General features: G+C 51.6%; 2 protein-coding genes across 9 annotated transcripts; both read left to right on the top strand.

Annotated features, from left to right (window-relative positions):
* The first annotated feature begins 19,115 nt into the window (after window positions 1-19,115).
* Window positions 19,116-42,556, top strand: BAHD1 (bromo adjacent homology domain containing 1). 8 transcript variants are annotated; one of them, XM_047075314.1, is made up of 9 exons: window positions 19,196-19,277; window positions 23,473-23,564; window positions 32,565-32,648; window positions 33,753-35,192; window positions 37,010-37,392; window positions 38,318-38,477; window positions 38,888-38,964; window positions 39,753-39,853; window positions 40,327-42,556. In XM_047075314.1, the coding sequence occupies exons 4-9, from the start codon at window positions 33,767-33,769 to the stop codon at window positions 40,514-40,516; spliced, it is 2,337 nt and encodes a 778-aa protein (XP_046931270.1). In that variant the 5' UTR covers window positions 19,196-19,277; window positions 23,473-23,564; window positions 32,565-32,648; window positions 33,753-33,766; the 3' UTR covers window positions 40,517-42,556. The 8 variants fall into 8 exon arrangements, with proteins under 8 accessions (XP_046931277.1, XP_046931275.1, XP_046931276.1 ...); XM_047075321.1 differs by lacking the exon at window positions 23,473-23,564 and having other exon boundaries at window positions 19,116-19,277; XM_047075317.1 differs by lacking the exon at window positions 32,565-32,648.
* A 2,588-nt stretch (window positions 42,557-45,144) lies between these two features.
* On the top strand, window positions 45,145-47,151 carry CHST14 (carbohydrate sulfotransferase 14). The gene has a single exon (XM_047074509.1). It carries the CDS (start codon window positions 45,257-45,259, stop codon window positions 46,385-46,387), a length of 1,131 nt encoding a protein of 376 aa, XP_046930465.1. The 5' UTR covers window positions 45,145-45,256; the 3' UTR covers window positions 46,388-47,151.
* Window positions 47,152-69,570: the final 22,419 nt, after the last annotated feature.

The raw sequence follows: 69,570 nt of genomic DNA, 5'->3' as shown, positions 1-69,570 counted from the left end.
TGTTTTAAATTTTTTTTTTCAACGTTTATTTATTTTTGGGACAGAGAGAGACAGAGCATGAACGGGGGAGGGGCAGAGAGAGAGGGAGACACAGAATCGGAAACAGGCTCCAGGCTCTGAGCCATCAGCCCAGAGCCCGACGCGGGGCTCGAACTCCCGGACCGCGAGATCGTGACCTGGCTGAAGTCGGACGCTTAACCGACTGCGCCACCCAGGCGCCCCAGAAAAGAAGTGTTTTAAAATAAAGGCAAAAATAAATAAATAAAAGGGTGCAGCCTGAGTCGTGAATGGAAGAGCAGGGGGCACTTCCACTTTGGTTCTGGTGGGAGTTTGAGGTTCACGTGCGTTCTGTAACCATAAAGCCAGCTGCCAGCACTATTCCTTCCTAGGGCTGCTGCTAATTCCACTCCAATTTTAGGCAGGTCACACTATCAGCCCAGCTCCCCTGTTGCCTACCCTCCCATTCTTTGTTTTCCTACTGTTTGTCCTGTGGGATGGCAACAGAAACTGAGAATGGTTCTCCAAGTGTTGTCTGGAGACACTGTTCATCAGAATTTGGCAACCTGTAAAATGCAGATTCCTTGATCAACCCCAGACTCAAGCACATCTCCAGGAGCAATTCTGAGGCTTGGGCAACCTTATAGAATAACTGACCTGGGGCGTAGAGGACACTTCCCCAGAGGCCTGAATCCTCATTCTAATATCCTCTAGTAATAACAGTTGCTTGCCTATGTAGCACTCTTATGTCCCCTTTTGACATATCAGCTCCTTGGTCTTCGCCACAACCCAGGGCAGAAGACAATGTCGCACAGGGCCACCTTCCGGAAGACGGATAAGGTGAGTGGCCCATGGGCACCGAACACGGCGGTGAGCTAGCCACGCCCAGGCCCAGGAGCGAAGTGGCGCCAGAGCGGGTGTCAACGTCTTGTGAGACTTGGGGAGGGGAACCCTCTTTTTGATTTGGCAGCAGACGCCCAGTCTGCGCCCCGCCAGGCAGAGCCAGGAACTAGACCCCAGGTGGCCGTTGATCGCGACCCCTAGGCTAGGGCAGGTCTCGGGTCCTCCCTGTACCCACTTCGCGGAGGGACAACGTTTCGGAGAGCGAGAGCGCGTTGCCGGGACTCGCAGACTCGGGCTGGGGCGCGGCTCTGCAGGGCCCGCGTGGAACTCGCCTGACCTCTGCTGGACGGCCGCGGGATTACAGGCGCGCTGTTCTCGGGCCTTGGGCCGGGTGCTTCGGACTAGCGGCTCCCAGTCTGATTTCAGGATGCAAAGGACTCAGCGACGTTTTTTGTTTTTTGGGTGTTTTTTGTTGTTGTTTTGGCAGATGAGGACATGATGGGGAGCGGAGGAGAAGCTGGATATCTACCTTGTATAGTTGCATGCCAAAAAAACCCACTTTTAGCAACTAAAGTAGAGGGATGTAAACTCAGAACAAAAGTCAGTGCTTTCTTTTTCCTTTTAAAATTTTGTATATATTTTATGTTAATGAGTTTTAAAACATGATAGTTTAACAGGTTTATTATATTTTTTAATCTCGCGGCGCCTAAGTGGCTCAGTCGGAGTTCAGCTGGTTAAGTCTCTGACTCTTGATTTCTGCTCAGGTCACCATCTCCCAGTTTGTGAGTCAAGCCCCTCCCTGGGCTCTGTGCTGACAGCACAGAGCCTGCTTTGAGATTCTCTCTCTCTCTCTCTCTCTCTCTCTCCCTCCTCCTCCCCCTCCCCCTCCCCAATTTGCACTTTCTCTCTCTCTCTCCCAAAATAAATAAATAAACTTAAAAAAAAAATCCTCCTCTGTTCCCTACCCCTCTCCTCAGGATGAAATCACTCTTGAATTTTTTAGGAGATTTCTCTTGGTAATTCACTTTATGCCTCTAAGTGATATACTTCTTTACTGATTTAATTGCAAACACTTCTAAGGATAGTTATTCAAAGTGCATACATTTAATTTATCAGAAGCTCATTACAGGGGTGCTTGGGTGGCTCAGTTGGTTGAGTGTCGGACTGTTGATTTCAGCTCAGGTCTTGATCTTGGGTGTTTTGTGTTTGGTTGGTTTTAGTGAGAGCAGAGTTTATTGAAGATATAGAGAGACTAGATACAGATAGAATGTCTTGGAGACTTAGAAAGGAAAGGAAAGAGAGTCTCTGATCTCAGAGTTCAAGTCCCATGTTGGGCACCATGCTGGGTTTGAAGCTTACTTAAAAAAAAAAAAAAAAAAGTTCTAAGTAGCTCATTACCTGCCCTGTTTTCCTCACTTCCTTAGGCCAGTCCTGTCCACAAGCCAGCATTTGGGAACCCTGGGATCAAATGGTCCACAGTCCCATTCACATTCCTCGCCATCCTCTGCCCACACTTAGTGCTCCTTAGTACCCCAGGCCCAGAGCTAGTTCTGGGTTGGAGCCTTCTTTTCCCTCTGCTCCACCTGGTTGCTTGGCAGGGAGCTGGTGTCTCCTACATCCACCACCCACCTATTCTCAGACAGAGCTAGCCTACCTAGATATTTCTTGGATCCAAAACAACCTGACAACTTGCCAATCCATGCCCCTCCACCCTTCCTCTATATTGAGCTGGAGTGAAGTCTCCAGCTCCCCCGTAATCCTTCGATGGCTCTCAGCACCTATAAAATTTAAGGTTTCGCAAAGGAAATATGACTCTGATCCCCCTCGGCTGTCCCCACCAGCTGCTTCTCTCCCCATCCTTGCTGAGTGCTTGTGTTTCGGTTGCAGATAGTCCTCAGGCGCTGTTCCTTCCCCCTGTGCCTTTGCCCTAGCTGGTCCCTCTGCAAAAGATGTCCTTCCGGCCCTTCGCCTTGCTCTTGTTGTCCTCATCCCTAAAGTCTCAGTTCAGGGACTGAATGTTTAGGAAGACCTCTCTACTCCAACCTTCCCCACTCCTCCATCTCTGTCTCACCTATGCTAAGCAGGGGGGTCCTTCCTGCTTCTCCCTGGGCAGAGCTGCAACAGGGGCCTTGCCCCACTGTTGCATTTACCTCGTATGTGTGTTTCCTATGCATTAGACTAAGAACTTAAGGGCCAGGATTATGATTTAACTGCCTTTTATATGTCCACTGTCCAGCACTGTTCCTGGTACATAATAGGTGCTCAACCAATGTTTATTGAAAGAGTAGATAAGTAGTCATGTGACACTTAGCTCACATTTTTCTGGTACCATGTTATTTGTATACATGATTACCTCTGAGTATATACTGTAAGGTCTTTGAGGTCAAAGACCATTTCTCACTTATCCGAACCTTCCCAACAGCACCCAGTGCTCACAGTAAGCGCTCAGTGGTTATGTTCATGCCGAATGAGTGAAGTAACAGGTGGGCCAGAGCCCTGGCCTAATCCCCAGAGTTGGCAGAAAGAGCAGAGCCAGCCGGCCTCGCCTGGCCCTGCTTTCCCCAGGCCTTCTCATCCCGGAGTAGCCAGGGCCCAGCTGGAGAGGGGAGGCCCTCACCCCCCATATTCCTCTGACCCACTGGGAAACAGAAAAGAACTGTGATGAGGGACCCTGGCCCCTCCTCTGGCAGCTGAGGACAAGAATGGGGATTGATGGGGAAAAGGGGCAGAGTTGAGCACATACGATCCTTTTTTTTCTTTTTGTGTACAATGTATGATATACACAGAAGAGTATGTAACATGCATAACTGCAGTGTAAAGAAGAAAAATAAATTCCTGTGCACCCAGCAGCCAGGTCAACAAATATTCCAAGTACCTTAGAAGCCCGTGTGCCCCTCCCTGACACATTCTCCCCAAAGGAGCCCCCATCCTAAGCTTAGTGACAATCCTCTCCTCCCATTTTGTTCTGTTTTGTTTCGTTTTATGGTTTCCTACCTCTCTGCATATCCCTAAATCCTATTGTTTAGATTGCCTGTTTTTGTTTTTGTTCTTAACTTTCTATAACCGGACTCATCCTAAATATATTCTGTGTCGTGCTTCCTTGGCTTATCACTGTATAGTTTTTATTTTTATTTTTTTTAACGTTTATTTATTATTGAGAGACAGAATGACACAGAGCATGAGCAGGGGAGGGGCCGAGAGATGGAGAGACGTAGAATCCAAAGCAGGCTCCAGGCTCTGAGCTGTCAGCACAGAGCCCGACGCGGGGCTCGAACTCACAAACCACGAGATCGTGACCTGAGCCGAAGTCGGAGGCTTAACTGACTGAGCCACCCAGGTGCCCCTCACTGCATAGTTTTTAAAGATTCATTCATGTTAATGAGTGGAGATGTAATTTGGTCAAGGTTTTTTCTTGTATAGCGTTCCATTGTGTGGAAATACTACAAGTTAATTATCCATTCTAGTGGTGATGGACATTTGGGTTGTTTCCAGTTTGAGGCTAGTCTAAAACATTCTGTATGTGTCTTCTGGTTCATGTGCGCGAGTCTCTCTAGGTACATTCCCAGGAATGGAATTTCTCTGTTGTAGGGTATACGTGTGATCAGCTTCATGAGGTAATTCCACGCCGTCTTCCAACGTTGTTGTATGCCTATGTTTTTTAGATGGATGCCGCCAGAGGTGACCCAGGGCAGAGGTGGCATGCCAGCCAGGGCCAACCCTCCATGAGCTTATTTTCCGCAAGGGAAAGAAGTCGGCAAAAGAGTGTGTAGATCCCTGCTTCCCCGCCCAGGCCCATAAACCACATGGTCCACAAACCTTTATAAACAAACTAAGAGCCATGCAGCAGCTAGGGCCTGGGAGGGACCACTGAGGTAGCACAGGCCAGCCTCAGAGACACTTATGTTTCTGCTTACTCTACCAAGCCATCTGACACGGCTTTTCCCTGGAAGACATGGCAGAGTAAGGGCCAGACAGGCAGGTGGGAGTTTTCTTGAAGAGAGGAACTATATTCCGGGCCTGGGTATGTCTCAGGCCCTTATAGCACAGGCAGTATCTTCCCTCCTCCCCTCCTGCCAGGGGAGGGCAGTGGATCAGTGGAGGAAGTACAGGGGGCTGCCCTTGCCGGCAGCAGAAGGAGGTTCGAAGAAGGAAAGATCAGGGCTATGCCTGGAGCCACAGAGATGGACGCCTCTCCATCCAGACACATCTGTGCCCTTGTGCCCATCCAGGGCCAAACATGGATGTGCACACACACACACACATACACACACGCATGCGGCCATACACACCAAGAGACAGGCTGTTAGACACGCCATAGGAGCAGAGGCAAGGAGCATGAGCTTGCAGCTGCCCTCGGGAGATAAGCAGAGCATGGGGGCCGCCTGCCGGGCCTGCCTTGAGAGTCCCCACGGTGCATCCGATGATGCATCTGCCGGGGCTCCCGACACGCAGATTCTGCAAAGCTGAGTGTTTTCAGGACAACCCGGGGGGCCCCACCCCAAATACTTGTTCTATTGATGGGAATGGGGTAGCAAAGTCTCTTAGTCCGTATTGGAGTCCTGTCTGACGCTGCCAGGCTGGGTAGGGTTGGCGGTAGGTCCCTTTATTTGTTGAAGTAAAATTGTTTAATTACACTTATTGTGAGGTGAATTAAGATTTAAAATAGGGGAAGGGGAGGGGCGCCTGAGTGGCTCAGTTGGTTAAGCGTCCAACTTTGGCTCAGTTCATGATCTCACAGTTCGTGGGTTCGAGCCCCACATCAGGCTCTGTGCTGACAGCCCAGAGCCTGGATCCTGCTTCAGATTCTGTGTCTCCCTCCCTCCCTCTCTCTCTGTCCCTCCCCTTGCTCATGTGCTCTCTCTCTCTCAAAAATAAATAAAACATTAAAAAAAAATTTTTAATAGGAGAAGGGGGGCACCTGGCTGGCTCAGTCAGTAGAGCATGTGACTCTTGATCTTGGGGTTGTGAGTTTGAGCACCACGTTGGGTGTAGGGATTACTTAAAAATAAAATCTTAAAGAAAAATAAATAAAATAGGGGAAGGAGGAATCTGAAAGAACAGGCTGTGTGGAGGTGAAACTTGCTGTCTTTCATCATTGGCCTACAGCCTGCCCGGTCCTTCTTGCTTTCCAGACTCCTGCTGTTGGCCCAAAGTGGAAGGGTGGGGTCGGGGCCACCGCAAGATTGCTAATTAAGGCTGAAGGCCTATGAATTTTGTGTGACTGCAGTTGCTTCAGAGAGCAGGGATCTGCTCCTGGGCTGACACCACTTCCAACACCCAGAGCTGGCAACAGTTCAGACCCAGCAAGGGCCAGCCACTTTAACCACCTCTCTCCCTGCTCCCACCTCCCAGGCACCCCTGGGCAGACTAGACCCCATGGTTCTGCAAGGCTGAGAAGGAGGGGATGGGAAGCAGGTTGGCCTTTGGTATCTCCATCTCTCAGGGTGCCAACCCCTCCCTGGGACGCTGCCTGGCTCCAGAGTGAAGTAAGGTGAAGTCTCACTGGAAAGCAAGCGGGGCCTTCCTTAGTCTTCTGTGCTGGCTTCCCAGGGGCTTGGAACCCTGGCACACACCCCCACCTCACCTTGCCCCATGCCCCATTCCCCGACCCTTAGGGGTCTATCGGAGAGCTTCGTGCTACGGTTTTTCTGCTCTCTCTACCTGATCACCCATACCTCCCAGGGGGCTGGAGCCTCTTGTCCTGGACTCCTGAGCCCTGGAGTAAGCTGTGGAACAGGGGGGCAAGAGCCCCTGGAGTGTGGAGCTTGTTGCCAGTAGTTAACAAGACGATCTGTAAGTGAGGCTGTTAGCCCTCCTCAAGAAGGGGCAGACAGAGAAACACTGGCTTCTCAGTGTTAGCTCTGGGGCATCTCCCTTACTAATGGCTACCCTTCCCTTTCCCATATTCTGCATTCCATAAACTTCTATGTCCCTTCTGCTCCAAGGCTGGAAGCCCCAAGTGGCAACTCCTATGGACTCAACCATCTTATGCTTCCCCACAAGGTCCTCTGATAAGCCCCTTTCCTCCACCCGCCCCACCCCCAGCCTGCTCCTCTCACCAGAAACAATCATGCAACTCATTTCCATGCTGCCTTCTAGAAACTTCATCTCTCTGAAGTTCAGAGTCTGAGGGTTACCTGGGCCCACCACCCAGCCCTCAATCAACGGATGGACCTCCTGCCCCCATGCAGCCTCCTGCCCCCTCCAACCACACCAATGCCCAGCTCAGTTAAGAATGTCATTTACTGAGGGGCCACTGTGTGCCAGCAGAGTAACAATTGTGGGGCCAGAGGAGCTTACAATCTAGTTGAGGAGGTAGACATAAAACAGATCATTTCTATCACCCCAATCAATTTCAATGTTTTCCATACTTTAAGACCCAGCGCTGAGCATTGCTCACCCAAACATTACCTGTCTCTGGCTTGGTGCTGTATTCCCAGCATTAAGCCTGGCTAAATAGAGGTGCCCACCCAATAAATACTTGCATAATGAATGCCAGCCCTGGGGGCTGCTGGAAGGGAGCACCTCTTTCCTATAGACCTCCACTGAGCTTATCTAAATGAAATCAGACTTTTTAAAAATGTTTATTTATTTTATTTTTGAGACAGAGTAAGCAGGGGAGGGGCAGAGAGAGAAGGAGAGAGAATCCCAAGCAGGTTCCATGCTGTCAGCGCAGAGCACAGACTCACAAACCGTGAGATCATGACCTGAGCTCAAATCAAAAGTCGGACACTTAACCGACTGAACCAGCCAGGTGCCCCTGAATGAAATGAGATTTCACTAAAACATAAAGGGCCGATTTGCAGTGCAGAGGGACAGAAGTGGGCAGAGGAAATCCCAAGGCTTTGCCTTGAACTAAATTCTCCAATCTTTTTAGTAGCAGCTGAAAGAGCAGGGTTTTGGGGCCACAGACTCTAGCTTCTTGGAGAAGCCATCTGGACTGCCAAAGCCAGAACTGTGACTTTTATGTGTTTAGGTTTCAGAGTCTGCTCTGTGGGAAATGTAACTATTGTAATCCGGTCACTGAATTAATCAAGTCAGCAAATTTTATAGTAAAAATATACACAAATCACAAAACTCACAAACGGCGAAGACTCAGAGGCCAAGGTAACATCATAATTAGTCCTGAAAACAGCCTGGGAGGAGTGGGCTGGGAGGAGTGAGTTTAAGAGCAGCAGGCAGGGCCTGGTACACAGTGTGCTTACAGGAGGTAATTTTCTAAGCTGATACAAAATTCTAAAATACTAATTTTTTTTTTAACGTTTACTTATTTTTGAGACAGAGAGAGACAGAGCATGAACGGGGGAGGGTCACAGAGAGAGGGAGACACAGAATCTGAAACAGGCTCCAGGCTCTGAGCTGTCAGCACAGAGCCCGACACGGGGCTCGAACTCACGGACCGCAAGATCATGACCTGAGCCAAAGTCGGCCGCCCAACCAACTGAGCCACCCAGGTGCCCCTAAAATACTAATTTCTAAGCTGATACAAAATTCTCCCCCTGTGGCCACCCGGCAAAGCAGTCCAATGTCAGAGCCACTGTGGCACAGGCAAAGGCTTCATTTCTCTGACAGTCACTTAATCATTCACCATTCCGTAACTGTTCCTGAGAAACCACCATGTGCAGGTACCCTAGCAGGCGGTGGGGAAGCAGCAGGACCCAATGCAGACGTTGTCCCCCCCAGCCTCGTCGAAAAGACAGATCTCACCCAGGAACTACTCACTTGATCAGCCTGGCTTGAGAGAGAGGGAGCATCTCAGGTGCAGGAGTGTGATTTGGGGCTGGGATCATGGAGCCCTCCCCACTGGGGCAGCCTCAGGTGTGAGTCCCAGATTCAGATCTTTAGCCTGACAGCCAGCAGGAGCCTCAGAAGGGCTGAAGCGGCAGAATGATATGATACGGCCTGTTTTGGAAAGATCTTCTGGTTGCTGCATGGAAAACAGACATGGTTCCGGGGCGGGGGGGGGGGGGGCGGGAGTTGACGTCCATGACAGGGTGGCAGTTCCTGGAGTGTGGACAAGGAGGTAGTGGAAGTGGTGGTAAATGACAGTCAGGCTGTGGTGATGGATTAGCTATGGGTGGTGGCTGGAAAGGGAGGCGCCAAAGAAGACTAGAATATTCCAGGCTTTGGAAATTCGGTGGGAGGTGGTGCCTTTACCCCAAAATCAACTCACTAAGAGAGCACTGGGTTTGCCTGTAACTGGAAGTTGGTTGAAGTGTATCTGACGTTCCCGAAAGACCACATTGTTATTTCAGTGTCAGAATGAGTGCAGAGGGCAGAGAAAGGGTACTTTTGATGAGGCTGTGCAAAAGGAATATTCTTCTTATAAAGAAATATGACAATACGCTCACAACATTTTGCCCCCAGTCTAACAGATGAATATTACTCACAGCAACTTCATGTATAAAATTCAAATGAGTTGCTAACAGACGTTTGGAAAACAGAAGAATAGAGAATTGTTTGGGGGAAGCTCATTTAGGAACAAGTGATAGAGGGACAATTAAAACTGACAAGGCTGGGATCTGAACCCTGCCTCCATTACTTATTAACTGTGATTCTGGACAAGTTGTGGAACTTTTTCTAAGCCTCAGTTTCCTCATCAGTAAAATGGAATAATAACAGAACCTATTTCCTAAGACTGGTTGGGGTTTAAATGAGCGCAAAGAAAGAACTTAACACAATGCCTGGCTCATGAAATCTCTCTAGGAGTGTTACATATCATCACAGAACACACTCCAGCAGAGAGACACAAGCAAAAAGGGTAATTGCTGACTTCCCCCGTATACTTCTTAAGAAGGAAGAGTTGCCCATATAACTGTGAATTTCACAGACCCCCTTGTAAGATTTTTAAAAATAGAACCATATTCACGAATCAGGGAGAAATATTTGTCAGATCTCATGCCTGAGTCTTGGTGTCACCTGCCCAGCTATTTGTCGTCTGACTCAGTCTTGCTTGAGTCATAGACTCTTTGTCAAGTTCTTTAGTTCCAGAGGGTCCACTGCTGGGTGGAGGAGAAGCTTTCCAAGGTCAGAAGCAATGTTACTGGCATCACTTCCCAGGTCCCACTGGTGCCTGAACCCTGCTGAGCTTGAGTAGGGCCATAGTTGGTTAGCACAGTACTTGTGGCTCAGACTGTAGTTCGGAGACCTCTCCAGGGAGTGTCTCTGCTGGGCAGGCTGGTCCTGGCTCTTATGGGTTCACTGAGGTTGAGAGAAGATAGCAAAACAGCCATAGGTGATTCACCCTCTGCTCTTGGCCTCAGAAGACTAGAGAGGTTGGTGGCTCTGGCTGAAAGCCTAGAGGAGATGGGGCCACTTCACCTTGGGGACTGTGATTAGGGATACCAAGGGAAATCTTTCCAAATGCTGAGGAAGATGGCTGGGGTCACAGAGACAGCCCTGGTGTTGGGAGGGTGTCATGGAAAAGTCCTAGGAAGGGAGGCTGGTCCCTCCTTCAGACCCAGCAAAGGAAGGCATCCAGCCTGGCTGAAGCCACAGTCTGACATACTGCGGCTGGGTGGACAGAGCACAGCCATGGGAGTGACATAGTAGGGACTCCACATGGGACACAGGGTGCAAACAGGAGGTACAGGACCAGATTCCAATAGAGTAACAGGGCAGACTGCAGGAATGGCCCGATAGAGGCGTGATGAAGTAGGTTCATAACTGCTAGTGCTTTGGGGGCATTTGCTATGGGTCGGGCACTGTTCTGAGAGCTTTGCATGTTTTAGGAGGCTGCAGAGCCAGGACTTCCACTCAGGAAGTCTGGCTAGAGAGTTTTTATTCGTAACCACTACACTATGTGAAATGTAGAAAGAGTAAAGGTTTTAGACCCACAAAGGGTTAGACCTTTGTTTAACCTTTATGCTAACTGCTGTACTTAAAGAAGCAAAGGTTCGGAGCCACTCCAAACCCTTGTGATCTTGAGGAGTTGCTTAGATTCTCCAGGTCTCGGTTTTCTCGTTCACTGTAAATGTGAGAATAATATTTACCCGATAGGGTTGTTGAGGATTAAAGAGAGAAACGGGTGTTAAGTGCCTGCCCGTGCCTTCTGTAAGACCCCTGGCTTTGCAGGCTCTCAAGTCACTGCCCGTTCCAGATCTGGGTTTCCTCCTCATCCCAGGAGTCTGCAGGTCTGGGTTCAAGGAACCAGTGGGTGTACCCCTCCACTCCTAGTCCACAGCCCGTGGGGTTCCTCAAGGGAGGGGTCTCCCTTAAAATATTCCCATTTGATATCTGAGCAGACAAGTGCCATGACAGCAGTGACCCTGGGGAAGATGAGGTCCCAAGCAACCTACACCCAGACCATCTCAGACATTCATGCTTCTTGGCACGGCTTTCCCTTCTCCCTTAATGTATTTAGTCAGTTACTATTTACTAATCGTTTCCTATTCAGTTCGTCAAACATTAAGCACCTACTACTTGCAAGACATTATACCACACTCTTGTGAGTAGTCATTTAGAGAAGCCCCAAAATTCTGAGCCATGTTGAATTTACCTTTTCATCTCCAGCCTGAGTCTATGGCTTCTGCGCCTGGGAAAATAATAAAGGTGCTATTGGAGATGGCCTGTGAGAATGTAGCAAGGCTCTCCAAGTAGGTCTAAGAGAAGTAGACACCCCTAAAGGCCTAGACCATAACACCCTGTGTTGCTGTGGGCACAATGAAAACCTTCAGGGGTCAGGCAAGTCTTACAAGTGCCTGAATAGGACCATGCGGGGCCGTGGCAAACTTGAGCATGCTTGTCCCAGAAAGATGGCATTTGCTATTTGGCACCAGCCTATTGTTGCAAGTGGAAATGTGGGCCAAAGGTAGCCAGATTTTCTGATTTTTCGAGAGAAACTGGAATTTTTTATTTAAATTTTTAAATTTTTTAAATTAAATTTTTTTACCGTAAATCTCAAAAAAACTTCAGCATTGGCTCCTCATTTTAATCTCTTTGAAAGCCCTGTGGGATAAGAATTTGTCAAACTGGGGCACCTGGCTGGATTAGTCGGGAGAGCATGCAACTCTTGATCTTGGGGTCGTGAGTTCGAGCCACACATTGAGTGTAGAGATTACTTAAATAAATGAATAAATTTTTAAAAAGAACTGTCAAACAGAATATGTCTTCCTGCTGAGTTTTGTTCAAAGATTGCCAGTGTGGGATTCTTGAGTGGGTCTGTGGAAGGAGAGAAGTAGAGGGTTGTGTATCCTGAGGCTAGGTAGGTTCTGAGGGACCTAAAATGCTATCCTTCCTTGGGTCCAGAGATGTGCTAGACACATAGGAAGCCATAAAAAGAAAGATGAAGCGATAGTCGTACCCTCCAGGGGTCTACAGTCTCATCACAGAGACCCAGGCAAAGCAGCAGATCGTTTGGAAGACAGTATAGAATGCTCCCCCCCACCCCAGGAATTCAGCGTGGACCCCCTGGAAATTCGGGGAGCAAGGTGGACCGGAGCTTCAGGAGACCTTTACAGAAAGTCAGGCTTGAGAGTCAGAGGCAGAGTCCAGGCAGCTCCAGGAACAAATATGAATGAGTCTGACCTATGCTGGAAACTCCAAAGAAAAGCCCCAGATAGTTTGCTTCCAGATGTTGTAGAAAAAGGCTCTCTGGAAAGGGCAGGGCTATAGTATGAGATTTTGCTGACACGCCCACACCCCGTCCTATTCACTGACAATCCCAACTGTGGTTGAAGGGAAACAGGAAAGCAAGCAGGGCAATGGTCTCCAGGCTCACAGAAGGCAGTGCTATGCAGTGGGGCCAGGGAGTCTGACCCTGACCTGAGTCAGGCAGGCTGGGATTTGAGTCTGCCTGTGTGACCTGGGACAGAGACACTAACTGCTCTAAGCCTCGGTTCCCAAATCTGTGAAATGGCAACAGTAATCATGCCTGCGTTTTGGGATCCAGGTGAGGACAGGACCAACTCTTGAAAGTCAAATGCTCAGCCTTATGCCAGCCTCAGGGCACCACTGAGGACGTCTGCCAGGGTCTCTATGTGGTTTTAATAACTTTAAAAAAAATTTTTTTTAACGTTTATTCATTTTTTGATAGAGACAGAGCACGAGTGGTGGAGGGGCAGAGAGAGAGGGAGACACAGAATCTGAAGCAGGTTCCAGGCTCTGAACTGACAGCACAGAGCCTGACGCGGGGCTCAAACTCACGGACTGTGAGATCATGACCTGAGCTGAAGTTGGATGCCTAACCGACTGAGTCACCCAGGTGCCCCTCTATGTGGTTTTTATCACCAATGTCCACTACCTGAGAATTCTAGTCCCAAGTGAGGTGCAGAAAGAACACCTAGAGGGGAAAGTTGGTCCCCATGTTTGTCATCTTCTTTCCTGTCGCTGCTCCAGGAAACAGCATTGATTTTGGGAGGGCAGAACTCCCTAAAAGGAGTGAGGGAGGAGAAGGAGGTATCCCCCACATCCCTTCCCAGCGGGGAGAGAGAAAGTACAGTCCCTACATGGTCAGAGGAGCAGTGCTTGGAGAGGACACTTCTCCGAAGATGGACCCTTTACCGCCCAACCCGCACCTGAGAGGGAGGGCACAGACCTAAGGTTAAACGTCCTTCCGGGAAGCAGGTATTGAGTGGAAACCGAGGCTCAACATTCTCCCCTCAAGAGCCACATTCCGCTGCTCCCCCAACCGGCCTCCCCAGATCCTGGTCACACACATATCTGACCAGGACCTTCCTTCCCTTAAAATTCCCCAGTGCCCCCCAGTGCCTTTGGAATGAAGCTCCCTGACAAGGTTTACCAAGCCCGGGTGGCCCCAGCCCCTATTTCACAGCTCTGTGCCTTTGCTAAAGCCGGTACCCCACCTGGGGCTTCCTCAACTTTCACCCTACCAATGGCAGGTGTGGGTGAAGTATGCCTGCTCCTTCAAAAAGACAGCGCACAGTTTAGCTCTTTCTCGAACGTTCTCGCACTTCACCCCAGCCCCACACCAGGTGCAGACCATGGCACCCTTCCCTTTGCTTCCTCAGCAGCCATTACGTGTTGCTGTCATGAAGTTGTGTTAATCACGCTGTTCTGTTTGTCTTTCGACCCACGACAAATTCCAGCCTCCGACGGGAAGCTTCTTGAGAGCAGGAACAGTCTTATTCCCCTCGGTAACCCAAGGGCTTGTCTTTTTGTCAGGGGCATTCTGGCCCCTCCGTAAGGGTGGATAGTCGGGCGGGGGGCTCGGGCCAGTGGGCGGCTGGATAGAACTAAAGCAGTGGACCCGGGCTGCTTTTTTAGAACCCGCAGGGGTAGGGGTGGGGGTAGGGTGAGGTTAGCATTTCACCCACCTCAGTAGGCTCCTGCCGAAGCCAGCCCACCCGGCCGATCCCGCCCTCGGAGCCCGTGCCCACCCAGCCAGGTGATCTCGAACCTTCTCCCTCTCACACCCCAACAACAAACAACCCTCGCGCTCTCCCTCCGGAGAAAGGAGGTGGAGCCTGACCTCAGCCGGAGGCTGCAGCAGCTGCCGGAGGGGGGGGGGTGGAGTGGGGGGAGGCCTCCGAGCCCCAGCCCCGGAGCGGGGGAGCCTCTCCTCAAGGGAGTGGCAGGCGCGGGGGCCTTGGCGAGTTCCCAAGCGCCCGGGGAAGCCCTCCCTTGGCAGCCTCGACCCTCCACGGGCGAAAGGAGGAGGGGCAGAAGAGGTGGCCTCAATGAGTGCCTGCTTCCGACTCTGTCCCTCGGTCGGTCTGGAGTGCCCTCGGACCCTCCTTCCCCCATTCACACCCACCCTTCCTCGAACCCTGCAGTCCCAAGGGCTGGGTGAGACAAGGTGCCGAGTAAGCAGGAGGGAGAGGCTGCAGCTCGGCTGGGCTCCCCGCAGCCGAGGTGTGCCCATCCCCCACCCCTTGGTTGGTGGGGGGAGGGCTCAAGGGGGTGAGACGGACCCCAGGGGCAAGCGTTAGGGCAGGAAATAACCTGAAATGGGGTGTGGTCTGCAGTTGTTGGGGCTGTGGTAGAGGTAACTTGGATAAGGGGCAGAGAGGGCACCCCAAGGGTGAGACCAGGGGCCCCAAAGAGGGCAGGAGTCGGGAATTGGGAGAGAGGAAAGGAGAACGCAGCCTTTTCGAGGACAGGAAGCCTGCAAAGACTTCCCCTGCCAGCAATTTGGAGGCTTGCACTGGACAGATGGGGGTTTTGGACACAGCACCATGGACATGTGTTCCCCAAAGTTTGAGTGCATGTAGCCCCCCTTGTTCCATCTTATCAGAGACTGTGCCCACACAGGCCCCCACCTCACCTTGAACCCCCCACCCCCAACCCCACCCCAGGCTGTGGCAGTGAGTGCCATTAGAGGAGAGAGAGGTCCTGTTCTCAGCTGGGCACTCAACAGCTGGCTCCTTGTCGGCAGGAGGGGGCCTTGACCCTCCAGTTCAGAGTCACAGGGAGAGCACTTCTGCCTCCCCATCTCTAGGGAAAGGGGCCCCAGCAGGTAAAGACCAAACAGACGCCTGCACTTGGATTTGCTTGGGGGCAAATAATTTCAGGAGATCCCTTTAAGGAGAGGGTTCCGATCCCTTTAAGAGGGAGTGGGTCAGATAAAAGGACTATAAAAGTCCAGCTTTCTTTATTCCCCGACCCCCGGGGGGTTCTTATGATGGGGGAGGGGGCAAGTGCTGCAGCCAAATTTAATTGGTGCCCCGGTGTCCCTGCCCCCAGAAGCCGTGCCCTCCACCTAGTCCGTTGGGGATGAGGGGCCAGGTGGCTCAGTAAGTGTTCCTGGGACCTAGAGTTTAGGCACTTTATGGAGGAGGGGAGCAGCTGCCCCACTCCCAGGAGAGATGGGACTAGAGCGTGGAACAGAGGAAGGGGAATGTGGGTACTGCCATCACTGCAAGGACTGCACTGCCCTGCTGGGGTGCCCTGCCCGATGCCAGGTAGCTGGAGCCGAGGACAGGCAGTCTGCAGGGACTGCGGCGGGCAGTGGGGGAGGTGCCCGGCGGCTGGACTGGAGATGACGGAGCAGCCAGTCTGTCCCGGCTGTCAGTCTGGTCGTGCACAGTGGGGGAGGGGTATGCAGTGTGTTTTCTCTCAGCCCTGGATGTTTTCCTCTCTGCATCTCCCTCTCTCTGCTCTCCTGCTCTGAGGCAGTTAACCCTTCCAGATGGGTCTTGGAGGCGTCTGGGTAGAGAGAGCCCCCTGCCTGGAGGCAAGGAGGGGTGGTCCAGGAGACCTGATGGATCCATTCCTGTCCCCAGGCCAAGTGGCAAGTCCTTTTCAATTGGGGGATACCTGGGTGTGCTGGGGTGAAGAAAGGTGATGGGGCCCAGGCACTGGCACCACTGCCTTGGTGGAGTGGGGTGGGAGCACTCACTCAGCAAAGGTTAGAGGAGCTGAAGGGTTAGAAGAGGAAGAGGTGGAGGCCTTTCCAGGTGTGGAAGGACTCTGGACTGAGAAGGAAAGAGGCCCAGGCAAAGAGGTCCTAGCAAGTGGGGTAAAGGAGGAGAGGAGAGGCCAAAAGCTTCCATGGGGGACAGGCAGGGTGTGCAGTCCCTGGCCTCTTTGCTGGCTCACTGAGGCGCTTTAACAAAGGGGGCAGGGAACCGGGGGAGATCAGTGGGCTGGCACAGGAGGAACACCAAGTGCCTTTAGCCAGCCTGTGTCTCCAGTCTGTAGCCCACTCAGTCAGAGCCTCCTGGGGCAAAGGAGACAGCCACCCACATGGGGGGAGGCTCTGAGAGTAGAGTTCCTCCAGCTGCTGGGCAGGCAGGAATGGGCTCTCAAGACCACTCATCCTCCTTTCTAATCAGTGTTCCCTTTTCTCCCTCCCATCAAGACCCCAAATAAAGACAATTCTCCCCCCACCCCCCATCCCAGAGCCAATAGATCTTTACTCCTAGAAACTGGGGGTGGGATAGGGGGGAGGCATTCACTCCTCCAGCCTCACCCTACAACCACTTCCTAGGCCGAGCATGGGCTTCCTGCCACTTGGGTCTCCTTCCCTGTGAGTAGCTACGTTTCTCTTCTGACCCTTTTGGCCTCCATCCCTGCCCATTAGTGGGCATGAAGCCAAGGTCAGCACAGGCTGGGCTGCTGACAGAAGCCCTGTCCCCTCTTCTGCTTTGGCTTCAGGCTGCCAGAATGGCATGGCTCAGCTCCAGCGGCCACTGCTGCTGTTACCTTCCACCACCAGTCTCCGATGAGGGGTGGGGAACATCAGCACATGAAGCACACCCGAACAGGGAGAAGGGGCAGTTTGGGAGGTGGGGGGGGGGAGGTAGGGCTGGCCTGGCTGCTGGGGGTGGGGGGTACTGCTAGGAATCCTTATCCTGGGAGGCTCGGGGAGGGGAGAAATCCTTTAGTGTCCTACTTTTATAGGTTTGGGGAATTTGCTTTCCCTAAGGGTGGGAGGTAGGAGAAGTAGGGGCACTTATCTAGGAGAACCTGGCTCTTTGAGAAGTTTCCATGCCATGGTCTTAGCTTTCAGCTTTCATTCACACACCTCCCCTGCTGGGTGACCATGTCCTTTAAACGTGTTTCCCAACACAGCTTAGACTGTCTGGGCCCCCTTGACAGCTCTGGAGGCAGATGGGGAAACCATCTTTTAGAGTTCTATTTCCCCGCCATAGGGGCTAACAGCCCTGATGGTCTTAAAGGCTGCCTGGGTGAGTGCCGGAGTCTCAAGGGCTAGGAAACACTAGGCAGCATGTGTGGTGCAGGAGGAGCCCCTCAGCCACACTCCAAGGCTGGCTTTCTCCTCACGCTCAGGCAGCCCCAGCACTCAGGGTGCTTCTCTCTGCCAGAGGCAGTCCGCGGCCCAGCCCCTCCCTGGGCTGCTCCCAGCGCTCTGGTGACTTGACACTACCCTTTTTGCTGCTGCTCCTTTTACCTCCCAAAGCTCCCCTCCCCCGCCTGAATTGGGAATGAGGCTTTGTTCTGGGGTGGACTCAGCATTTCTCAAGAACCTACTATGTGCACAGCCAGTGCTTATTGAAGCGAAGCCCTATGCCGACTCAGGCGACACAAGCTGTCCAAGACACGGCCCCTTCCCGCACCTCCCAGGGACCTCCCACACCTCCGTGTGACCTCAGCCTGCTGTGCCCACCCACCCCGCTGACCCCGCGAGCGTGCTCGGGCTTGGAAAGGCACGTCTGTGGGTGTGAGACGGAGCCACAGCATTCGGTGACTAGGGGGAAGGCAGGTAAGTGTCCACGCTTGGTCCCATCCTGGCTTGGGGACGCCAGGGAGGGAGTCCAGTCAGGGCTGTCAGGCTGCCCGCCCCCTCCCTCCTCCCCCGGAGAGCTCAGATGTTGCCCGCGGTGGTGGAAGAGGGTGTGTGGGTGTCAAGGACTCACAGACCAGGCTCTGCTGTCAGCTGGGAATGGATGAGGGTTCCACACTCGGCTTCTGAGAAAGGTGAATTAGGAGCTGGAGTGGGGGGCGGTAGGTGAAGGGGAGAAAGAGGAAAAAGAGATGCGGGTGAGGGGTTACCGAGCTAGGACCGACCTTGCTTGAAAGGAAAGGAGACGTGGCAGGCAGGGAAGTCGGAAAGATGAGGCAAGGGCGGGAGGGGCTTCTCAGCAGTCGGGGCCCTTTCGCTGGAGTCTGGGGCCCTTTCTGCAGGAAAGGGGGGTTGTCCTCGCTTGATTTTTCGGCTGGTCTTCCCGAGGCTTTGCCCGGGGGGCAGCAGCCGCTGGCGAGGGTGGGGTGCTTCTCGGTCCGCAGTTTTCTACAGTGTGTGCTAGGGAGGAGAAGGGGGAAAGGGGATGTAGAGGGGTGACGGCCAGGGCGGGGGCGAGATAAGATTTCTCGGGGGATGGGGTAGCAGCTGGGGGACTGGGGCTCCTGGGTCGGGTCACCATGGGATACCGGTTCAGGCTCTGCAGCCGAAGAAAAAATCCAAGAAGCCGGCAAAGAAAACCACCCCCCGCCACCACCCTTGGCACCGTACCCCTCCCCCCAGGCCCCACCACTCCCCGCACCGCCTCCCCCGGCCGCCTCGTGCTGCCCCCTGCGTTGGGACGACCGACCCACGGTTCTGATTGGTCGGAGACCGGGAGGGGGAGCCGAGGGCCGGATTGGCTGGCGGGGCCAGCGCAGGGCGGGGCGGCTGATTGGCGGAGCTGGCCGAGGGGCGCGCCGCTGATTGGCTGGGGACGAGGAAGCAGGAAGGAGGGCGGCGGAGGCTCCGCTCTCGGGGAGTTTGTGGGGGAACCGCGAGCGGCGTAGCGGATCCCGGAGCCCGGCCCCCGCCGCTCGCCCGTCCGGCCGCCTGCCCCGCCCGTCCGGCCCCCGCCGTCCGCCCGCCCCGGCCAGGCGCTCCCGCCCCTCCGACGGCCCCGCCCGGCCGCGGCCCCCGCTCCGCCCGCCCGGCCCCGGCCCCCAGGAGGAGGCGCTGACGCAGCAGCGTGGAGCCCGGGAATTGAGCGCCCCCGGGGGGTTCCAGCCGCCGGATTCCAGCCCGGCTGGGGCCTGCGGGCGCCCAGAGCCGCGCCGTCCGCGCCGCTGTCCGGGTGAGCTAGGGGCCGGGGTCGAGGAGGGAGGGAAAAGGGACGAGCGGGCGAGAGGGAGCGAGCTAGGGAGGCAACGAGTGAAGGGGAGAGGACCGGCCGCCCGTCAGCGCGCCCCACCGAGCGCGCCGCGCCGCCGCCCCCGCCAGCCCGGGAAGGGACGGACGGACGGACGACGCGAAGCAGGTGCGGCCGCCCGCTTGCTCGCGCCGCCTCCCTCCCCCGGGTCCGGCGCCACGGTCCCGCCATCGGGGAGCGCAGCGCGCCTCGAGGTGACAGCCCCCGGGGGCCGCCCGCCACTCAGGCTGGGGGCGGGGTGGGTGGCGGCCGCAGGGTGGCAGCTCGGCCGGGCGGCGGCGGCGCGGGCGTCCCGGGCCGCGGAGGGCGGGAGGACGCCGGTCGTTTCCTCGCCGCGGTGGAGCGGGCTCGCCTCCGAGTGCGCGGGCGGCAAGGCCCCCGGCACCCCCTCCCGCCGCGCCCCCTCCCCCATCGCGGTCCCCGAGGCAAGGGGCCGCGGCCGGGGGCGGCGCCGCGGGATCGCCCGCTCAGGGTGGGGGGCGCCCTCCCGCGCTGGGAGGTGACCGGTTGTTGCTGGATGGGGGGCTGGGGATGGGGGCCACACCGGGGCGGGGGGTAGTGTAGACCCGACCCTATCGTGCCGGGAGGAAGGGAGGCGCCGAAGACGGAAGGGAACCGGTTCGAGGAGCGAGTGTGGGCCGCGGGAGGCCCGGCGGAGACCTTGCGGAGCGGCGGCCGAGTCCGAGGTGGGGCGGGGGGATCGAAGTTGTCAGACCGCCTCCAAGTGACAGCGGGACCCCGTGCTCGCGGCCGGGCCTGGTCTGGCCCTGCCCGCCTCGCCGCCTCTTCTCTGGGGCCGGGGGCCAGGTCAGGTCGGGCCCGAGGGGCCCGCTCCGCGGTGAAGCGCCGGACAAAGGCGGCGCCTGAGCGGGCGCAGGTGGTGGCGTCGGGGAGGGGAACAGGTCCGAGCCACCCACCCCCAGAGGCGGGCGACGGGGCCCGGGGTGCCCGCCGGGAGAAGCTGCGGCAGTGGCTCACCACTCCAGCCGCCGATCGCCTCCTGGTTCTGGGAAGAGTGGGGTCGACCCGGCCGAAGCAGAGGGGCAGAGGTGGGGTGCACAAGGTGGGCCTTGGCTGGTGACGACCGGGTTGGTAGACTCCAAGGCGACAGTCTGGTGAGCCACTCTAGACCCTGCCAGGAACGAGGGGTTTCAGCAAGCAGTGTCTGCTCCATGGACAGAGGTTTAGTCCCACCTGGGATATCTTCTAGTCGTCTATTGTCGACAGTCTTAGGGCAGAAGACCAATTGGATTGGAGACTAGGAGATGCTCCCCCCCCCCCCCCCAGTGTTCTCCAGCAACCCATCCACAATTGTTTTCAGCACTTTTCTTTAGCTAGGAAGGTACCCACAAAGGGAAATGAGTAGCTGGAGTTTATAAATCCAGGCAGGAATTTAATGATTAAATGAAAAGGTTTCCAGTCTTTTTCCTTTATGCCACCTGAGAGACTTTCCCAGCACCATCTCCACTCCCATGTCTTTTGAAAAACGGAGAAAAGGACCCTAGAGGGAGCACATGTCCTGGAGGGACACCACTGTCCTTGGCTAGCTAGAGGACACTTGGGAACCAGTGGCTTAAGCTACTGAGTGCATCTGTCCCCACCAGTGATCTGCTCTAAGCTCGATGCTGTTTTCCATTTCTAAAAACCCACTCAGAATTCCTGGGCTCCCCATGGGACCCTGTACCTCTTTGAAGAGTTGTGATCACAAAGACAGGCTGAGACTGTTTTGAATGTCTGCTTTTGCTGAGTTTCTGGGTTCAAGTCCCACCTCAGGTGGCTGTTGATTAGGAGCTGCTCCTAGCTGTGGTTGGCTATAATCCTGGGAAGGCTGCATGTCAGCCTTGCTTAGTATGGACATGGAGTTAATTCATGGTCGCCCTCTGGCCCCCTCCTCAGAAGGGTCTAAACCCCAGCCTGAGTGGAGTTGAGGCTTGTGGGAAAGGGAGGTATTACCTCATGCAAGAGACTAAAGTTTATTCTGAGAGGATGTAATTGTACGTCTAAGATTCAGAGAATGGTGAAGAATTTCAAGGCCTTCTTGCCTCCCCTAGGGCCACACGGTATGTGATTTCTTTTGGTAGCAGTCAGAAGGGGGTGAGCTGGTCTGGCCACTGGGACGTAAAGGGAAATTACCAAAACAGTGTTTCCCTCTTTGACAGGCTCTTCTTGCCTGGCAGCAGACTCAAGTCAGACAGCTCAGGTGTTTAGGAGGGTTTGCTCTGGAGAGTCTACTCCAGTTAAGACTTTCTTTGTTTTTTGTATCTCCCTTTTCTTCCTGTTGTTCTGCTGTCCCCATGTCAGGCCTATGTTGTCATGGCCCCCTTTTCCCTCCTGCTTCCTGTGGCCCTTCTGATCCAGTCTGTACACAGCTGCTAGAGCCTTCTTCCTAAAGCACTCCTTCCCCCATGTCACTCCCCTGTTCACACACTTTGAGTGGCTCTCCTTTTCCTGCAGTCTGACCCTAGACATGTCCTCTACGGCTCTCCCCTGATGCTGGACACAGCTATCTCCCTGCATCTTTCCGTCTGCTGTTCTCTCCAGTAGTCCCTAGCGAGGAGCCTTTTGCCTTCCTCTCTTCCCACCTGAACCCTACTCATCTTTGTTTTGCTGTCAGGCCACTCCAGGCCAACATTGCTTGCCTCTGGGATTGTGACCCTGAATTTTATAACATGGTGTCTTCTTGAGTGGTTTTGTAAGTTGGAAGTTTATTAAGACAAGGGACAGTATGAGTGTTAAATCTGTGTGTGTGTGTGTGAGAGAGAGAGAGAGAGAGAGAGAATATTTCAGGATTTCTAGTATAGTGCAGTGTGTGTTGTTTTGTTGAATAAATAAATAAATGCAATTGGCTGCTTAGTTGATTGGGAACAGGGGAAACCTTCCCTTCTTCCTAAGAAATGCTCAGTATGGAGTCCTTGGTGGTTTCCAATATTTTCTGTCAAAAGCACACACATAGGGCACACTGGGGTTGGGGTTGCTTTAGCGTGGGGAACAAACGAAACTTAGCTGTTGTTTCTGATATTCCAGCTGGTGGAGAGTCTGTCCTATGGATTGCTCACATGACACCATATAGACATGAATTGGAAAAGGGCTGGAATCCTGTTTTCCTCCTACCCCACCAGGCCATTCTCTCCACCCGGCTTTGCTGCTCTTATGCAATTTTCCTTGTTGTCCATGCTAAATGAATCCATATGTTTTATCTCTTCTCAATCCTGGGTGTAAATGAGGGAGAAAACACGGTTTTGAGAACAGAAAAGAAAAAGATTCCTGGTCTGGCCCGTGGACAGGACTTTGGGGACTGGCATTGGAAGAGGTGATTATCACTGACATGGAGGCGTGATCAGCCCCACACTGGACCCATCAGAAGGGAAAGCTAGGATCCCAGCTCTCTTGGAACTTCCGATTTTGTTTACCATCAAACCTTGGACCATGGGGGAAATGTGAAAGAGGGCTGGTGACTGGTTTGAGTCTAGACAGTGAAAAAATAAATTGTGCATCCATCCCCTTTCCCCCAAACCTCCCTTTTGTGCCCCAGTTTGATGATTAATGGACCAGCATTTCCCTTCCAAGCGGGAAGGCCACCCCTCACAGTTGCCATGGCAATGCAGACCGCTCCCCGTCAATTAAAAAAAATCCCTACTACTTCTCTCTTCCTTGCTTCTACTATAGCGGAAGACAAGCTACCTCAGAATGCATTTCCTGGGCTCTCTCCTCAGCTGCTCAGGCTGTTTTGCTGTGCATCCTAGAGCACAGTCCTTCTTCTCTTTCTGGGGTTTGTCTGAGTTTCATTACCTTGAGCCAGTTGTGCCCCTCTTGGATCCAGCAGCCCCTGGAACATGTCTGTGAAGAAGCAGAGAAAATTACTGTTTTTTATTCATCCGTAATGCAAGTTAAAAGCCAGAATGAGCCTTCATCTTTCTTTTGTTTCGGGGTTAAAAAAAAAAATTCCTCCACACCACGTCTGGTATGTAGAGGTATAAGTCGGGGACCCTTTTGACATCCCTAAAGGCAGTTTCAGTAAACCTGGAAGGAATTCAACTTCCCAAAATACATACTTCACATTGAAGTTGTATGGGGATTTTCAATTTATTGATTTTCATCTCTCCCCACCTCTCTGTCCTAGCATTCAGGAGGACTTGTGTGTTTTCATTTTATCTGTCCTTATTCCTCTTGGCCTTATTCCGGCAACATCTGGCCTCAGCGCCCTGTCGCAAGGTGAGTCATTAAAGAAAAAAAAATCTTAAGGGAAAAAAGTCTCTGGAGTTGAGAAGTAGCCTGTGTTGAACTAAGGCTGCCAGCCGAAGCTGCCGGGTTTATGGAGCATTATACGAACAGCCCCAACATTAAAGGGCCTCCTTTTTATGAATGGGTTGTGAAGAATGTAAATAAAGCAGCATCTCTCAATGGGGAAGCATTTTACATAAGCAGTACTACCCTGGCCCAAGTATTTATGGGAATTCGCTAGCACAGTCTGGCAAGACTCACTTCCTTTGTGAACTTGCCATTATGCCGGGGACTTTGGAGGGACAAGGAGAGTGCTTCGATACTAAGGGCAGCCCCAGCATGCACTCCTGCTCTGTAGGTCCAGGGCCTTGACTCTGTGGGTCAGCTCACGGCTAGAGGGTCTGTTAACCGTGACAAGACAGAAAATACAGAGAATAGTCAACAGCTCACGAAGATTAGAAACCTAGGCTCCTGACGCCTGGGGTCCTGAGATTCTGCAGCTCCTCAAAGTTTGGGCTCTTTCGACCTCCTCAGGACAGGGGACAGGGAGAACTTGGATGATGAAATCCTGCCTGGTTTTATGGGAGGCACCTAACTGGAATGAAATGGGCTGGTTTGAATTTCAGCTCCTTTACGTGTCCCTTGCCCACCTCCTGGTACTACCACTAATGAGCAGTAACCCGGCTAACAGGGAGGAGGAGGAGGAGGAGGAGGAACAGCAGCAGTCGAGGCTGCAGGGGCCTGTCCAGATGGCCGGACAAGCCCCCTCAGCTCCACTGAGTTCCCTCTCCCCCTTGGCTTTGCAGAGCTGAGTAGCAGCAGCAGGCCCTGGGGTTCCAGTGGGGGGATCGGTGCCCTAGGCGGGGTGGTGTAGAAGCTCACAACCAGAGGACTGTGGGTTTGGTGAGCAGGCCTCAGGGCAGAGTCCTGCTCGAGACTTTGTATTGTGTCCTGGGAAGGATTTTCAGCCAGATTCCATTTTTCCCAGCGGGAAACACCTGCAGAGGTTGGTTGGTTATTCACCTGACTCAGCATCCTACAAAAAACAAAAACAAAAATGTTGTCCTTGAGATCCTGCAGGCCTGATCCACCAGGAATAAAAGAATGGGTTTGTCTCTGAGCCTTTCTGAGATTTGAAATGGGAATTTGTTTTCCAAGGCACCGTGACTGAGTTACCTGAACGAAAAATAAGTGACTCTTAGTTAACAGGATCGATGCCAGGCAGGAACTTGGTGTCTATGTCTTTTTTCTCATTAGTTTCCTTTTCCAGTGGCTTGTGGTGGAACAGGGGGTGGGGGTTGGGGTGGGAGCTTTGTCCACCTCCCCTCCATCCTTAGTTAAGGAGGAGGGACCTGGTATGCTTTCCACCTTTTGTGACCCCAAGATCTCACCTGGAGTGGTGATGGCTGCTCCTACTTCCCTTCAATCTGGAACCCCCACGGAGCTCCTTCAGTTTCCTGCAGAGGAGAGGGGTGGCCCACACTTAGGCCCGTCTCCGGCTATAGCCTACCTGTCTAAAATGGGAGTGGAGAGGAGATTGTTAATCACATTCTCATTTGGCCAGGTGGTTGAACAGAGGTGAATTGTTAGGGTTTAGAAGATCTTGGAAGAAATCATGGGAAAGAAATTAGGGTCCATTTTGATGCCAGGATACCCTGACAGGTATGTCAGGAGGGAAGATGGAGTCACATTCCTACTATAGTCAAAGTCGGCAGGCCCTCATCGAGAAGTGAGGGGCGTCCCCTGCCACGTGCCTGGAGGGGTTCACACAGATCGGACAATGTAGAAAAGAATTATAAAGTGGGTGAAACGACTGTAAGAGATGATCTCCAGAGAACATTGAAAGGACTTAGATTTACTCAGCCCACAGGGAGGTAGCCAAGGGGTAGCTGACACATCTTTGAATATTAAGATTGCTGTTTGGAGTGTGATGACCAAATTGCAGTCTTGATTGCAGTTCAGACTGGAGGAAGATTCCATCTGGTTCAAGCGATGTGGTGAGATCCGTGGGGGAAGTCTGTAGCCTTCATTTCTGGATTTATTGTAAAATCAAGACGACGTATCTTTGAAGCCCTCACCCCTTTCTGGGATATAAAATGGATTTCTTTCCAAAGTGCATATAAGAGTTGACTGGGGATTTTGAGCAGACTTTGCTGTAGAAACAATTTGTAAAATTATGTTTATGTTCTCTGGCCAGCCCACCAATGCCATTTAATTGGAGTACATCTTTAGTTCCTTTGTGGTGAAAAATTAGGAAAAATAAATAAGATGCTATTACTAATAATTTAAAACAACACAGAAAAACAAAATTGAATGTACAAGTTGATCTTGAATGTTGGTCTGTGAGCCCACAGTTGTCCTGTATTGCAGTGGGGCTGTGGGCTTTGGGGGACTGACCCTAGATGCCCTGCCTCTAGCACTGACAGCACAGGAGTGTGGGCGAGTTCTTTTACCCTCTCTACCTGTTCTCTCCTTGTTAGGAAGAGATGATAGCAACCACCTCATGAGGCGGTTGTGAGGATAAGTGAGAGTGAATGGTACCTGCGGAGAGTGGAGGGTGGGTAGTGAGTGCTTGACAAACATCAGCCATCCTGTTAGACTAGAAGCCTCTGTGCTGAATTGAGAATTCCCTACACTGCACACTTCGGTGATTTGGGGACTGATAATGCTAACTCTGGTTCTTCGCTGCTGAGTTCACCTTAATATCTGTGGCGTTCTTTGTCTTAATACAAGTGTGCCTCTATACTAGAGTGTGCCACCCTTGCTTGCTTAACGGTTTATGGTAAGAAGTGGAGTGAGCGGAATATATTCCTGAGGTATAGCTGGGCTATTTGGGAGAGAGAAGGAAAAGGATAGTAGTGAAAGAGCATTGTGCTGTGTAAATACGAGAGATTTCCTAAAGTAGCCCTGTTGAACTGTTGATTACGCTGAAGAGGCACAGTCCTGGGGATGGGAGAGAATTAGGGGGTCAGAGTTTCCTGTCCTGGGCTCCAAGTGATGCCATCAGTCTAGGGTAGAAATGTTTTAAATGTGGTGGAGCAGGTAGGTGGCCAGATCTTTGTTCACTCAACAAGCTTTTATTAAGCCCTGTGGGTGAGATTTAGTGGTAAGGCAGGCAGAGCCCACCTGTCCCCATAGAGCTTGCATCCTAATGAGGGTGGCCCTAATCACTTAGTTAATTAGTCATGTCTGAGGTATTTGTGTGGGGTGCCTGTAACTCTGGTAGGGTTGGACTTGTGGTTCTGCTTGTGCTGGTGGAGTGTTGGGAAGGCCTGGTCTTGGGTCTCGTTCTTCATGGCTGGCTCATTCAGAAGGTTAGCACTCTGCTGGGGAGGCTGAGGGCAGAGCTCCCAGCTTGGCCTGGCCAGCCAGCTGCTTCTGTTCAGGACAAGAGATAGCACCTCCAGTCTTGGCAAGCCGCTTTAGAAATCTAAGTTGTTGGTTCCTGGAGTGTCCTGGTGGTTGAACCGACACATATCCTTTGCCCTTCTGGGCAGGTGCCCAGAGCAGACTCGTGAGATATTGTCGTGTTTTTTGAAGAATTGTGTGTCAGTAGCAAGACATTTCCTCTCAGTTCTGCTGAGGACCTGTTGCTGAGGTTTGGGGCGCCCTGTATCTTTCTGTTTTATTTCTCCCACACTTTTAACTGCCCAGAGTGAATGGATCCTGCTGCAGGAATAGATCTGCTGCTGGCCCAGCCTGGGCACTGTGGAGTCTGGTTGGGAGAGTCTGAGGGAGCCTTAGCCTGGAACTCTCTTGTCCCCCAGGCTGGAGTAATCCTACATGGAGCTAATAAGGGTGAGTCTGGGAATACTTTAATCTGTCTCCTGCCTCAAGACTTCAGTTTTTGTCCGTCGCTCCTTCCTACATCCAAGCATTGATGAAGCACATTTCTCAGGTTGTTTTTTCCTCAGTACACCGCGCATGAAACAGGCCCTCAGTCAGTGTCTGTAAACGAAGACCTGGCGCATATTTCACTTAGTGAGGCTACCGTGGAGCCATAGCTCTCCACATCAAACTCTAAGCACCGTGTTACAATCCTTGTCACACTCGCTTGTCCTCTTTCTTCCTACCAGCCCACGCTCCAGTTTCATAGTCTTTTTTGCATTTTTCTTCAGCATTTAGCCTAATACTTGACACGCAGGGAAAAAGAACGAGCTTGTGTTGTGCACCTGACTTATACCAGGTATTCTGCTAGGCACTTGACACACGTGCTCATTCAACTTGATCCTCATAACAACTTTGCTGTGTAGACAAGGAAACCAAGGCTCAGAGTTCAGGCTGTGGACCAAGCGCACTTAGGATTAGCAGCAGTATGAAGTGGCTTCTAGCCCCTGCAGGTGTCACATTTGCTGTGTTGAGCCATGGTGGGAGGTCAGCAGATGTTGGCTGAATGAGCAAAGGTAACAAGAGATGCCATGTGCCTTGGAATGAGTAGCAGGTGCTCTGGCTTAGCGGGAATGGCTCCTGCAGCTACAGGTCTACTTTGTGCACAGAGAAGCTGTGCACTAGGAAGAAGCTAGAGAGAGCAGATCACCCGAAGTAGGTGCGTGTGCCTTTAAGGAAACCCTCTAAAGACCAGTTTTGTATTGCATGTGATTGCCTTCTAATTTGTCAGGTTAGAATTTCTTAAAGCAGAGCACCATGGTGTGACTAAAATACAGTGCTCTCTGCCCACTGTCGTAGTGCAGTTGTCCATGTGTGTATGTTGATTTCTGGACCCTAGGGGTACACTCTCTCTCTCACTCTCAGCCCCCACTAAAAGAAGGGCCTTGTCCCACAATGAGGGCCCTGGCATTTTCTACTGAGGAGATTCCACCATCTGTACTGTTAACTATATTCATGAATGTAATTGTAATTCTCATATAAAATCGAAGAGTCCACTTTATAGTTTGAGTCAAAACTCCCCACTGAGATTTGTGTTCCTTTACAGTTACAAGAGGCTGGTGTCCAGCTTTGCGTCTGGAGCCAGAAGTAAGTGGGGGTTCTGGGCACTTGGGTGCTGCTCTGGGCCTGTATGCCTGGGCCCTCTTGCTGGGATGGTCCGGGTAGACAGAAGTAGCCAAAGATGGGACCCGGATGCCAGGCTGGGTTGGCTGAGATACCAGACCCAATGCGTGATGGGTGTGAACCTTCACTGTACAGCTGCTCCCACCTTTCTGAGTTCCTGGGAGCCTCCACAGTGAAGTATGAGGAGCAGGTGGTCTGGCCACTAGACCACTAGACCTGAAGGCAGTCTATAAAACAAGCTATGGCCAGATGGGTCAGGCCAATTCCCTCTGGTGGGGTGGGTGCTTCCTGCCCAGGGTTGTAGGATATCAGCTTGACTGCAGAGTGAATTGGGTGCCCACAGCAGGTGAAGCTAAACAGGCACTAGAGAGTTGGAGTCGGTGGTGGCCGAGGCCACTGGTTCCTCTTCCAGGGCAGCATCCCGGGGACTCGGGCACTTCTGCTGTCTCTGGGTGTCCGTGCTGAAGCAGCAGTCAGATGGCGGAAGCTGGCAAACGCACGCCCCCCTGACCCCATCCCCTGGGCTTTTCACCATCCAGTTGAGTGTTTCCCAGAGGCACAGAGCTGTTGTTTAGGGTTTGTTGGGATACAGTTTCTGCCCCTGTCCTCTCCCTGTGTGGTAGATGGAACCCCACACACACAAGTCCTGCCATAGCCTCTCCATCTTTACCTGGGGTTGACACTTGGGTGTCTTTGGCAGAATAGAAGCAGAGCAGAGTTCAGGTGTAGGCTAGGTTTTCAGATCTCTCTCAGCCCCAACAGCTCTGGGCTCCTGATGTGGGGAACCTGCCCCCCAAGCCAAGAGCCACTGCCTTCCTCTGTGGGTCTGGAGGGTGGGGGAGAAGTTGGTCTGCCTGCTTCCTACCCTACTAGGCTTCTGCACAGAGACTAGTGTCATCCTCACCACCATTCTTAAAATTCCTTTTGATTTATCCATTTTAGATGAACAAATCAGGTTCAGAGAAGTTAAATAAGTTGCTAACCAGGGGCAGAGCTGACATTCGAATCCAGGTCCACCTCGCTTGAAGGTTTGGTTCTTTCCAGTTTACCAGCCATGGGGGATTGGAGGGACCCCAGACTCAACTTAACCTGGCTTCATCATAAGAATTTCAGCAGCTTCACCTGTTTTTCCGTGAAGTAACACCAACTAAATTTCAACCAACAGCAGCGTGCCTTTGTGCTCTTGCTGCTTTTCTTCTCTGATAGAAGATTCAGGAAAGTCAGTGCTCATGAAAAACTGTTATTCCTTTGGGGGAGTGTGGAAATTATTCCGAGAGAGCGCAAAGGAAGGAAGTGCTTAATTCAGTGCCAACCGTGTAGCTTTAGGTGTAATCGGAGTTGGGAGGTGGCTTGGGTCAGGAACCTTCCTGACCCTCACCCAGGTGACCAGCTAGTCTGCCGTTGCCTAAGACCCCCCTGCATACTTTCCTCCTATTAAAAATAAAGCAAAAAGCCTGAAAAGTAGAATTTAAAATGCAGAGATTTCAGGAAGGGTAGTGGGGCAGAGTCCTGGGTCCTGAACCTCTAAGAATGGGGGTGGGTGTATACTCTAGAAGCTGGGTAAGTAAGGGTGGGGGGAGAGCTGCGGCCAAAGCTGAGAGCCCAAGGGCAGCCTCCGTTTGCAGGAGTGATCTGGACTTGACACACTGGTTTTCCCTTCAGCAGTGCCCACAGCCCACATTCCTCCAGGCCTCTGACCCTCCCTTGCACACGGCACTTTGGGTGTGCTCTGCCTGTGAGAGTGGAGGGTGGTGCATGATGCTGCTGCAGTTTGCGGGCAAGACTCAAGTCTTCCTTCCCTTTTTACTTTTGTAGAGTTGACTTCTAGTCCTGAGCAGACATGGGGTACAGGATATGGACACTTCAGCTCAGTTTTGTGACCCAAAGTGCCTGGGGCTGTGATGGCCTGTTTGCTGTCTTTAGAATACACTTGTGATTTTAGATTCAACCTGTGGTTTGCTGGATCTTTGGTATGGAGGACACCGGCCAGCCACTGTCCTTCATGGCAGCTGGCTGTTGGCTAATCAGGCTAGGGACGATCAGACTGGTCTTCTTCAGTGTGAGCTAGCTTGACACAGTCTAGGTGAGCAGTAATGTGTCCTGGGGAGTCCCTCCTAAGAACCTTCTCTCAAGGGGGCCCAGACCATGTATGCCTGGGAGGACAAGGCTTCCCAAAGAGAAGGGTGGTGCTGAGAGAACCCAGGCACCCTTGTCTCTTTGCAGTGGTAGGAAGTTTCTGGTTGAGCTAGTGTGTAAGGACAGGACAGCAGGAGCATTGGCAGAGCTGGAATGGGAGCCACACCTCCTGCTTTCCCAGGATTTTCTTCCCCCCTTTGAGCTGGGCCACCCCTGCAGGTTAGAGGGGCCTGGCAGGCTGGGAGCCCCCTCCACCCAGCCCCACCCCAGGGAAAAGCTGCAGCCGAAGTTCTCACAAGTCTGGCTTCAAAGCATGACTCATTCTCTCACTCTCCTCAGACTGGAGGGCAGCGAGGGAGGCAGCAGAGACCCCAGCCTCTCCTCAGAACAGTGAGTGACATTGCTGCCTTAGGCACCACAGGAAAGCTAGGAGTTCTTTTGCTGGTGATGAGGGATTTGGTGGATTCAAGGGAAGCTAGCAGTAGGCTCTTATGCTTGATTTGGAAATGTGACTTGCATCCTGTGATTTAGAGGCTTCCTGGGATCAGGGGACAGTGGGTACGATACTACAGGGAATGCAACCCCAAGTTCTGGGGCCAGTCTCCCTACAGTGGAAGGCTCCCTCCGAACCTTCACCTGCTGGGACCTTTTGCGTGTTGAGAAGGGAGGCAAGTATCCCAGAGTCCACTCTTGCAGCTGGTCCACCAGCAAACTGGGGGCGGATGGGGGGGAATAAGGGACAGGCCAGTCACCTCTCAGCTAAGAGCTCTTTTGTTTGCCAGGCTTGAAAGCACCTCCCTGAGCACCCTCTCTTTTCCATCTGGCCCTGTACTTGCTTTGTACTTGGTGTCCATGTCCTTAAAGGCCACAAGCCCAGGTGACCTCAGCCTTGGCCCCCAGCCATTCCCAGGCCGGACTCCTCTGGTAACTTGGGGCCTGTTGAGGGGCTTCGGTTCTTGCTCAGCTCTGCGGTCTGTTCACAAATCCTGTCTCCAGGCCCTTTGGGGGTGGGGAAGGGCTGGGCCTAGGCTTTCGTAGGAAATACAGATGTGCTTCTTGTTGCTGCGCCTCCTCCAGCACAGGGGTGCCCTGCATTTGAGAAAAGGGCCTGTGGATCTTAAGCAATTGGGATGCTTTTGAGAGTAAAAGGAGGCATTGCTAATAAGCCTGCTGAGCAAACAGGGATGGGTGGTCACCCTGATTAGAAGCAGGAAAAAGTCTTAGGCAGCCTAGCAGATGCCTGGGATTTTTTAAGGAGCTCTCCTGTCTGTGCTTCAGGAAGGAATGGATTTGTCTCCTGTGACTCTGCCTTGTCCCGGCCTGGTCTCTGGGCAGTGGCAGGTCCCCGCACGTGGCCAGAGCAATGCCTGGCACAGTGCCTCCCTTTTCCAGTTTTCCGAGTCCTTTCTTGAGGGCGAGGGACACCCACGGTGCCCTCAGCCTCATTTTCTGAGCACTCTTTCTCAACTAGTGCAGTATGTGTCAGGAGAAAAGGTACCCAGTGACCCCAGCCGCTGGCCCAAGGCCAAAGGAGCTAGCTGGGAAGGGCTCAGGAATTCCTGGGAGCTGTCAGGCTTGGGACTTTCAGGGTTAAATCCTGGCCCAGCAGGGACTGCTCCCAGCTTCTGGGGAGAGTGAGTATGAATAACAATAGCAGTGGGGAAATTAAGCTGGAAAGCCTGGGCTTGCTGGGTGGGGAGGGGGTTGCAGGGTGCCAGAGAGGGCAGAGCCTTGTCTGACACCTTATTTGGCAGCACCTTGCTTTGCTTTGGGGAGTAGGTAAGGAGTGAACAGCACACTAGTCTCTGACCACTGACTCTGACACCCCCACCCCCCACCCGCCAGTTCTCCATTGCCTTGGCCATGCCAGCTTCCAGGATACAGCCCAGCTCTGGCCTCTCATTCAGGAGGGGGCCCAGGCTGCCCCAGGTATGTTGGGGGCAAGGGGAGTATTTGCCAAGTAAAGTTAGGGGATGATGCCTGGTCAAGTGGGCATCTTCTCTCTGGGGCTTTGGGCTTTCTGCCGCTACCCCCACTCCACTCCACCCCACCCCCAGTCCTCTTCTCTGCCCAGCTTCTTGCCTACCAGGAAGGAGACCTGAGAAATAGGGCAGGACTAGCAAGGCAGCCCATTTTATCCCCTGAGTTAGTTCTTTCCTTTGATACTTCATTTCCCTCTTAGTGGCTGGTGAGGGTTTAAAGCTATACCACAGGCCTAGTTTGTGTTCCGTGAGTTTCCTACCCAGGGATTCTGGCCCTTGCCTTATGGACATCCCTTCTCTGGGCACAGGCACTGTTTGGGCTGCCCTTCCCTAGAATCTGAACCATGGTGGGTCTGGCTTCTAGGGCTGGCCCAGACCTCCCCTGACCATGGACTCCTCAAGGCCAGGCCTTCCCCTTCAGGGGGCTTTTCCAGCAAAATGCAGGTTATGGCTTTCCTGCTGTATGTGCCCGGCAGGGTGTCCCCACAGGCTGGACTTTGCTACCTCCACAGTCCAGCAGGCAGCTTCCTCACCTTAGCTCCCCACTGTCCATGTCCTTATCCTCCTGTGGCCAATCGCAGAAGCCCCAGGATGGGGGAAGGGTTGGTGATGTTTTTAAAGGAACAGATGGGCTCCCACCATCCAAGCCCCTATCCTGGCTTGGCATCTTCACAGCCTCTTCTTGACCTGCAGTGAGTATCTAGTGGGAGAAGAATAGATAGACTGAGAACTTTGCCCCCAGCACTTTCTGTCTTCTCATCCCAGGGTCTGCATCCTTCCATAGGGGCTTAGTTCAAAGAAGGACCCTAGGTTAAGAGAAGAGTGGGGCAGCCAGTCCTTGCACAGCTGTTGGTAGCCTGATCCCACTGGACCCCCCCCCCCACCCCGGAAGAGGGGTCTTGGGAAAAGCCAGGCTGTAGATGGGATGAGTGTAGGCCAGAATGACGGAAGGTTGGGGGCGGGGGGTGGCGCTGGATGGGCTGCAGCAGAGGAGAGGCAGACAGGGCAGGGCGAGGTGGGCTTCTCTCATTGCCTGCCTTCTGCCCTGCAGATCGAAAGTACTCCATGACACACACGCGGAGGAAGTCCCTTCCCATGCTGAGTTCGGGCCCCACTGGCCGCCGGGAGCCCCTGCAGATGGAAGGCAGCAATATGGAGCAGGGGGCGGAGAGTGTGGAAGCAGGCATGCCTGAGAGCCCAGGGCACCTCACAGGGCGCCGCAAGAACTACCCACTTCGTAAGCGCCCATTAGTTCCTGAGAAGCCTAAGGCCTGCAAAGTGCTGTTGACCCGCCTGGAGAATGTGGCTGGTCCGCGGAGTGCAGATGAGGCTGATGAGCTGCCCCCTGACCTGCCCAAGCCCCCCAGCCCAGCCCCATCCAGTGAGGACACTGCCCTTGCCCAGCCCCGCAAGAGGCGCCTGGCCTCCCTCAATGCAGAGGCCCTCAATAACCTGCTGCTGGAGCGGGAGGATGCCAGCAGCCTGGCCGGCACTCGTCGCAGTCGAGGGGGAGACCCTCACCGCAGTCGGGACCGTGACCGGGCCAGTGGGGGCTGGTCCTCTTCCAAGAAGCGGCCCCGGCTAGAGGACCTCGGAGGGGGAAGTCGGGACCTGTCCCCAGAGCCAGCACCTGAGGAGGGTGCTCGTCGAGATGGTGACCCAGCTCCCAAGAGATTGGCCAGCCTGAATGCAGCTGCCTTCCTAAAGCTGAGCCAGGAGCGGGAGCTACCCTTGAGGCCACCTCGTGCCCACCCAGAAGCAGATGGGCGCTCCACAGAGCCACCAGCACTGAGGGTTCCGAGGCCAAAGTGGGCTAAAGTCAATGGCAAGAACTATCCCAAGGCCCGTCAGGGGCTTGGCTCTGGGGAGGCCGTAGGTCCACCCGGCTGGCAAAAGCACCCCGAGGAGCCATGGCCATCTGCCACCCCTCGTGGGCCAGCCAGCCAGCCACCTTACCAGCCCCTGAGCAAGGCTCTGGAGAGCCCCTTGGGGCTGCGCCCCCACCTGCCCCTGCTGATGGGTGGGCAGGCAGCCTTGAAGCCGGAGCCTGGGCGCCCAGGCGAGGAGTCACCTGCCCCCAAGCAGGAACTGCACCAGCCTTCTTTCCCTGCACCCCAGCTGTCCCCCCTGCCGATGCCTGGCAACCCTGCCCACTACAGTGGCCTGTGTGGTAGGCCTGAGCTCCCTGCACTAGGCAGCTTCTACCTGTACTGCAGCCAAGATGGGCTGCAGTGTGGAGGCTACTCCCCCTGCCCCATGCTTCCTGAGGGCAAGTTGTCCCCAGTGGCTGCACCTAACGAGGGGCTCCTCTTGGCACCGAGCTCAGTGCCCGCGGGCACCCCTTTCCAACACCCTCCCTGGGGCTCTCGCTACTGCTTTAGCGAGGACACTGGAGTGAATGGCTACAGCATCTGTGAAATGTTGCCCCCGTCTCTTACCCATATTGGCACCACCTGTGGCGGCTGCCCCTACAAAATGCCTTTTGCAGCAGGTAAGCCTTCTTAGGTGTGGGATGTCCCAGGGAGTCAGATAGTGTCCTGGGAGGGTGGGCCAAGGATTGGGTGGGGTTCCTTGAGGTCTAGTTACAACATGGGTGGTAGGGGGCTTTGGAAAAGGAAGACTTCCCTAGTTTCATGCCCCAAGCCAAGGAGTATTCCCAGAAAAGGGGCCTGTGTCTAGCTCTTTGCTCTGGCTCCCCTGTGTATGGAGATCTCTTGGCCAGGTAGTTAGGTAGCACCATGGTGGTGGAGGGGGCAGGGAGAGCCATCCCTTCCTCCCCATTAGGATACCCATTCTCAGACTCTTGAATAGCAAATTAGGTATTGAAATTAGTGCTTTTGCCAAGTTGTTCCTATGTCCCTTTGCCTTCCTCGAGGAGAGCTAGAATTCTACCTTCCAGGAGCCCATTCCATCTGCATGCTGGCCTAGTTCAGCATTCATGGGAAGGAGGGTGGGTAACCAGGCCCAATAGGTGGTGCCAGACGCAGCAGGATTGCTTTGCCCTGGCCATACAGGCCTTGAGAGAGAGGTAGTGCCCAGACTTGGCATCGCCTTGCTGGGGGCTAACAGGGGGCACACTCCGAGAATAGACCAGCAGAGTTCCCTGGCACAGACAGAGTGCTGACAGGGTCCGTGGCTTTGGTGTCTGCCTTCCTAGCAAGGCCCATTCCTAGCAAGGCCCAGACACCATGGAGGCTTGCGCTGTAGCCAATGAGACACCCCCATGGTGATCACTCTTACCCCAGACTGGCAGGCATGTCCTCACATGCTTCTCCAGGCTCTGTCCCTGGCTCCTGGGTGGAAATGAGGTGACCAGAGCCATCCTGTCTAGCGAGTCTACCCTGCTGCTGATGAAATGAGAGGCTGGGCCTTACCAGGGCTCTCGTTGCTACTACCCCACACCCCATCTTGTAGGGGTCTATAAAACAACTTTATAGACCAGTTGACTCTGGCCCGACTGGTTGTTTCAGGTTTTGGTGTGAGTTGGAGCACTAAGAAATGAGATCAGGCTGCTTCTTGGGCTTTTCCTTCTTTTGTGTACCATTCTCCCAAATCTAGACCCCTAAACCATGGGACCCAAGACCCTACCCCCTTACCCTGGAACACCAGTAAGCACCACGTGCCAGGTATTGTTCCAAGCACTTTATATACGGGAGGCCACATGGCATGTAATTGAGTACAGATTCTGAAGCCAGACTGCCTAGGGTGAAATGTTCTCCCCCACTTCCTTAGACACGTGACCGTGGGACAAGCCAGTAACTGCTTGTGTCTCGGTTTCCTTAATTTAGAATGGTGGCAGTGGTACTTACCTCCTAGGGTTGATGTAAGGATGTAAGGATGAGATGAGTTAATACGTTGATAAGAAAAACGCCTGGGACACTCTATATGATATTTGCCATTCCTGCTTCTATTGCAAGGCACTGAGAGGTAGCATGACTTGCCTGCGGTCATACAGTCGGTGAGTGGCAGGCCTGGGGTTGACATCCTGGGCTGACACCCACTCCCCTGCTCCTTAGCACTTTGGAAGCCCCGGAGAAGAATAAGTCAGAGCTAGAGACTGTGTTCCCATTACCTGCCCTTCTTGCAGGCTAGAAGGGGGAGATAGCTGTGGGCCGGTCTCCAAGGTCAAGAAGCACCCTTGGCCAGTCACTCTGACAGTCTACCTCAGAGGCCCCTGACTCCACTTGCACCTCAGGGACCCTTGGGTACACACTCCGAATTAAGACAGTAGGCTCTGAAAGCAGGGGGGCCAGAGGGATTGTTACTGCTTGTCCTTACCTGTCCTAACCCCTCTCTTCTTTTCCCCAGAAGGCTGCAGGTCCCTAGGCCAGCTGGAATTTCCTCTCCCGGAAGCCGGCCACCCTGCCTCACCTGCCCACCCCCTCCTGGGATGCCCTGTGCCCAGTGTGCCACCTGCAGCGGAGCCCGTCCCCCATCTTCAGACACCCACCTCGGAGCCCCAGACGGTAGCCCGTGCGTGCCCTCAGAGCGCCAAGCCTCCTAGCGGCTCCAAGTCAGGTCTGCGCACAGGCTCCAGCTGTAGGCACACTGCGAGAAGCAAGGCTGCCTGCAGGCCCAGCCACCCCAAGCAACCGCGCGTCCAGCGCCCACGCCCACGCCGCCGCCGCCGCCGCCGCACTAACGGCTGGGTTCCCGTTGGGGCTGCCTGTGAGAAGGCGGTCTATGTCTTGGTGAGTGCCAGCTGTTAGCCGATGGGGAGGAGGGAAGGGGCCAGTGGGGACAGGACCCGCTCTGAGGTGGGTTGGAACCAGTCATGCTGGCCCGGCCTCCTTCCCTAGCCCCTCCGATCCTGTACCATGTGCCTTGAGGAGCTCCGGGGACATACAGTCAGAGCTGTTGGCCTCCATTTCTGTCGCCGACTTTCAGGGAACCCATCTGAAGTGGCTTCACAGCTCATCCTTGATCATACTGTCCCTTCTATCCTGGATTATAAAATGGAGGACTTTCATGGAGGCTTCTTGGATGAGTATGCATAGGGATCGTTGGGATAGGCAGAGAAAATGAGTGTGATGCCAGGAACGTTGGAGATGCAGATGATGAAAACGCTTGACTAAACTTTACTGAGTACTTTCTGGGTGGCAGAAAGTAAATACCGCATTATTCCTCACTACTACCCTGGGAGGTACATATCCCGTGTTCCTGTAATTATCCCCATCTCACAGATGAGGAAACTGAGGCATGGCAGCAGACTAATTTGCCCAGGGCTACCCCACTTAAGGGCTTATGGGTCAAACCCATACTGCCCCGATAGGAAGTTTGAGGACTTTGCCAGTGGTGTGGGCTTGGAGCAAGAGAGCCAGCTCTTGGGGTGTGGTTCATAGCACAGCGTCAGAAGCTTTAGGCCACTTTCCTAGCCCTATTCCTATTTTTCTTTCTTTCTCCAGCCGTAGGGATCTCCCATCTGCATCCTGCTCCTGAGAGCCAGGCTTAGGGAGAAGAGGCCACTGTGCAAGCTGCTTTTACAGCTTCCCATCCTCAGTGGTTTGACTGCCCTGAGGAAAGCACAAAGAGAATGTCTTTCGCTCCCTCCCTTCCCCCTCCTCACTCTGAATGTGGCCCCCACGAGCCTGTTTGTGTCATTGATTTCTTGCTTAGGATGAACCAGAACCAGCCATCCGAAAGAGCTACCAGGCAGTGGAGCGGCACGGAGAGACCATCCGGGTCCGGGACACTGTCCTCCTCAAGTCAGGCCCACGAAAGACATCCACACCTTATGTGGCCAAGATCTCTGCCCTCTGGGAGAACCCTGAATCAGGTACCCCCTGCCTGGAGTCTGACCTGCTACTAGTCTCCTCATGTTCTTGGCACAGAGTCTGCCTTCCACTCAGCGGCATCTGTCTGCTGCTGAGGGTTGCAGATGGCCTTGTGGTTTGGGTTGGATCAGCTCTTTAACCTTTCCCGCCACCGAGGGCTAGGCACCTGTCCCCCCCCCCCCCTCACCTGTCAGTGCCTTTTCCCCCTTCTTCCTCCATGCCTGACAGCATTCCAGGCCACTGAGCTGCCAGGCTTGGCCTGAGGCAGGGGATATGGGTGGCTGGAGCCTGCAGGATTGGCCCAGGCGTTGAAGTTGGATGAGACTGCAGGGCAGGTGGCCAGCCTTCCTGCCTGTCTAAGTAACTCTGGGGTTGCCAGCTCAAGCCATGACTGCTTCTCTTGTCCCCCTAGGAGAGCTGATGATGAGCCTCTTGTGGTATTACAGACCAGAGCACTTACAGGGAGGCCGCAGTCCCAGCATGCACGAGGTGAGCTGCCTGGCAGGTGTGTTGGGGAGGGCAGGGGTGGCAGAGGGAGAAAATGCGGCACCAAGAACATGGTTGGGAGGCAGCCATGGGCAGTCGCGTGATCGTCGCCTTGGATGCCATGGAAGGGCCTGGGTTTTAGCCTCTTTTCCCAACACTGATCCAATTCATGTTTTAAAGGGAACAGTAACTTTTGTCTTAAAAGGGGAACAGGAAGGGAAGCCCCCAAGGGCATGCCAGAATGGGAGCAAGTAGATGTGTCCTCCTGGCAGCAGGAAAGGGGAGGTGGAACTGCACACCTGGCCCCCTTTGATACCGTCTGTGGCATGAGAGGGAGGAGACAAGAGACTCCAGACACTCTTGGGCACTTTACCCAGCTGTGTGCCAGGAGAGATAGTGCCATCGGTGTGGTCACTCCGCCCGCAGTCTGAGCTCCCTTTCGCTTTGTTTCCCTTGCTGGGACTTTTCATCTCATGGGGAGATGGGCACCAGTTCCCCTCTCCTCCCTTGAGCTGGGGGTCAGGAGGCTGATGACATGGGCTGGGGGGCGGTGCTGGAACAGGCCCCTGGCTATTCCTGAGTAGGAGGGACCTAGGGAGGGAAGAGTGCCTTGGGGTGGGCACTAGGTGCGGAGCAGTTAGGCCAGAATTCCAGAGATGCTCCCTGGCTTCCTGGGCACTAGCTGGAGTTATCTCAGGTCACAAGTCCCAGGAGAAGAGTTAATGTCCACCTTGCTACTGGAGGTAGGTGCTTCCAATCCTGGTACCAACAACCTCCTCTCTCTCCTTGAGCCTTTGCAGAATGAAGTCTTTGCATCGAGACATCAGGACCAGAACAGTGTGGCCTGCATCGAGGAGAAGTGCTACGTGCTGACCTTTGCTGAGTACTGCAGGTGGGTGGTACCCTGCACCTCTGTCTAGCCTCTCCCCTCAGACTCCCCAGGGCTGTTTCGGGGGCTGAAATTCCCAAGGGGATCTCATTCACTGGGCCTGACCTCCCAGAATGTTCTTCTTCACAGCCTTCCACCATCTGATGTTTGTAGAAGAAACAAAAATTGTTCTTCCTCTAAGACAGAGTGGTTGAGGCAGAGTTGAGGATGGTTACAGTACTGCTCTCAGAGAACCATCGAGGAGAATTGGCAGGTGTTGGGAGGGAAGCCCCAGCAGATGTGCTTCCCCAGTGACAGAGAAGATGGACTGGCGGTTGGCAGAGAGGGCATAGCCCCCGGGACAGGGATGGAGGCAGCACCAGCTCTTGTGGGGGTGGGAGGGGATGCCCCAGCTCTCTGGGCAGGGTGGGGAAGAAATTGATCTTCCTGCAAAGGTGGCTGTGGTAAAGACAGCAGATGGTGGTGTGTCACTGCAGATTCTGTGCCATGGCCAAGCGTCGAGGCGAGGGCCTCCCCAGCCGAAAGACAGCACTGGTGCCCCCCTCTGCGGACTACTCCACCCCGCCACACCGCACAGTGCCCGAGGACACGGACCCTGAGCTGGTGTTTCTTTGCCGCCATGTCTATGACTTCCGCCATGGCCGCATCCTCAAGAACCCTCAGTAGCCTCCTCAGGCTCACACTGAGGCTGCCCACGGGCAAGTGGGGCTCGGGGCAGGGGGTACTGCTTGAAGCACAGCACTTGGTTAAGGGGCCACAGGGACCTGAAGTTGCTGGCCTGTGGTTCTCTTGGGGGGGAGGGCAGGGATCCCTATGGGTACTGGGCCCTTGGGAGGGAAGGGGAGGCCAGGGTATAGGGAAAGCATCACAGCCCTCAGCTTGGCCCAGGGTACCTCTCTATGGTTGCCTGGGTGGAGACTTGAAGAAGCAGTCTTCCCTGAGACTGGGCCAAGCCTGAGGGGCATGGGGCCCTGGGGGAGGGGAGAGTCTTTCAGGAACAAGGCCCACTAGGCTCTTTAGCCTCCCCTGGGCCCTTCAAGAGGGAGTGGGAGCCAGCTTTACCTCACCCACTGTGACCCGCTGCTTCCCCATCAGCCTGGGACCAGGCTCTCCCAGATTTTAGCACAGCTAGTTCCTTCCTTTGAGGCATAGAGAGCCAGAGTCTGGCTTCCAGAGCATGGACTTGCTTTTTCTAGACTCGGGGCCTTTCCCTGGCTTCCTCCTTTGCCCCTGCAGTAGCCCCTGGTGCTGGGACAAGTTACCCAGTGCACATAGTCATGGGTGTGGCCCACTTGTGGGAGTCAGCTTCCTGTCTGCCTCCTGGTGAGGGCCACCCAGCAGGTCTGGCTTCCCAGAAGCTAACTGGTCAACATGAGGTTTATCATGTCTGGGAGGGCAGAAGGGAGCTGGGAGGGGGTGGGGGGCAGGGGGCAAGGAAAATTGCTACCTGATTTACTGAAGACTTTTCCTCTTGCCTTACACTTGGAGGTTCTAGGAAACCTCTTGCAGAACTTCATACATGACTCTTCAAGCCACACCCACCTGAAATCAAACCAAAGGAGTGCTGTGGCTCCCCTTGCCCTGCCACCCCTTACCCTAGTCTTTTGTAGATTGCACTAATTTACATCCCTGCGAGAATCAACACTGTATCAGTCCACAGACCTGCTGAGCTGCAGCCACTCACTCTAGGAGCTAAGGACCTGCATTTTCAGTTTGTTCCTGTTGCCCAGGGGCCCTGTTCTCACCTCATGCTGCTCCCCAGAGTAGATTAGAGGCTGAGCCCCCTCTTGTCCTAGTCAGGACTAGGCCCTGGCCCTGGGGCTGTCTGTGAGGGGGCTGAAGCAGCCTGGTTCTTTCCTGTTTGTACCAAAGAGGAGCATGGTGGGGAGGGGAGGGGAGGGGAGGGGAGCACAGTGTGGCTTGGGCCCTGCTTATGAGCACTTACACAGGGCACACCCCTGGGGGTAGTAGCCAAGGAGGGCAGCACTCCCTCTTCTCCCCTAGGAAGGGGCAGGCACAGACCCGGCATGTAAGGAGGTGACACTGGGTGAGGACAGTCAAGCTGGGTCTAGAGAGGGAGGTAGAAGCAAATCCTGTGGGCGCTCCCAGCCTTGTGCTATAGGCTGCTCCCAGTTGGTCCCTGGGCTTAGGGGGGCCCTGGAGGCTTCAGAGGTGAATTTCCATACAGAAAGCCCAATCCCAAACCTGAAGGGAAGGGGCTAGGGTGCCCTTGTACTGAATAAGCTGTCAGGAGGAAGGCGTGGGGCAGTAAGAGAGGTTGGCAGAGTGGCCATGGGGCCTTTGGAGAGCCAGCCTTGGAGCCTGCTCATTCCCAGGGTGCTTAGCCCTTGCTGCTGAGGAGCCCAGCCTCACCTAGCAGGAAAGGAGATCAAGGCCCCTCCTCCCAGGAGGCAGGGTCTGTTGCCCAGAACTTAAATGCTTTTGAAATCTCTTAGATGTCGAAATATTTTTTCGAACCTGAAAATGCAGCTGGTAGAATTTCAATGGAAGCATAATTCATGTAAAATATATTTTAGTTGATATTTTGTAAAATGCACTTTTTGTGTGTGTCGACCCTGGTTTCTCAGATCTGTATTTCAGTGTTTACAAGGGAGGGAGGACCTTTCCTCACCTCCCTTTTGACAGAGATTAGAAGTACTTCTTTAAGAAAAAAATAAATTTGAAAAATTGTATTGATTTAGAAAAGGATTGTTTCCTGTGTGTCCTGTCATCTTTGTGTGGGGGTGGGAGGGTGTGCATACAGACGGGCTCACTACTTTTTATGTTGGGGGTCCCTCTTAACCCTTGCAGTGTAGGGGCTAACTAAGGCCAATAAACAAAAAGGGCAGGGAAGTAGAAGGAAAGCAGACCGAGGAAAGGAGACAGAGGCAGTGAGAACTTGGGGTTGACTTCTTGACATCATGGTGGTCAGAGCTACCAACTGGACAAGGTGAAGTCCTTGGATTGCCAGCCTTCACCTAGCCAGTGACCTGGGAACTGGTACATGATGAAGATTCCACCTCATCACCTTGGGTCATATGCATAAGGAACTGGCCAACAGAAACTGCGCTAGGGCCTCAGTATCTAGCAGCTGGCACTCCTTGCTGAGGGAATGAAGGTCACATCACAGGCCATGGGTTTGTGACTGCCTGGACCTTGGTTCACCCCAGCCCGAAAGCCTTAGTGTTATCCTTGCTTAGTGTGGGGCAAGCTCTGTGACCGTGGGAGTTCCTACGAGGCATGGGAACAGAGGCATGGGGGTTCCATAGGACAGAGCATAGCTGCCCTACTCTCTTCATTTTGATGAGGACATCTGGGCAGGTGCATTTTGATAGAGGGTATTAGTGGCACAGACACTGCCATCAGTGTGCTCTCTCACAAGAGTCTCAGGAGGTGAACAATGTCCCATCATTTAACAGATAGGAAACTGGTGTGGAGACAAGTACCTTGCCCAAGGACTCCCCCAGAGTAAGTGGCTGTCCCTGTACTCAGACTGCTTTGCTGTGACTGCTAACACAGAAAACTTTTCAGAGGAATGAGCATATGTGGCCGTATTATCAAAACTTTTCCAAAGGTTTTTTTTTTCCTTCAAGTATAAAAGATGCTTATTGTTCAAAAATAGATAAACGAACCAGTAGAAAATAATCCCAACATCAGAAATCTGCATTCACTGGTATTGGAAGCAAGGAGTTCGGTGAAGGCTGAACTTGATACAAAGTTATAAGTCAGTGGATGGTGCATCCCGGAGATGCACTCAGCACTCAGGCAGTGAGATGTTGGGAGCCTAACCCCGAGGAGCTGAAAAGCCACCACGCTTCAATTCCTCCCCCTGTGTTACATTGCTAGGGATTGAGGGCCTTCCATGAACCCTTTAGCTTCGTCTCATCCTCCAGAACCCCTCATGCTTATGAATTCATCTGATCAGTGGTACCTCCATTCTCCCACTAAACTCAACGCCTCTGGCATCTTCTACCCCTGTTCCATTCACCCCTTAAGTACTGTGACCTAGAGTCAGCTGCTTCCTCCAAACCATTCCGTGTCAGCGGTTCATTAATCTCGATTAGGAGTGTAGGTTTTAGAATCAGACTGATTGATAGAGTCTCAGCTCCCCTGAGCCTGTTTCCTCAGCTGTGCTGTGGGAATGCCTGTAGTCCCTGCCTCCCGGGGCCATTGTGACAACTGGAAGAGAGCATACCATACACTGAGCAGGCACCTGCCTTGGTAAATGTGGAAATGTGGATTCTGATCACATCACTACTCCCCTTTGGGGCTTCACGGGCTCCCCACACGTCCATAACAGGACGAAGTCTGGGCCCTGAGCTAGGTGCCCAGTTTGGTGGGTAAAGGCTGGCCACTGCTATCCTAGGCATTCCCATATCTCCTTCTAGCCCACATGGTCGGCCCGGTGCCACTGAGGCATGTTTGGCTCCAGTGAGGGAGGCTGCTGCTCTGTGCCTCCAGCTCCTAACCCTTCAAAATGTGTCTGGTCACACTAGTGACCACCATGCACAAACTGGCCCCTCATCAGAGATTGTCCCAGTCCTCCCACTTCTTCAGGTCTGGGGAAAGGCAGACAGGCAGGGAGAAGACTCCATTTCCAGACATTTCAGCATTACCCAGCGGATGAACACTGTAATCCAGCAGGTACTGTTAAATCTAATGGTCACCATGGAGATGAGCCACTGGCCAGTGCCTGACAATCTTGCTTCTCTTTACTGGAGTGGCTAGGGCAGGGTGAGTAGGAGGAGCACACTGGGGACTCCGCTTCCAGCGGGAAAGAAGGATTTCCCGAAAGTTTGGACTCGCGCACAGCGTTGAGGGTGCCCTCTGCCTCCAGACACGCTGTTGGAGGAAGGTCTCAGCCAGGCCAGAGTGTGCGGCAGGGCATTGGGTGCCGGTCCTCTCCGTGCAGCTCCCCGAGGGCACGCGCTGCGCGAGAGGGAGCCCTGGCCTGGGTCTCTCTCTGCCTTTTGGGCGTCAGCAGCTTTTGTCTCCGAAGCCGGGAGCACAGGGCTGCCCTGGCTCCGGCGCCCTCTCCCGGGTGGGGGTCTGCACGCGTCCTCCTGGCCCGCTCCATGCTGGGGCGCCCTCCTCTCTCCCCGCCCCCGGCCTGGGCCCGCCCCCGCGCCTGTGTCACGGCTGGGCCGGGGGCGGGGAGCTGCCGGGCGGGACATCCGGCCACGGTCCCTCGCCGCGCCCGCCTGCCGCTCGCCGCCCGCTCCCCCGCCGCAGCCCGGGAGCCGGCCACCCCTCTCGCGCGCCGGGGCCTCCCGCGGGCGCTCCCCTCCTGGGGGCCCTCCCCGCGCTGCGGGCCCAAGCCCTCGGCTCCCGCCCCCGGCCCGAGCCCGCCTCCCAGGCGGCCCTCGGATCGGTCGGGCCGGCGCAGGCCCCCACCCCGGGAGCACCATGTTCCCCCGCCCGCTGACCCCGCTGGCGGCCCCAAATGGCGCCGAATCCCTGGGCCGGGCGCTGAGGCGGGCCCCACTGGGCAGGGCCCGGGCCGGGCTGGGGGGGCCGCCCCTGCTGCTGCCGTCCATGCTGATGTTCGCGGTGATCGTGGCCTCCAGCGGGCTGCTGCTCATGATCGAGCGGGGCATCCTGGCCGAGATGAAGCCCCTTCCCCTGCACCCTCCCAATCGCGAGGGCGCGGCCTGGCGCCGGGCCCTCCCCAGGCCTGGGGGGCTGTCCCTGGAGGCCGGGGACTCGGACTTGCAGGTGAGGCAGGACGTCCGGAACCGCACTTTGCGGGCAGTGTGCGGACAACCAGGCATGCCCCGGGACCCTTGGGACTTGCCTGTGGGGCAGCGGCGCACCCTACTGCGCCACATCCTCGTGAGTGACCGCTACCGCTTCCTCTACTGCTACGTCCCCAAGGTGGCCTGCTCTAACTGGAAGCGGGTGCTGAAGGTGCTGGCAGGCGTCCTGGACAGCGTGGATGTCCGCCTCAAGATGGACCACCGCAATGACCTGGTGTTCCTGGCAGACCTGCGGCCTGAGGAGATTCGCTACCGCCTACAACACTACTTCAAGTTTCTGTTTGTGCGGGACCCCTTGGAACGCCTTCTCTCTGCCTACCGCAACAAGTTTGGCGAAATCCGAGAGTACCAGCAGCGCTATGGGGCGGAGATCGTGAGGCGGTACAGGGCCGGAGCGGGACCCAGCCCTGCAGGGGACGACGTCACCTTCCCCGAGTTCCTAAGATACCTGGTGGACGAGGACCCTGAGCGGATGAATGAGCACTGGATGCCCGTGTACCACCTGTGCCAGCCTTGTGCCGTGCACTACGACTTTGTAGGCTCCTATGAGAGGCTGGAGGCTGATGCCAACCAGGTGCTGGAGTGGGTGCGGGCACCACCCCATGTCCGATTCCCGGCTCGCCAGGCCTGGTACCGGCCAGCCAGCCCTGAGAGCCTGCACTACCACCTGTGCAGTGCCCCACGGGCCCTCCTGCAGGATGTGCTTCCTAAGTATATCCTAGACTTCTCCCTCTTTGCCTACCCACTGCCTAATGTCACCAGGGAGGCCTGTCACCAGTGACTCCGGGTATGTTGGGGACTGGTTTTGACGGTGCCAGCTCCCTGCCATTCAGAGAAACCCTAGCTCTGGGGACTTGAGGCTTCTCCAGATGCCTGGATGGCAAGGACTGCCTGCAGAAGTTCCTTGTCCACGGTGGGTGCCCACCGAGGCTCAGAGGACGGGGTTAGACAAGAGGCGTGGTGCTCTGCACCGAGGGAATTTCTTAGGGGCCATGCAACCCTGCTTGCCCTGGCAGGGCTAGACACCAGCTTGCCAATGAGTAACAACAGATCCTTCCAAAGATTGGCTCCAGGCCCCGGGCTGCAGGAATTGTGCCGTCCACTTGGTCCACCTTAACCTGTGGCCAAAACCTAGAGGTGACACCGATCGGGAAAATGACCAGAGCCAGGGGCCCTGTGGCTTTGATCACCCATTCACCCACTCCATGCGCCTCAGGGCTGGGGTCGTCAGTCGTGCCTTTTAAATGACTTTTGTGCCTTTCTGCTTCACTCACTTTCCTACACTTTCCAGGTTCTTTCCGTTTTTTCCAGGGAAAGGGAAACTGAGTCAGGGCCCTTGCCTGTCCCTGCACAAGTCCAAAGACCCCTGTGCCCAGCCTTTGAGGGGGGGCTCTGGGCACCTCCTGCCTTCTCCCAAGGTTGTAACTGTGGCTGGTGTAATCTGGCTGCCACTTTTCTGACTCATTTATTTAAAATTTGTACTTTTTGATAGAACCCTTGTAAAGGCTTTGTTTTTCAAATTGCTGAATTTTTAATAAAGCTGTTTTGTATACAAAGCCAGCATCTGTAATTCTCCCTCTGAGCCCCTGTGTATCCAAAATTTCTCCATAATGCCTGTCTTCCCAGGTCAGAAGAGGGAGCTTGCAGGTAGAGAGAGTGAGACCAGTGTAAGCTGCTTGGGCCAGTCCAGTGAGCCATTTACATACCAGGGAGCCTTTGGCAGCTTCCCATGGGCCATAGCAGATCACAAACTCAGCTTCTGGGATGGTACTAAAGGACAGGCCCCATTAGGAATGGCCCCATGTCTAGAGCACAGCTACCCGGAATATTCCCTGAAGAAGAGGTGGGTATGAGACATTGGCTCCTCCTCCTCTTAGGCAGAAATACTTTTTTTTTTTTTTAATGTTTATTTATTTTTGAGAGAGTGGGAGAGGCAGACTGCAAGCAGGGGAGGGGCAGAGCGAGAAGAAGACACAGAATCCGAGGCAGGCTCCAGGCTCCTAGCTGCCAACACAGAGCTGGACGCGGGGCTTAAACCCACGAAACTGTGAGATGGTGACCTGAGCCAAAGTCAATCGCTTAACTGACCGAGCCACCCAGGTGCTCCAGGAATACTTCTTGACTGAGGAGGCCCCAGATGAAAAAGGGGATTGTGGTGTGAGCCAGGGGAAGTTATTCTTGGTGTTGAGAATTCCCAAGAGGGCAAAGAGGTTGAGTGAGGGGCAGGGTCTTGCTAACTTAGGTCCAGAGGAAGTTGTGGGCAATGTAGGAGGACTACAATCTGAGCAGTGGAGGACAGGCCTCAGTGTGTTCCCCAATGCTGTCCAGAGATCCCAGGACCACCAGGCGATGGAGAATAGGAGGCTGGGCCCCCCATGACCATGGGAGAGATGCAAGGTCAGAGCTGGCCCTTCCTTGTTAGTCCTATTTCCTATACCCCCAGCTGGAATCACTGTACTTCAGGGACCTGAGGCAGTGGTGAGAGGTGGTGCCAGAGGGAGGGAGGAAAAGAGGGAGGTGGGAAGGGCCCCCTGCAGACAGCACTTATCCTCTGACTTCAGAAGAGCAATCAGGGGAGGGTAATTCTAGGGGCACCCATGGTTCTCTGCCATGACCCACCGGGAGGCCTTCACTTGATTCCTGGTCTGGGTCAGATGCCCCTCTTCAAGGTCCCCTTGACTCTGGGACTTCACCTCTGATAGCACTTACTTGCTGTGTTGTAACTGCCCAGTTACTTATCAGTCTCCCCCATTGAGAATGTGATTGTGTGAGTTTGAGACCATGTCTGTCTCATTCATTTGACATTCCCAGAACTTAGCCCAGGGGGCTGGCATGCAGATGGCCAGGCAAAAACAAGGTGTGCATCTTGCTGCAGAACAGAGAGCACTGTGCTTGGAGTCATCCAGACCGATCAAGTGCCAGCCCCACTCCCCCAGCTGCCGGACCACCTCTGAGTCTCTACCCGCTCCACTAATCCTAGGAATAATATCTTATGCAGAGTCCTGTGAGGATGAATGAAGACAAAATGAGGAAAAGCACCCATCCCAGCACTTGGCTCAATGGATGTTCTTTGAAATGCTAGTTAAACACCCGATCCCTGAGAGCCCTGTGGAGACAAGTGAGGAGCCAGGACAGGGTGTTCATCCAGCGCTGGAGACTAGAAGACTGGAGCCGCTCCTGGGCAGAGCCCCTTTGACCCGTGGGTTCACTTCCCCTGCCAACCGGTCAGGCCTCCTCTGAGCTTGCAGCCCCTCAGGAACCCCCTCCCCCAACCCAACCCCCCCTCCCCCTCCAGCTACTCTCCCCTTGGCTGGAACCTCTGCTCCAGACCTATGGCAACCATTCAGTCCAGCTCTGAAGGGCACGCAGCTTGGGGGTGGTAGGGGGCCAAGAATGCCGGCCCCCTGTTGTGCTTACCTTGTTTAAATCTCACTGCGGTCCAATAGCAGAGGTGTTATCCTGTTGTACAGACAGGAGAGTAAGAGAGAGTAAGTATCTTGCCCAATATCCAACCCAGGTCTGTGTGCCTCCCAAATTGCAGGAGAGAGAGACCGTGCACGGGGAGGGTAGAGAGAGAAGGGAGTAGGAAGATGAAGGGTGGATGGGGTTGCATTTGGGGGGCATTTGCACACATCTTCCCTTCTCAGTTCTTTCATTTCTTCATTTTTGGAGAATCCAATTCAGCCCAGCTGACATTTACCAGTCCCTGCCCCGGAGGAGTGGGGGACCCATGAAGTCCTTGACGTGGTTAGCTTATTGGCTACTCTCCTCCCAGGCAGAAAAGGGTGCCAGGCCACAGAGCAACCTGACAGCCAGAACAGACACCTGTGGTGTGGGCAGGAGGATTTGAGGTAAGAGGGAGAGGACCTGCTAAGACAAATAAATTGTCACCCACCACTGTTTGTCCCCAGAGTCAACCCTGAGGAACTTAATTTGTCATCTACCCACCCTTCTACTCAGGAAAATGGAATTCTGAAAGGGAGGTGGCCCTAGTAGGGCCTCCCTTGTGCTGGGTACCCAGGCCAGAGCTAGGGGTACGTGGCAAGCTCTGGGCCACCAGGGGGGGAGCAGGGGCATTGGCAGAACCGGACACCTGGACCGTGTCTTCTTGCAATCCCTCCTTTTCACTGGGCCCGCCTTCATCCCCACACAGAGCTACTGCCACTGCCTGGCGCCTAGGAGGACAAGGGTCCCCTTTCAAACTGGCTCCGACCGTACAGCCCTCGTTCCCCTGGGCACAGGGATGGGGCTGGCAGTTTAACTTTTCTCACCAGCTGAGGGCAATGAACAAAGGAAAGGGGAGGAGCCCGAGGGGGCTGGCCTGCCACGTCTGGGCCCTGACTCCGCTCTCCACTCCGGTCAGAAACCACCTTACCTGAGTTTCTGAGGCCCTTTTCCCTTCCCTTCCCTCCCCTCCCCCACCGGGGCCCCTCTCCCACCTCCCCCCACTTTCGGGAGGGTCCCACCACACAGACCCTCTGCGGGAGCTGACACCCCTCCCCCAACACAGAACCCTCACCTTTTCCAAGGCCTGGGGGGCAAGCCTGCAGGCCCCTCCCAGGGTGGATCCGGTGCTCTTTAAGCGAACCGGTCCCTGCCTGGCTTCAAGCAACAGGAGGGGGCATTCCTTCTCTTCCTAAAGGAAAATATAAATAATTAGCAAAGCTTCTCTGAATTGAGAGCACCTGCGCCAGGACCCCGCCAAGTCCTTTGTGTGTGGCACTCTCTTCCTTCTTAAAAATTATCTTTTTTTAATGTCTATTTATTTTTGAGAGAGGGAGAGAGAGAGAGAGAGACAGAGGGTGAGTGGGGGAGGGGCAGAGAGGGAGACACTGATTCCGAAGCAGGCTCCAGGCTCCCAGCTGTCAGCACAGAGCCCGAGGACACAGGGCAGGGCTCAACCTCAGGAACCATGAGGTCATGACCTGAGCTGAAGTCAGGCACTTAACCCACCGAACCACCCAGGCGCCCCAACACTCTCTTCATTCTTACAGCCCAGCAAGGTAAGTAAAATTATTCCCATTTTATGGATGAGGAAACTTTCCTGAAGAGAGGGTGGAGTTGGAATTAAAACCAGCTCCCTGTAATGTTTGCGCCCCCCAAAGGGAACATGCATCTTCAGCTCTCTAGCTCATCGCAAGTGCTGATAAGCACTGTGTTCATTTTCTCGGAATGTTGTACCCTTCATCAACCATCTTTCCCAACGTTCCACAAGTGATCCTGTCCACAGGGCCTCCGTCCAGCTATTATAAAACTCACCAGGTTTGCCCCCCACCGCCCCGAGAATCAACTTACTCGTGGTGCCGGACTCAGACGGCATATATACTAGATTTTAGTTCGGGTCCTCTGAGCAGCAAATGTCAAGAGAGAATTAGACAAGCAAGAGATTTATAGGAGAAAACAGCTGTGAAGGATAAAGGGGGAAGGAGCAGGAGTCATGAGGAAGAGCCTGGCACCTGTGAAAGGAGAGAGGGAAGGGAGAATTGGGTGAGAGGAGTCTCATATTACAGTGCTCTAGGAAGATCCCAGCAAGGCCAGTGGGGAATACCAGGCAGATTGCCTGTTGGAGGAGCCCTCCGTAGGGCAGAAAGGGGAGGGGGTGGGGGCCTAGAGCACTGAGGCAGGCTGGAAGGTACAGCAGCTGGGGGCTTGGTGCTTCTCACAGCTGGTTCTCTCCAAGGGAGGTGTGAGCAGGGTACCTCCACGGCTGCCACACAGCCCCAGCTTGGATACTCTGACTTATGGGTATCGCTTCCCTTCGGGTCTGTGATGACCTTTTCAACAACCAGAAAATGGCTGTTGGCCTAGTAAGAGCCTGCAGATGGGGGGGGGGGGGGAGGATCGGGGAGGATCCTGAACTAAAACTCTGCCCCGTGGCCTTTCCCTGGCTTTATAGCAAGACCACTGCCCCTGCCTTTCATTTGGAAATTGGAAGACATATAGCATCACCATGCCCAAATGCCCATACTGTAATTTTCAGGGTGTTTTCTCAGCAGTTTACCCACCTCGCTGCAGGTTTTGATTATCTTTGGTTTGTGTCATTGTCGTTTAATTGGGTGGCTATTGCTATCTTCACCTAGCTTCCATCTCGCTTAGGCTTGCAGCCGTTCAGCTGAGAACAGACTCACCCGCACCTCCCAGGGGATATAGTCTAGGTTTCTTCCCAGTGTGATCATTCAGCTGGACTTAAACTCGGGGGGGGGGGGGGCAAGCTGAGAGGGAAGCGATGTTGCCCTCAAGGGAGCTTCCAGGGACCCACATGCCCAGGAGTACCTTGTCTTCTGTAGCATCCCCCTACTGAGCTCGTCAGCCTGTTACTGCCTGGTCCTGGACCCAACTGCATAGAGACAAAGAGAATCACAGCATCCGTCCTGATTGTGCCATTGTGAGGGGACAAGAAGGACCAAGGTCAGGCCAGGTCGTCCCCTGCCCCTCAGCCCTCCAGTGGGAAAGCTGTGCTAGTGGGTACAAGTGTCCAGTAATAAAAAGGGAGCTGTTCTGAGAGATGAAACAGAAAGCTGGCCTAACTATAGCAGGAAAGCCAGGGGAAGAGCCAGCCCCTGGGAAACTTTAAGGGAGGAGTTTTTGATTTTTGTCTCCGAGCCTAGCCTCAGCCCAAACACCCACAGATAACAAAATGAATTAGATGGGGGGCTGGGGAAGCGATGGGCACAGAGGAATAAAACCACAAGGAAGGGGACTCATAGTCACGTCTTGGATACCTGGAACTCCCTGAGGCTTTTCTCAGCTACTGACCTGTTAACCCCTCCCTCTTCTGAAATCCCATGGTCCCTAGTACACACTTCTAGAAAAGTTTTCAACCCATGGTGTTACCCTATAGACTGAGGGTTTCCCACAGGAAAAGGCCAGGCCTTGTTTTGCTTTGTATTTTGTACATAGTAGGTGCTCAATAAAGGCTGAATAAATGGAAAGTCAGATGATTGGCTGGATGAATACATGGATGTGTGTGAATGGAAAGGTAGACAGAGATATATAGATGGATGGATGGATGAACAGACTGACATAGATAGGTGGATTAGTGGATGAGTGAGTGCATGGATAGATGGTGTGTGTGTGTGTGTGTGTGTGAATGGAATGATGGATAACTAGGTGAGTAAGTGGATGGATGGATGGGTAAATGGCAGCAAGGGAATAGAGAAAAAGGAACTTCTGCAGAAAAAGATATCAGGAATCACAATGGACATCTGGCAGTTAGCATATTGCTTTTTTTTGTAAGTTTATTTTGAGAGAGAGAGAGAGCGCACAAGAGTGCTTGGGGGGGGGTGGGCAGAGAGGGAGAGAGAGGGAGAGAGAGAGAAAATCCTAAGCAGGCTCAGTGCTGTCAGCACAGAGCTCCACATGGGGCTCAATCTCACAAACCATAAGATCATGACCCAAGCCAAAATCAAGACTTGGACACTTAAACACCTGAGCCACCCAGGCACCCCTAGTATATTGCTTCTCAAAAGGAGAAGAATGGAAGGAAGGAGAGATGTTCCACTAAGGAAACAATAGCAAAGGTTTGAGAGGTGGAGGCAGGAAGCAGCCCAGACAGAGCTGGAATGTCAGCTCAGGCAGAGCAGGAGAGAAGGGGTGTCACCTGAACTGGCAGTAACATAGCCAGGTAAGAGAGAGCTGTCTTGAAAAGTGGAACCAAGAGGGGCTCCTGGGTAGTTCAGTGGGTTAAGTGTCCAGCTCTTGATTTCGGCTCAGGTCATGATCTCATAATTTATGGGTCAAGCCCCGCATCAGGCTCTGTGCTATCAGTGCTTGGGATTCTCTCTCTTTCCTCTCTCTCTGCCCCTCCCCCTTCTCTCTCTCTCTAAATAAATAAACTTTTTTTTTTTAAGTACAAGATTCTTGAAGAAAAAAAAAAAAGAGAAGAAAGGTGGAACCGAGAGAGGAGCCCGGGAGGTGAGGAGCAGCCATGGGAATTCTCCAAAAGGAAGACCTCCAACAATCGAAATGGCATCACTAAAGCCGAGGTAAAAGGGGGCTGCATTCACTTGTTCCTAACCCGTCCAGGCTGCCTAGAGGAAGTGGGTATCAATCTCCAGTTGTTATTAGGGAGGGAGTCCCTTGAGGTATTAAGGATAATGAATAACCTGATTCCTGCCTTCCAGTCCTGACTCTGCCACAAGTGTCTAATGATCTTCCTAAGTCCCTTCTCTGAGCCTCAGTTTCCTCACATGGCAGGACTTGTGGTCCTTATGAGGTCCTTATGAGGACTTGTGGTCCACGAGGAAAGGAGATTTCCATGGCATAAAACTTGAACAGAGGGCTGGAGGACAGCAGAGAGATAAGAGCTTAGGAGTCAGGAGGTCCTGAGAAATTTGCTCTCTTGCTCAGACACTTACCAGCTGGGCCAATTGAACAGTCCTTTCTGAGCCTGTTGCCCCACAAGTGAAATGAGCAAACTAACTAACATCTATCCCGAAGAGTCGTGGTGAGGTTTGGAAATTAGCCACAGGACATGCCTGGCACTCAATGAATGGAAGCGAATATTACATAGAAGGGATTCGTCAGGCTGCTGTGTGCATTTGGGCAGCACGGCCCGAACGTAGCCTGGGTCTCCCAGAGGAAGGAGCACCTCTTGTTCATTCTCACAAAAGTACCATCTGCTCTTCAAGGTCTGCACCTGGAAGGCCGCCTCCAGCAAGCCTGGGATTAAAAGTGTCATTTCCGTGGGGCGCCTGGGTGGCGCAGTCGGTTAAGCGTCCGACTTCAGCCAGGTCACGATCTCACGGTCCGTGAGTTCGAGCCCCGCGTCAGGCTCTGGGCTGATGGCTCAGAGCCTGGAGCCTGTTTCCGATTCTGTGTCTCCCTCTCTCTCTGCCCCTCCCCCGTTCATGCTGTGTCTCTCTCTGTCCCAAAAATAAATAAACGTTGAAAAAAAAAAAATTAAAAAAAAAAAAGTGTCATTTCCGGCTCTAATGTCTTCCCTTCCACAGACGAGCAGTCTGCAGACCAGGCTCGGAACATGGCCTCCGACCCAGGCTGGGTGGGCTCAGACATCCTCCTTCCAGAGCTCCCTCTCTGTCAGGGAACACTGTCATCAGCCCTTAAGGGACCAGGCAGAGTAGGGGAGGCTCCAGCAAGGCTCCAGCACCCTGAGTCCTGCCACCATCCTGTGTCAGAGTCATTCAGCTGTGCTGCAGCCACTCTTTGGTTTAAGAAATCATTCCCACGTAGATGCAAAAGTCAAATAATCATAAGAAGCTAGCATTCATTAACTGCTTTTTTGCACCAGAAAAGAGATGTCTATATACCTTTTCTCCTATTTTTTATTCTGAAAATGTTCAAACCTACATAAAAGTTATGCAGTAGTACATTGAAAACCCATACATGTGGGTTCATCGGTTTGCATTTTGCCACGTTGGTTTTATTTCTCTGTGTATGTATGTTTTACTAAACCATTTCAGAATAGATCACAGACATCCCAGTGCTTCACCCCCAAAATATTTCATCATGTGTCTTCTAAGGAAAAGAACTTTCTGCTCTATAATCCAATATATAATCAAACCTAAGACATTTTACATTAGTACAACAGTGTAAGTCCACATTCAAATTGTCCAGTTGTTCGGATAATGTCTTGGAATTTTTTTTTTTTTTTTTTTTTTTTGCTTTTTAAACCCAATCAAGGATCATTAGTTGTCTTTAGTTGTCACGACCGCTTAGTTCTTAGTCTCCTTTCATCAACAACCGTTTCCCACCATTTTTTCCCTTTGATCGTCCATGCCGTCCACATTTTGAAGCATCCAAACCAGTTGTTTGCTGAATGTCCCTCAATTCAGATTTTCTGACGGTTTCCTCGTGGTTAGATTCAGGTTGACCTGCATGTTTGACCTTCCTCGTGGCTCCCTGATTGATTTTACAACCCCATTTTACAGAAACAGAGGTTGCCACACAGCTACCCAGAGGCTGACCTAGAATTGGGAGCAGAGAGCTTGGTTCTCAGTCTGGGCTCAGGCTCCAAGCTGCCAGGAGCAGCCGTGAAGTCTTACCAGTTGGGTTCTTATGACAGATTTGTTATCAGCCCCTTGTAGCACCTTGACCATGGATAGAGAGCAGATTTTGACAGGAGCCACTAAGGGGAGAAGAAGTACACCCCAAGGGAGGGGGCACTTCCAACACACCCTGTAGTAAGCCCTAGCCTCCAGGTCAGCCCAGCCTGGAACCCCCAAAAGTTCCTTTAGAGTGTTTTATGTTTTGGATTTTTTTCCTTTTGGCTGTTTTAGAAATTTGACTTTCTGCATCCTAGGCCTCCGGGGGAAATGATGCATCACAACATGCGCGCACGCGCACACACACACACACACACACACACACACACACACACTCTCACCACGCGCCTTACACTACCAAGGATATAACGATCTTCTGGAGACCATCATCACTGAATGCTGTCCCGTTGCCTAGCAACCCTAGGGCATTTCAACCCTTCCCAGCCAGAGGGTAGGTAGAGAGGGCAACCATGTGACTGGCTGGGTACCTCTTGCTCTGGAGGTCTCCTGCCCCTGCTTCCTTATGTCTAGTTGCCTAACAACCAAAGGGGTCCTTGTGCTCTGGGGGTTCCACTCCTCATAGGGGATGAGCAGAACCTCTTTAGGGCTTCCTCTTGGCTTGGGAGGGCCACATAGGTCCACTATAGAATGTGGGGCTCCTTGAGGGAGGGGTTCCAGGGAGCTAAAAAGGAGGGCACATATCTCCCTTTGCAGTGAATCTTTGAAGGGAAAAGAGTAAAAGGAAAAGATCCAGGTAAGAGCCTCACCATTGCCAAGACAGTTAAACTTCTTGTGGTTTGATGGTCAGAGGTTCAGAGACCCGCTGGCCGAGAGCACTGGGTTTGGGTACTGACCATCTGCCTCTTTGAAAGGACAGAGATGGATAATCTATGTACCGGGAAGCTCATTAAACATCCAAGCCTATAGTTAATCTCGAATACGTGTGTATAACTTTTTTTTTAATGTGTGTATAACTTTAACCATTTTGGGGGGGGCATAAGATTTAGGCCAAGGGTTCTTGCCTGGGGTCTGTGGGGGAAAAGTTACATCTTTGTTTTCACAAACCTCTTCTGAAATGTATGAAATATTTTGAGGTGTTACAAATTCATAATTTTATGAAAGAGTAAAATTGGTGACTTTGTCATAGAAATCACAGATATTTTTATATCACTTTACAGTTGTTGAAGATATTACAGCCATCGGTTATGCTCATCACTACTTAGAAATTATAAGGTATTAGACCAGCCATTATTAGATCCTTAATGTGTTCATGAAGAAGCACAAATCCAGATCACGCTTTCATTTTTTAATATTTTGATAACTAAATGTCGATATAATTGGTTTCCTCTGCGATCCTTTCCGTTTTTTAATACAATTATTCTGAGGCTTCACGGGGCCGCCACACGGAGCTGCAGTACCAAAAAAAAACCAAAAACGGTTAAAAGCCTCAGGTTTAGCCTATGGAAGTTTTGTCAAACTAAGACCCAAGGAAATATTCTGGGGAGTTGCCTCATTTTGAATGTTCAGTGTGGATGGTAACATAAACAAATTATTGTACACTATTCCTGAAGGTTTGAACAACTGCCTTAGAATCAAGTACTGACTGACACACCAGCCGTATCAGCTTGTGAGTTTGCATTTACAGCAGTGGCGATGCCAAGCAGCTCCACCCGAATTGTTCCATTCGGATTAGAAGAGAACAGAAAAGGGGGGGGGGTCTGGCTGGCTCAGTTGGTGTATGTGACTTTTGATCTTGAGGTCGTGAGTTCAAGCCCCCGTTGGGTGTAGAGCTTATATTTTTTTTAAAAAAGTTAAACAAGGGGCGCCTGGGTGGCTCAGTCGGTTAAGCGTCCAACTTCGGCTCAGGTCATGATCTCGCGGTCCGTGAGTTCGAGCCCCGCATCGGGCTCTGGGCTGACGGCTCAGAGCCTGGAGCCTGTTTCGGATTCTGTGTCTCCCTCTCTCTCTCTGACCCTCCCCCGTTCATGCTGTCTCTCCCTGTCTCAAAAATAAATCAACATTAAAAAAAAAAAAGTTAAAAAAGTTAAAAAAAAAGAGAGAGAGAGACATGTAATGTGAAAGTACCAACAAGAAAAAAAAGTGGCTGGGAAGTTGGTAGGACAAAGTGTGCTGAACTCCAAGAAGCTGCCCCCAACAGTCAGCAGCATAGTTAGGTCTGTAGAATTCTGCTGCAGGAACGTGGTACACGGTATCATTTATCCCATAAAATTGATGCTTTCAGTTTGGATCGTTTGTAGTTGAACGTTTGTTTGAACTTGTAATTTTGTTTTGGTTTTCCCACTAGTGTGATAACTATTAGTGGAAGTGTCCTCAGCTTCATGTTTTGTACTTGCTTGATTAGCAAGTTACCGCCAGATCTGGGCATTTTTTCTTCTCCTTTAATGGGGGGACGTTCCTCAAGGGTGAGAAATGCCGGGTTGCAGTACTCACTGATAGCTCTTCGTGTTTCCTTCTCTAGTTTATCTCGTTTTATTTTGAAGAATGACTGAGTTAGGGTCTCAAGCATGAGAATGACTCCATTTCAGAGGCTTCCCAGATACAGGGTTAAATAGCAAATTACCTAGTAATTTCTGCAGATGGCAAGCATATGTGTGATTCCTTGATTTGTCCAAAGTCACTCTCCCACACTGTGAGGACTGAAGCATATAGGTAGTTTTATTCTGTGGGCATTTGGGACTATGTTTGACTTTCTCAAGATAGGGCTTCCTCCTCTGACTTCAGCTCAGGTCATGATCTCACAGTTTGTGGGTTCGGGTCCCGCATCGGGCTCTGTGCTTGACAGCTCAGAGCCTGGAGCCTGCTTCAGATTCTGTGTCTCCCTCTCTCTCTGTCCCTCCCCAGCTTGCACTCTATTTCTCTCTGTCTCTCAAAAATAAATAAACGTTAAAAAAAATTAAAAAACAAAGAAGATAGGGCTTCCTTGAGACATAAGCACTAATCATGAAGTGAGGGAACCCATACTTTATGAAGTCAAGGGGAGAGGCCAGGCTGAACATATGGTGAATAAAATATTCTTCCTTTCCTAATCTACTCTGGAAAGTATTTAAGTCATGTTTCCTACAGTTTGATCAATTGACCTATCAATAGCTATTCTAAATATGCCATATATATATATATATATATATATATATATATATATATATTTTTTTTTTTTTTTTTCTTCCTGTAGCAGGGCCTGAACATTAGAAAACCTACAAAGTTGGGATATCTGGGTGGCTCAGTCGGCTGAGTGTCTGACTTCGGCTCAGGTCATGATCTCACAGCTTGTGAGTTCAAGCCCTGCGTCAGGCTCTGGAGCTCAGAGCCTGGAGTCTGCTTCAGATTCTGTGTGTGTGTGTCTCTCTCTCTGCCCCTCTCCCACTTGTGCCATGTCTCTCTCTGTCTCTCAAAAATAAATAAACATGAAAAAAATTTTAAAGAAAACCTACGAAGTTTCAGAGGGTTCAGCTTTAAAGTCAGTCTCAAAAAGTCACAAGTAGTGATTAACTTTGACCCTCTTGAGGATCACATATCAAGCAATTTACCCATGCTGGTGTTTTGAAATAGCAGGTAACTCTCCTCAGAGTCCCACTCAATGTGGCAATGTCATTCCCGGGACGAAAGGCTACCTTCCCTCAGAGTCCCAGCTACTCACATTGCCTCTGCGCTGCTGGGGGCGCTTTTCCACCTGTCCTGGTGACCTCGCTCTCTGTTTGCAGGCTACTCAACAGCCTGGGGAGTGGCAGCCAGCCCTGGACAGTGCCCTTGCCCTTGGCTGTGCCCTTCCTTGGGGCAGCTTCCTCTCGGCCCTGCCTTCCACCACCCTGCTAGCACATACTCTCTGCTGCCTGTGACCTTACCCGCAAACCAGCCTCCCGTGCCACCACACCTGACCCCTAGAGCTTGGGATAGTTTTCCTTCTATCATGCCAGCTCCTGAAGTGCTGGAGAGCTCGGTTTTACATTCCTTTTCTAGAAAGAACTTGGAAAAGAAGTCTCCCAGGGCCTGGCTGGAGGATACTGCATGAGGAACGTCACTCAGGGCAGTATCAGAAAACGTTCCTAGACAAGGAGTTCTTTCACGTGTCCCTGTGGTAAAAAGCACATAACCTGAATGTCCCCTCTTAATTTTTTAAGGGTACAGTTCAATGTCGTTGACTGTATGCGCATTGCCGTACCACAGATCTCGAGACTTTTTCATCTTGCACAACTGAAACCAAACCCATTAGACTATAGAACTCCCTGCTTCCCTTCCCTCAGCTTCTGGCAACCTCCATTCTACTTTCTGTTTCTATGAGCCTGACGCCTTTAGATACCTCATATAAGTGGAATAGTGTGTGATTTGTCTTTTTGTGGCCGGCTTATTTACTTAGCATTACGTCCTCAAGCTTCACCCCTGTGGTAGTATAGGCCAGGATTTCCTTCTTTTTTTTAAGCTGAATAATAGTCCCTTGTATGTATATACTGCATTTTGTTTATCCTTTCATCTGCTGAACATGACGGTTGCTTCCACATGTTGGCCATTGTGAATAATGCTATCATGGACATGGATGTACAAATATCTCTTCAAGATCCTGTTTTAAATTCTTTTGGATATATACCTAGAAGTAGGATTGCTGAATAATAAGGTAGTTCTGTTTTTATTTATTCAAAAAAAATTTTTTTAATGTTTATTTTTGAAAGACAGAGAGAGACAGAGCACGAGTGGGAAAGGAGCAGCGAGAGAGGGAGACCCAAAATCTGAAGCAGGCTCCAGGCTCCGAGCTGTCAACACAGAGCCAGGTGCGGAGCTTGAACTCACCAACAGCAAGATCATGACCTGAGCTAAAGTCGACACTTAACTGACAGAGGCACCCAGGCGCCCCTAGTTTTATTTTTTTGAGGAACCTCCACACTGTTTCCTATAGCAGCTCCATTATTTTACCACCCCATCAAGAGTGCGCAAGGGTCCCAATGTCTCCACATCCTTACCAACACTTGTTATTTTCTGTTTTGTTTTTGCTTTGTTTTTTATAGTGGCTGTCCTAATGGGTATGAGGTGACATGTCATTGTGGTTTTGATTTGCGTTTCTCGGATGATTAATGATGTTGAGCATATTTGCATGCTCTTGTTGGCCATTTATAAATCGTCTTTGGAGAAATGTCTGTTGAAGTTCTTTATTCATTTTATTTTTTTAAAGCGTATTTCTTTCGAGAGAGAGCGCGAGAGAGCACATGCAAGCAAGTGCAGAGGAGGGACAGAGAGAGAATTCCAAATAGGCTCACCGCTGCCAGTGTGGAGCCCAGTGTGGTGCTCGAACTCACAAACTGTGAGATCATGACCTGAGCCGAAGTCGGACACTTAACCAACAGAGCCACCCCGCACCCCATATATTCATTTTATTTTATTTTATTTTATTTTATTTTTAAAAACTTTTTTTAACCTTTATTTATTTTTGAGACAGAGAGAGAGCATGAACGGGGGAGGGTCAGAGAGAGGGAGACACAGAATCTGAAACAGGCTTCAGGCTCTGAGCTGTCAGCACAGAGCCTGACGCGGGGCTTGAACTCACGGACCGTGAGATCACGACCTGAGCCGAAGTCGGCCGCTTAACCGACTGAGCCACCCAGGCGCCCCCATGTATTCATTTTAAAATTGGGTTATTTGTGGGGTGCCTGGGTGGCTCAGTTGGTTAAGTGTCTGACTTCAGCTCAGGTCGTGATGTCATGGTTCACGAGTTCAAGCCCTGAGTCTGGCTCTGTGCTGACAGCTCAGAGCCCAGAGACTGCTTTGGATTCTGTGTCTCCCTCTCTCTCTCTGCCCCTCTCCCCTCCCCCCCTCAAAAATAAATAAACATTAAAAATTAAAAAAAATAAAATTGGGTTTTTTTGTTGTTGAATTATAGGAATTCATTATGTATTCTGAATATTAACCCCTTATCAGATATATACTTTGCAAACATTTTCTCCCCTTCTATTGGTTGCCTTTTTTACTCTGTCGATTATTTCCTTTGTTGCACAGAAGTTTTAAGTTTGATATAGTCCCATTTGTCTATTTTTGCTTTTTGTTTTGTTTTGCTTTGCCTCTACTTTTAGTATTGTATCCAAGAAATCATGGCCTGTCCAATATCACAAAGATTTCCTCCTTTGTTTCTTTCTAGATTTATAGCTGCAAGACTTATAGTTAGGTCTTTAATCCATTTGGGGTTCCTTTTTGTAGATGGTATAAGGTAAGAGTCCATCCTGATTCTTTTTCCTTTCTCCCTTGTGTTGTCACCCTTGTTAAAAATCATTTGAGCATAGGGGTGCCTAGGTGGCTCACTCAGTTAAGCATTTGACTCTTGATTTCAGCTCAGGTTGTGATCTCATGGTTTATGGGTTTGAGCCCGCATTGGACTCTGCAATGACAGCTGCAGAGCCTGCTTGGGATTCTCTGTCTCCCTCTCTCTCTGCCCCTCCCCTACTCGCTCTCTATCTCTTTCTCTCAAAATAAATGAAAAGAACATTTAAAAAATCATTTGAGCGTAGATGTGAGGGTTTATTTCTGGGCTTTCTATTCTGTTCCATTGGTCTGTATGTCTGTCTTTATGTCAGTACCATACTGTTTTGATTACCATAGCTTTGTAATATGTTTGGAAATCAGGAGGTGTGAGGCCTCTAGCTTTGTTCTTCTTTCTCAAGGTTGTTTTGGCTCTTTAGGGTCCTTTTTTAAAAAAAAAATTTTTTTTTAACGTTTATTCATTTTTGAGAGACAGAGACAGAGCATGTGCGGGGGAGGGGCAGAGAGAGGGGGAGACACAGAATCAGAAGCAGGCTCCAGTCTCTGAGCTCTCAGCACAGAGCTCAATACGGGGCTTGAACTCACAGACTGCGAGGTCATGACCTGAGCCAAAGTCAGACACTCAACCCACTGGTTTTTTGTTTTTTTGTTTTTTTGTTTTTTGTTGTTTTTTTTTTTTTAAACGTGTTTAGGGTCCTTTGAGATTCCACATGAATTGTAGGATTTTTTTTTTTTTTTATATTTCTGCAAAAAATGCCATTGGTAAAGCAGGTTCTTAACCTGTGGTCTCAGAATCTCTGGATGGCATTGGGGGTTCTAAGAGCCCCTTGGAACTGTGTGTGTCTATGTCCAAACATTCTTATCTGGTCTCGGCTCAGACATCTGAGGGTTTTCAGGAGCCTACAGATTGGGTCCTGAAAGGTCCACAAAGGTCAGGAGTGATCACCGTGGGCAGTCGATTTGTCACCATACAAGGAGAAACCACACATAGGCATAAAATCCAAAGGAACTCAGGGAATACACATCTGGCCTTAGTGTTACTTGATATTGTTACTGATGGTTTAGTTACCATGACTGACACTTTGGAAAAGATAATTGTTGTCCTAATCCATACTCTTGAAGCAGGCTTTGTTATAAAGAGCAACATTCCATTAATTAATTATGGCTACAGGAGTGTTTTGCCCTAAAATGGATGTCTCCTTTTTTCAAAACCTGTCCTTTTTTTTCTATTTGGGTCTCTGGTGGCCTGTCATCTCAGACTGTAAACCCTACAGGGCTTAAAGGACAAGTGTCATGGTTAATTGTCCCTGCCTCATTGTATTAGGTATGGGAGTTTGGTAATGAAGTTGTTACTGTGCATGTTTCCTGCTGGTGTCCAACCAGCTTGGGAGAACCTTCACAATGTGTTGACACATTCTGTTCAGCCCCTGGTGGTGTTGTTGTTTTTTTTAAAGATTTTTTGGGGAGGTTCAGTCGGTAAAGTGACTCAGTTTTAGCTCAAGTCATGATCACACAGTTCATGAGCCCTGTGTTGAGCTCTGCACTGACAGCATGAAGTCTGCTTGGGATTTTCTCTCTCCCTCTCTTTCTGCCCCTCGTCCCTTCGTGCTTGCTCATTCTCTCTCTCTCAAAATAAATAAACTTAAAAAAATTTTTTAAAAAAAAGGTTTTTTTTAAATAATCTCTACACCCAACATGGTGCTCAAAATCACAACCCCAAGATTAAGAGTCACATGCTCCAATGACTGAGTCAGCCAGGTGCCCTAGCAGCTTGTATATTTAAGCATAATGGGACAACACACTTTTCACAGTAATTGTTAACGTAATCATTGTTGATGACGCTGCTATGGGCTGAATGTTTGTATCCTCTCAAAATTCATTTGTTGAAGTTCTCATCCCCAATGTAATAGTATTAGTAAGGCAGGGCCTTCAGGAGGTAATTAGGTTCAGATGACATCATGAGCGTGGATCCCCCGTAATGGTATTTAGTGTCCTTATAACATGAGGAAGAGACCAGAGCTCGCTCTCTCCTCCATGTGAGCACACAGTGAGAAGGCAGCCATCTGCAAACCAGGAAAAGAGCTCTCAGCAGACACTTGGTCTCCCAGTACCTTGACCTTAGACTTCCCAGCCTCCAGAACTGTGAGAAAGGAAAAGTATGTTGTTTAAGCCACTAGTCTGTGCTTTTCTGTTCCAGAAGCCCAACTGACAAAGACAGGGACTCTTGACTGATAAAAACACAAGTCAAATAACAAGATCTTATACTTTATTTTCTATAATCCAAAGCACCCTTTTTGTCCTGGAAACTGCCACCCGGATTACAAACTTGAAGGTTATGTTTCCTTGGACCAGCAGAGCAAATTTGCCCATCTTGTGTAGGCTCCCTCCTCTGCCTTTTCCTTTGGCTAGAGTTGGTATGACTTTGTCTGCAATCCCCCTCTCTCTTGAACCTCCGCTTTACTCAGGAGCCCGAGGTATTTTGCCAGTCAGAGTGTGCTGTCACCATCATCTCTGGTCAGGAAAGCATCCATTTGTGCCCTGCTCATGAGCGAGCGCCTACCTTGGACCAGGACCATGCTGGTATTTCCCCAGAAGAATATAAGTCACATTCAGATGATAACAAGCCTCGTGAAGTTTTGATGATTATATGTGGTGGGGAAATCGAGAGTCACGCAGAATTTAAAAGATCACCGTAGGACTTTTTTCTTGATATTTAATGTGTCTTATAGATCTGAGTGGAAGACTAAGATAGTGGAACTATTCTTCCGAACTTATTTGACTACATAATCCCCCTTTTCACAGATCTGAGTCCACTTTGGAAAGACGAATCTGTAGACTCAAACCAGCTCCTAAATCAGCTTTGCTGTAGATAAATACATGTACTAGATGTTTCCATCTACTTCTAATTTCTAGAAGTGGCAGAAATTAGTAGGTATGATTTAAGTAGAAAGGTGAGTGGTAAGTACGTGAGTATTTTATTACTCTTTGAACTGTACACATATTTTGTGTATACTCTTTTGTAAATTATTTTGTCAAAAGTTCTTTCTTGCTTGCTTTTTTCTTGCTTTCTTACCAAGTACAATAGTCTTTATAATCCATCTACCATTATTTGTTGACTCTAGCAATGGGTAAGCAAATCTAAAAATTGGCCAGAGCAGGTTTATTGTTTTCTCACTTACCTACTATTTGACATCTGTTTTCTTTAAGGCATACATAAAGAGCTTGTGAGACTTGGAATGCCTGTAAAAATCACTCAGGTGAACTGTGTGCCACAAAGTAGAAAATGTCACCTTTTAAGGCTCACTCTGTAAGCCCCTGTTCTTTCCCGAATACCTAGCATAGTGGTTTAGAGTGCAGGGTTGGAAATCAAGGAGATGTATATTCAAATCCCCATTTCATTATTCATCTGTTTGACATTGGGTAACTGAGTCACTTCTAGAAGCTTCCATTTCTGGATCTATAGAATGGGATTTGCATGAAGATTTAGATGGGATAATGCATGTAATGCTCTATAAATTGCAGCCATTCATAATATGAAGTACAAACCAGTACCCTTACTGGGTGTGTGGCCTTGTGAACTAGCAGGCAGAAGGAGGGGGCGGGGGCGGGGGACAGCAAAAAGTCTTTCTGCACGCTACCTTTGTGATGGTTAATTTTATGTGTCAACTTCCCTGGGTCTTGGGTACCCAGATGTTTGGACACACACTGTACTGAGTGTTCTGGGATGAGATTAACAGTTGAATCAGTAGAGCTAGTAAAGCACACTTCCTAACGTGGGAGGGCCTCGTCAGGTCAGTTGAAGCCCTGAATAGGAAAAAAAAAAAAAAAGGTTGACTCTCCTGAGAGTAAGGGGGAACTCCTCCAGATAGCTGACTACCGTGAGCTGGAGCACTGGTCTTTTCCTGCCTTTAGACTTGAAATAAATTGTTGGCCCTTCTTGAGTCTAGAGCCTGCTAGCTTTGAACTGAAACTATACCTATCTGCTCTCATGGGTCTCCAGCTTGCCAACCACACACCTTGGGGCTTCTCAGCTTCCATAACTGCCTGAGCCAATTCCTTCTAACACACACACACACACACACACATGCACGCACGCATGCACACACACGCACAGACACACACACGCCCTATTGGTTCTATTTCTCTGGAGAACTGTGACTGATATAATTTTGGTAGCTGTTCTTTTTTTTTTTAATATTTATTTATTTATGAGAGAGAGAGAGAGAGAGAGACAGAACACGAGCAGGGAAGGAACAGAGAGAGAGAGGGAGACACAGAATCCGAAGCAGGCTCCAGGCTCCGACCTGTCAGCACAGAGCCCGACATGGAGCTCAAACTCACAAACTGCAAGACACGAGCTGAGCCGAAGTCGGACGCTCAACCAACTGAGCCATCTAGGCGCCCCATTTTTTGATAGCTATTCTTAAAAGTTCACAATTAAGACAGTCAAAATGACTGGAAAACATCAATGTAAGACTGGTGTGAAGTTCAAATATGCAATTCCTCATAGAACTGAGACTGAAGATTCTAAGAGTTAAAACGGAGAAAGTCTAGAGTGCAAGGGCCACATGCTCATATAATGTAGCTATAGCACAATTACAGAAATGGGGGGGGGGAGAATGGGGATAGCAAAAGCAAAAAGGATTTTAACTGTCCTCAGTAAGTCTATCAGTGATGATAGTATTCACGTTATTCTCAGGCTACTGTATGTGTGAGGTGGGATAAAGTTGATTATTATTAATGGGTGTTCTAATTATACCCTGCCCTGTGTCTTGGAGAACCAGGCTTCGTAGAGTGCCAGAAAAGAGATACAGAAGTAATATAGCAAAGGTGAGATGAAAACCCTGTAGTATTGTATTCTTCGCAGAAACCACAGTCGCCCTCCCTTGTGCCTACAGCCTTCATGTTCTCACACCCAGCATGACATGGACTCCAGCTTACTGAGGTTCCCTGTCACCCAGGAATGGCCCTTCCTTCTCCCTCCTTGCTCTTCACTCCGAATAGCTCATGTTCATAACACGCGAAAACACCCACTGGCTGGAAGCGTTTGGGCACCTTTTAACCACGTGGGTGATGAAGTGGAGAAGGCAGATCTGGAGAAAGAAAAGCAAGAAGCTGCCCCACAGAGAAGGGCTACCTCTGATCTCTGACAGCTTTCTTGTCCCCAGTTCCACTCCTTTCCTGAGACCTGCCTGAATTTCTGTGCTGGGTTCTGTGTATCCTTATAATTTTCCCTTTTCTGCATATGCTTGAGAACTTGTTCTCACCTGTCAATTTGGGAAGAATCTAGCTAATTCTTACTGAAGTATACATGACTAATAAAGCTCCCTAAGATTACAACAAAAAAACTTTTGGGGCACCTGGGTGGCTCAGTCAGTTGAGTATCTGATTTCACCTGGGGTCATGATCTCACAGTTCACAAGTTTGAGCCCTGCGTCAGGCTCTGTGATGACAGCTCAGAACCTGGAGCTGCTTCGAATTCTGTGTCTCCCTCTCTCTCTGCCCCTCCCTAGCTTGTTCTCTCTCTCTCTCTCTCTCTCTCTCTCTCAAAAATAAATAAAAAAAGTAAACAATTTTTAATTAAAAAAACAAGAACAAAAAAACCCTTTTAGTCCTGAATTTGAATTGAAAGTATCATTAGGAATTCATGAGATATTTTATATTTATCTTTTGATTGATCTCTTGGTTGATCGAGCCATTCCAGCTCTGTCACCTGAAGAGGACTAGAAACAATGACTAACCCAGCAGCAAGGAGTATTTGTAGTATCCATTTATTTATTTATTTTTATTTTTTTAAGTAGGCTCCATGCCAGTGTGGAGACCAACATGGGGCTTGAACTCACGACCTTGAGATTGAAACCTGACCTGAGATCAAGAGTCAGACACTTCACCAACTGAGCCCCCCAGGCGCTACCTGCCCCCACCCCAGCATAGTATCTAGATCGTAGTCTTCAAATACCATTTTCTACAAGAAGAAAGCAGAGCTTCTTGGAGAAATGGCTGACTTCAGCTGTGAGCTAGGAAATGTACAAGATCAGCCTGGACATCTTGTTTTACTAGATAGCAAGGAAGTGATCAAGGACTACTGCTGTCAGGTCAAAAGATGCAGGAGCCCACTTAAAAAGTTTTCGCTTCAAAAAGGATGATGATTGTAGCTGATTAAAACCATTAGCTGTGTTCACATTTATGAGTTCATACTGCTACTTAAAAACCAGTAATCTTCAGACAATGATAGTCATTATCTTCAAAACTGGTAAATAAAAGCAAAGAATCAAGCATTGATCTTGCCTTTCTATTGAACTTTACCACTGGGTAAACCAAATAGACGAAATGAAGCATTTTAAAAATAAAGTACCCCAATTAATAAAAAAAAAATACAATGATGGAATATCATCATTTTGCAACCCCCAATGAAAATAGATCTCTAGGCACTGAGCCTCAACAGCTGCTAACCTCACAAAATGTGGGATGACCAACTGCCAATTTATAGGAAATACAAGGACAGAGGAACATCTTGAACTGTGATTTAGGGAGCTGGGAGGATATGGAAGCAAAGCCCCTCAACTCTCAACAAAAATGGTTTACTTTTATTAGGTGCTACTACATGCCAGGTGTTGTCCTGGCTTTCTGTGTATGATCTCACTTAATCTTTGTAACAACCCCATGGAGCAGGTGTGATTATCATGCTTAACTTATAGAGAAGGAAAGTGAGGCACAGAGAGGTTTAGTAATTTGCCCCAGGTCACACAGCTCACAAACAGGAGCTGGAATTTGAACACTGGCCATCTGGCTCTAAGACCTACTCCCTTAAACACTAGGTTATATTACCTGTCATTATAAAAACTCTTTTTCCTAACAAATAAAAGTTATAATAGTGAGAAGTCCATGCATACACAGACACATGGAAACTTTTAAGATTCTAAATGTTATTTAAAGAGCATGTGCAAATGCTAAAACCATCATATTAAACTAGGGATAGAAGAATTCAGTGGGGTCCTTCGCCTGAATCTGGTTTGGTCCCCACCAACTATCACCTTGATTGTCTCAGAAAGTGACGGTGGTGGACAGGGTTGATTCTTCTGAGCATAGGCTCCAAAAAACCATGTCTTGCAACAAATGTTAAGGTCCTGCGTTGACATGGTAGTTGTCAAGACTTATGAAAAGGCGGTCGGAAGCAGCCTTGTGCAAATGAGTGCCTAATGCTCACAGAGAGGGTAGCCCAAGGGTGGCGCCTCCTTGGCATGCCCACTGTCCGACAACCCAGAGCAGGGCGCCCAAGAGTGGAAAGAACCCACTCCCGTCTCTGATGGTTTCTCCCTCTCTCTCCCCTCTCTCCCTGTCTGACCCAGCCCTGAGCTAACACCAAGTTGTGGATTCTGTCTGCCTTGCACGGACAAAGCCCACCCTACCCCTACCTGCAGCACCCCTCACCTTTTTTGCTCCGGTCTTTCTCCCACTCTCCTTCAAGCCCGACGAATTTTCTGGAAGCATCACTTACCCCAGAGGGTGAATTTAAATCTCAGAATTACCTCTTGCAGGGCCATAGGCATTTACATTTTAATGTCTAACTCCTGTTGGAGGATTCCTGACTTGCACACTGGGGGAGTTCGGTGATTGTAATTTGTCACCATTGCCACCCTTCTCCCAGGGGACCTTTTCCAGGCACTCTACATTCACCTGGAAAGGAGATTGTCTTCTTCCC

This window comes from Lynx rufus, unplaced genomic scaffold, assembly GCF_022079265.1.
Source record: "Lynx rufus isolate CCGP_SWC_20201006 ecotype Redwood Valley unplaced genomic scaffold, mLynRuf1.p SCAF_13, whole genome shotgun sequence".
NCBI classification, from domain to species: domain Eukaryota; kingdom Metazoa; phylum Chordata; class Mammalia; order Carnivora; family Felidae; genus Lynx; species Lynx rufus.
This window is presented reverse-complemented; position numbering and strand designations above follow the sequence as displayed.

Coding starts and splice junctions, on each gene's coding strand:
- BAHD1 (XM_047075321.1), top strand. CDS start 33,767: ATGACACACACGCGGAGGAAGTCCCTTCCCATGCTGAGTTCGGGCCCC. Junction 35,193..37,009: donor CAAAATGCCTTTTGCAGCAG/GTAAGCCTTCTT, acceptor TCTTTTCCCCAG/AAGGCTGCAGGTCCCTAGGC. Junction 39,854..40,326: donor ACCTTTGCTGAGTACTGCAG/GTGGGTGGTACC, acceptor GTGTCACTGCAG/ATTCTGTGCCATGGCCAAGC.
- CHST14 (XM_047074509.1), top strand. CDS start 45,257: ATGTTCCCCCGCCCGCTGACCCCGCTGGCGGCCCCAAATGGCGCCGAA.